At 40.2% G+C, this 72,089-nt stretch overlaps 3 protein-coding genes across 5 annotated transcripts in view; 2 read left to right on the forward strand and 1 right to left on the reverse strand.

Annotated features, from left to right (window-relative positions):
• The window catches only part of LOC110983315 (uncharacterized), a 20,661-nt gene extending 19,811 nt beyond the window's left edge, over nucleotides 1-850 (forward strand). For all 3 annotated transcript variants that reach the window (XM_022242488.2, XM_022242492.2, XM_022242489.2), the window contains exon 12: nucleotides 1-850. This exon is cut by the window's left edge and continues 1,150 nt beyond it. The gene's annotated coding sequence lies outside the window, so the exon portion shown is untranslated.
• An 8,899-nt stretch (nucleotides 851-9,749) lies between these two features.
• On the forward strand, nucleotides 9,750-33,918 carry LOC110983338 (uncharacterized). The gene is made up of 8 exons (XM_022242531.2): nucleotides 9,750-10,725; nucleotides 12,885-13,040; nucleotides 13,625-13,764; nucleotides 13,870-13,925; nucleotides 18,350-18,488; nucleotides 26,209-26,336; nucleotides 29,187-29,584; nucleotides 30,057-33,918. Exons 1-8 carry the CDS (start codon nucleotides 10,465-10,467, stop codon nucleotides 31,371-31,373), a joined length of 2,595 nt encoding a protein of 864 aa, XP_022098223.2. The 5' UTR covers nucleotides 9,750-10,464; the 3' UTR covers nucleotides 31,374-33,918.
• A 34,932-nt stretch (nucleotides 33,919-68,850) lies between these two features.
• Nucleotides 68,851-72,089, reverse strand: part of LOC110983336 (uncharacterized) — a 6,724-nt gene continuing 3,485 nt past the window's right edge. The window contains exon 2 of the mRNA XM_022242527.2: nucleotides 68,851-72,089. This exon is cut by the window's right edge and continues 2,854 nt beyond it. The gene's annotated coding sequence lies outside the window, so the exon portion shown is untranslated.

The following is a 72,089-nucleotide window of genomic DNA, read 5'->3' on the forward strand; positions in this document are numbered from 1 at the left end:
AGATCTCAAAGTGATGGAATGGGAAGGATGGCAAATCTACCATCTTTCATTTGGCTGTACAAGAAAAGGGGCTCCAGGAGAGTTAAATTAACTTTGCTTTGTCACACTAGGGTCTCTAGTTGGGTAAATTTCATATGCCACTGTTTGTGTAGATGCTCCTGTACATGGACAGGATAGGAAATAAATGGTTCAACTCTTAAGGAAAAAAGTTTGTCACAGGGTCCAAGAGTATTTTATGTATTTCTGAGTTAGAATCCACCAAACACGTTGAAATCCATCAGGTAATCTACCGTGAATATTATAAGCTATTTTGATGGGGATGAATGTATTATATTCAAAAAGGTGCAGATTTCTTGCATTGTTGTAGGTGGGGGCTAGTTCGTGGTAAAAACATAACTTCAAAGAGTTGTTAAAGGTTGGTAAAGTTTTGTGATTTTTTTCATTAACAAATACGATGAAATAGCACAGTTATTTGTATCCTGCATAATTCTGCCTAACCGAGGTTTTTGTTGGGTTCTCTGTTGTAATTTGAATCGAACAACTAATATTAAACAACTATTTTAAAGTTTTCTTAGTTTGCTTATTACCTGTTGTATAGTGATACCAAGTCCAATGTACGAATTGCTTTCTTTGTAATATGAAATGCATCTACATGTAAGCTGAAACTTAGTTAAAACCTTTGTCGGTTTATTGGGGTTCAGATGGTTACATTGGTAGAAGAAGGTTATAATTCGATGACGTTTTGTCTGTTTTATTTTGGTCACGTATTTACGTTGAAAGACGTCTTGCTGTGTGGATATTAAAAGGTGGTTGTATCACATAGCCAATAAATGTCTGTTGTAAAGATTGACATCTTGTCGATGTGCAAATAAGGCAATGAATGCTGTCTTAATTCTCCGGAGAATGAATGCGACTATAATTCTATTTTAATTCCCGAGCCGCAGGCGTGGGCATTATCAGCGTCCATTCTCCTGCCGGTCTGAACGTTATTTTAAGACCGAACAAGCGCAAATATTTTCTCATTCATAAATATCTTTTGTCAGAAAGTCAGAAAAGGTTAAAAATCTATACACTTCTAACGACTTTTTTCACCAATTTTCCTTTTTTTAGCCACCCTTCTAGCCATTTTGTGGTATGTGCCTCTGCGAACTGGTACCGTCAAAGACCAGCCACGTGACTGGCTCTCTACCAATACGAATGGCTCTCTCTCGGGCGTTCGTGAATATAGGACGATATCCAAGACAATCACCCGCAAACAGACATGCATCCCATCACGGAGATCAATAATATACTGAAGAAACAGGAGAGGTCCAGAACGGTGCCCTGAGTGTCACCACTTCTCAAAACTGAACAGTTTGGTCATTATGTTAGGGATGACTCTAGGTAAAGATACTTCAGACACATGGAAAAAACGACTTGAAACCAGTTTGTAAAATTCGGCTTGCGTACTTTACAATTCCATATTATGTACACTATTTACAATGATGTTAAAGTTTGATGAATAATCGGTAGGCCTACAATGGGCCCTTAAATTTGAAATAATTGTCCTATGACTTACTACATGTACTTTACTCTTCTACTAGATTTCCGAGAGGACCACTTCATCATGGAAAATTGGTAACTTCATTATGTTGATCAAATATAAGTCCCTGATATGTGATTACTCCTTCAACAAGTAAAGATGGGAATTCCCACTCCGTAACGGTGCATTCGGCCGATTCCGTGGCATTCCAGCCAGGTAACAGAGTCTGGCGTATTATAGTCTCCTCTCAAGGACAGCTTGACTTCAGGTGTTAGACTCCCCGGAACTATCGTACGTACACATAGAGTGGATGTAATAGAATTCTGAAATCCCAAAGGTTACTGCCATCTATACAAATAAATTCAATATTGTCATGTGCAAGTTTCATGTAAAAGCCGGAAATTACTCAAAAGTTTCCATTGCACATCTGCGTAGGCCAAAGTCACAATGTTTCTTATTCAGTTAAACTGCATTGCGTTTGAAACAACATATTTCAATTACGTTCGCAATTGTCATACATCAAATAAAGCTCATACTGATCTGCAAATCATGCTCATGTATGGTCAGTCCAATAATTAACACAGGGTATTTTTAATTCAAGCAAACTACATTTCAACAACAATCTCTTAGAAGACAAAATGTTCAAATTACGGTTATTTCAGGTAACATTATTCAACGATGTCTTGGCTGAGTGTTGCAATCTCTGGGACTGGATTCTGAAGGATCGTACTAGCTCTGTGATACCTAGATCTGACGATCCGATCGTACCGGGACTGGATTTCTCCCGCCGATCGTTATCTGCTGCTTCAGAGACCTCAGGAAAGTTCGTACCGGTCACTTGCAAAAATTCTCAGCTCACACACTTGATGTTACCGCCTTGGAGATCAAAATCGTTCACAGACACTCTTTCTAAGATCAAAATCTACTCCACCCAGAACTCATGAATATAAACAAAGTGAACTGGGAACAAAAACGCCAGTTGTAAATACAAACAAAACGCAAATTTAGTTTAACAATAACCATGGCCGGGTGGAAGTTACGTAAGCCCGTGGTAACTACAGACGCACCACTCGATCGCGTGCTAACCTATGGCGATCGGGGATTTTTACGCGGGCTGAAAATCGTTCCGCGGGAAAAATTTTCTAAAACTTTATTTGTCAAGCCGAATTGGCGCTTAACAGGACTGTTCTATTTACCATAGGCGTTCCACTGCGAAAGAATGCACGATAAATCAGACGCAAATTCAATGAACAAGTATAACTCTGACACCGGGTTACCCCAGACGACAGTTCGACAGGGGTTGAAGATGCGTCTTGAAGAACAACCATTTGATGCCTTCCAGTGATGCAAGATGAGATCCAGGTAAGTAACGGACCTCAATGCCGAAATAATTGAGCTTATGAAAGAGTCTGCGGTGAGGAACCGTGTCAAAAGCCATAGTAAAATATAAAACAATGGCATCAACCTGCTTAACAGACTCGCTAGATTCCCAAATACGATGAACTGTTGCCAGAAGTTGAGTTCCACAAGACCTTTTACTCTAAACCCATGTTGGCATTGATTCAAAGCAGTGGAAACAATCAAGATGTTTCATGACATGGCTGTAAGTTATATGTTCAATAATCTCGTAACATACAGAGGTTAGAGAAACAGGCCTGTAATTAGATGGAGAAGTACGACTTCCCTGTTTGAAGAAAGGAGCAATATTTGCCATAGACTGCTCAGCTGGAATAAAACCAGTGACGGAGGAGACTTTGACTTTGTAAGCACAGGAGTTATTTCTGATGCACATCTTCAAAACAAAGGGTGAATCCCATCTGGACCAGGGGCCTTGTGTAGAACCAAACTGTTCAGAAGTTTAAAAACACCATCTGTCTGAATTTGAAGTGGCGGAATAGATGCCAAAAAGCTTGGGAAGTGAAGCAGAACCCTCCCTGGTAAACGCAGATCTATATTGATGAGTAAGTCCACAAAGCAGAGATGCCTGTTGATTCATGACGTCTGTTCTTTAGGAAGAACCAGAATTTCTTTGAATCCGTACAAACTGATTCAAACACTGTTGTGGAGAGTTAACTGTGATCAGCTTTCCTTAATTCCCTTCTGAACACATTTTCGCAGATGACGACATCTATCCCAATTACGATGAGTAGGGCCTACGTTTGTTTGTTTTTTTTGCTGTGTGGAGGGGCCCTGTGTTTTTCCTCCGGAGAAGTCGTTTGAGAGATTGAGACATCTGAGGGAGATTATGCCTGGAGCTCTGACATGCATCCATACCTGAAAGAATAGCCAACTTGAATATAATTATGCCAATTGACCTCGTTTTTGCAGCAACCAAGAATGAATCCGCAAAGTCAGCCATGTGTTTTTTTTAAAGCTTTCAGTGTTAGTCTTATGGGACTTGAATATTTTGCGACGTGGGGCCTTTTGGGTATAACTGTTGGTTTAGCATGAAGGATGAAGCAATCAGATATCCCTGGACAAGTACATGCAATGACTGGTGGGAAGGCTTGTGGATTGGTGACTATAGGAGTAATTGTAAAACATGTAGCACTTGTCTGATGGACATGGTTGACCTCTCTAGGTAACTGATGAAAGGAGAAGTCCCCAATTAAGTCCAGTAAAGAAGCAATGTCACTGCTGTAGACACAATCATCAGGTGATTTCCTTGTTGGAATTGTCCAACCAATGTGCAGAACACTGAAGTCTCCTCCTAGCCATATGTTGGGATTCTTTAATAATGTTGTCAATTTTCTGGAGTGACTCATGGAGTTTACGAAGATGCTCAGCACCTAGCTTTGGTTGGCGATAGAACACACCAATTAAAACCGGCTTGCTGTTAACCATTTGTAGTTTAACCCACAAAACCCCTGCATCGACGTCAAGTTCAGGCAAATGTGTAGCAATGATTTTACTCCCTACCGCAATAAGGACACCACCTCTAGCACTTCCTTTATTGGTCTGAATATGATAGCTCATGTTCGGAAATTTTACTAGCAAGAGCTTGTTTTTGTTTAACAACCTTCAGTGGCATAATGCAGATCCCGAAATATTTTGTTTTCATATGATGAACACGATGGTTGTCTTTGTATCCATTTTTAGCATTTTTGTGGCATTTATTTCTGACTTTAGTGATGGGGGATGATGCAATGACGGGCACACCGATGTCCTAGTCACAATCATCAGAAATTTCCGAAAGTGAGGCAAATGAATTGTGGTCTGAAACTGAATTTCTCATAAATGTTCAGAAGAGAGATGAACTAAACTGCGGCATCCCACAGTTATCGCAGATCCAAGAGCAGGAATTATTGCCCAACCGTCAAAAATAAGTGCTTGCTCCAGGCTCTGGAGCAAACACATCAAGGGACTGCGGTTAGGGTGAACATCCCCGGATAAGTCTAAAAACATCAAGGATGAGTAAATCTGAACCAGATAAGTAAGATTACCCAAAGTGGCAACTGGAGAATGGCCACGGTAGAACTTCATCAAAACCTCGCAGGACGTTGACACAGAGGTTTTGTCCATCTTACGGTCACGTTTCTAGGATTTTGTTCAAAACCATCCAGTATACATGTAGGTCTTGCAAAACTGAGTGGAATCGAAAGAGTGGAGTCTGGGTAAATACCATGGTAAGTAGGCCTATGTCCCCCATCCATGCAAGCCGATGAGGCCCAAGTCAGGGTTGTAAACCGACAGAGTGCGATGTTCCCAAATGGAGTAAAATGAAACGGGACTAAGCACAGTCTCACCTTGGGTTTGACAACTGAACAAATAAACGCACGGTGAAAGACCATGCACAACAGGGTAGTACTACTGGGTTAGGAATTCAGCCATCGTCGGAAGAGGCAACGCTGTGAGGCACTCCTCTTGCATGTTTGGAGGGCATGATGCCAAATGTTGAATCAGCGGCCATATTAATTTATTATAGCCACACCCAGACGCCCGCTGTCGGCCTATGTAGAGTATGCAAGGCAGGAAAAGCAATCCACTTCAATCTTCAAAGTAGAGCATCAAAAACGAGTTAAAAATAAACTAAAACGACAAACACAAGTTAAAGTAGATGGTTTAAAAAAATTAATAGACGAAAGATGCCTAGATAAAAAGCACAAAAAAAGAGAGTGGAGCTCGGTTAAAACACATCCTGCCCTCTTGACGACCTCTGAGCACCATAGATAGGAGAGAGTGAATGTTCATTTTTTTGTCGAGTATATTTGTCCTTTGCTTCCTCTTGAAACCGGAAGTGCCTCGTAATTTCAATATGGTAATGACCGAACTTGTTTCAAATGGTGTTAATCTCCTGAAAGATACTTTTGTTCCAAAAATTTGTAACGATGACGTCATGAAATACTTGAGCGCCCTTTAGCAACAGGTGGAAATGTCATACATGTGTATAAGTTCGAGGCTGATGACGTCATCAAACGAGAATTTACTATGACTAGACCTCTGATTTTTGAAAATTGCTGTCGCCAACAAAATCTGTCCTGTTAGTTATAATCTTAAATTGCCTTTTATAGAATAAGCATTGTTGTTGGCCATGGCAGTGAGTTTTTATTTTTGTTAGTGAGGTTGACCCGCCGAAATTGTAAGGAAAAATAAAAACAGTAGTATGTTGCTTCCGCAGTGCTGCATACGTGCCTTGAGCTTGTGTTATGTGTCTGTTTTCTGGCCTGCGCGGAGCGGCTGCTTGTACATCGTTACCAACACAGTTGCGTAATTAGAGCTAAATTGGGGGGGGGGCACCCAGGGTGCACACATTTTTTTCAAGGGGCCAACATGATAATAGACTGCGACTGCATTTCAACGGAAATTATTCACTGATTTCAAATGGGGGCGGGAGGACTAGGAAAATCTGTTTTGAATTTGGTTCTGCAAATAATATTGTTTGGGGGAAACCTGTTGAGAATAAGCACATAAAGTGACGAAAACCGATGAGCGGTTGCAGAACGCTAATTTATATATTCGCTTCCACTGAATTCTTGGCTTAAATTCACGATTTCCTTGGTGATCACTTATAGACACAAACATCATCTGCATCACTTTGTTCCTACTACCATCACTACCATAACCCTCCGCACTGAAATTATCGAACATTTTTGACAAATGTATCAAAACAGGCCGTCTCTTGTGAATATAGCGCCCTCTACTTGTAGTGCTATTCGGCTGCGCTTGCCAGCACATGTCACCTGTACAGTGCACCAGCCAAAACAGCAAAACCAGTCTTGGGGCAAGACTAGACCTCTAGTGGCTTCAACCAATCAGGAGAGTTGCGGGTATACCCAGCAAGAAATGAGACCGAGGGGTACCCCCCAACATGTCCAATCACTATTCACATTCCAGACTATTGTTACTTAACACACCCCCCCCCCAAGATGTCTGAAAGGAATTCCCCAGATTCCTGCGAGACAATGACCAACACAAAGCAGGGGGGGTTCTCTCTGTCTCATACCTTGCTGCTTATGGTTGCGGGTATAGATTCGTCCGTGTACCTGTTTGCGCGCGCAGGCCATTTCCACTCCATTGTAGTGCGTCTGTGTCCCGCACTACATTATTCCATGGAGGAATTACTCTGTGTTCCACTCGCACTCGGGTGATGACTAGTGCAGCCCAAGGACATCAGAAGATTTGTTCTTCCGATGTGTGCAGCAATGCGCAGACCCACGCGCGCGCTTTGTTAATTAAAAAAGACATTGGCTGTTTGAAATAACCGGCAAAACTGGCTCATTGATTCAAACCTGAAAAAATAAACTTATGGACCTTACAGCCTTGTTTCCTTATCAATGTAAAGAATCCAACGGTTGTTTGCTGCAACCTACCCTGGAGATATTTTTCCGACTTCCATTACATTCCTACGAAATGACATCACGATGACGCCACCAGGTGAATTTATGTAGATATTTCAATTCTTGAAAGTCTGAAATTACTCGTAGCTCGAACCCAGTGAGGTATGCGGATAAGCCCTCTAATTCTGTTGCCACAACGGAAGAACTCTGTTTTCCCTTTGACTTCTAACAAAGGTTTTAAGAACTTAAATGCTATCGTCTAACGAAACACATGTCTGCCCCATGACTCATGTGTTTGTAACCTGATAGACGCGAATCTCTAGTTATTATTGGACGTGTGGTTGAACATTCAGCGTCGTTACTGAGTTTATTCCAGCAGATGTGAACTGCAGCGCTTTCTTTCACAGACGTATATTTCTGAGATGTTGCATGAATTTCTTTTAACACTTTAATGCGTGTTCAGCTCTGTCACAGCAATACTGGAGTAATAAAAATTACAAGCCCTAATTTGCCTCATTTCATAAAATAAAACAGAAAAGTTTTCAGGTGTAAGGACTGGGAAAGGAGGTATGAACTTCGAAGGAAAAATTAACTTTGACTGCGTCGTGAAGCTGCATTAGAGTATACATCAAGACTTAGTTCTCAAAAATTGTGCGAGACTAATTCTAAAATGCATGTTGCGCAATAGGTCAATGCGTATCAATCATAGCTTGCGAACTCATCTCCAATGACAATTTGTTGTCTGGCTGAGCTATGCTGCTGTGACCATGCGGCCCTCTGTGTCACTGTGACTGTGGATGTAGCATGTCAAGTTATGAACTTCTCTTGTATCCACAACCCTATATACTGTACATGTATCAGTCCCACGAAGTTTACATTTCCACGAAAGTTCGGTTTCGTGAGATATTTGAAAAAAAGAAGAGTAAACAAAAATTCATTTGCAAACTCCTTTTATGGATATTTTGAAGCAAGTTTTTGATATGCGTTAGGGATGCCTTGTTCGCTGTGGGTATAGGGCGGCCGGTCGTTTAGAGGTTTTGACACAAAGGTGCATTTTGAGGTTTGTTAAAAACAGCTACCCTTTAATTCAATCGTCGCAATATTTCCATCTGTGGGAATATTCCTTGGCAGCATCATTAACTTTGGTAGAAGACGAAAGTATTGTGTGTTACAATTTTGAAGTATTTGTTATATCCAACTGGTGCCTTCATTTGCATCACTGACAAACCGTAACCCATACGCACCCGTTTTCATCGTATCGATTGTGTATGTTGCTATCCTTACCGTTTTTATATTTTCTTCGGTCAGTTATAAATATATACCTACCTTGTCCGGTTACCCAATCTGTGTTTTGCTTACTTAAAGTGACGCTGTTGATGCAACTCAATATTCATCCTTGTACATACACGTATATACAACTGTTGATTCGTAAACCGGCCAGTTGACACTCCTGATTAGTGGACTAGATCTTCATCGTCCTTCATCATTATGGTCTTATGCACTCACAAACCTAAAGTTGTCAACTTATCACTATCTATCTGTTATACATTCGTATACTCTTCTTCTGACACCCCTTTCCTTTTCTTTTTCGTTTTCTTAAAAAGGCCCACCTTAATAGATGGCTATTGTCTTGCAGATCTCAGAGAGCGGTCTCGATAAACAGACCTAACCATGGGTTAACAAGTGGACCCTAACTCTGTGGTCAATGATCCAACTTAAAATTGAAGCCTGACACTTCTATCACTCTGCGTGAAGCGGGTCATGTTGGTCACTATTACCATTGTGTATCCGTCTTGTAGACCTATCGGGTTCGTAATCATTGGCAATAGTTTACAATAGCCTTGTATTCATAGGTAATTGCTCCCTTATCGCATGTTTATCTTGTTAGTAAGATGTAAGTTCGTGCGTCGGGTCTCTCTGTGGACAGATCGCTTGCAAGTTGTAAAGCAGCGACTGTTTCCTCACTCGACACAAATTAGCAGATAATAGTTGAGAATACCTTCGTAAAAGTCCTACTGGTCATTTTGAACTCTTCATTACTTATGCCAAAGTTCATATCCAGCTTGAGCGAAGATAGATATTTGACACTGAACATAGTTTTTATTTACATAGCACTCAAACTGGGTTTTTAACTCGGTAACTCTGAAATCATTTGCAAACGGTTGATTTTGAAGGAACGCACAATCACATTGACAGATTGAAAATCTGGATTTGGTGCTATGAGTATGGATAGTACTCAAATTATGCTTCAATTCTCTCAATACATGGATGATTTTAAATTATTCCAGGAACTTTAAAGAGCCTCATGATGAGAAGTTCGAAACATTTTGGAACAGCCGTTGTGGGTCTTGAGTTGCTAACAGCGCGTGCGTTGTGTTTTTATCAAGTTACGGTATCAACGGGAAGACTTTGTAAATCGTCAGGTTTCGATAACAGTCGTGGGTAGGGGTTTGTAATCATGCAGTAGTCCATATCATCAATTTTTATTTCTTCCAAGGACAAAGTCGTAAATATATAGTTGCTCCCAGTAACAAATGAGTTTGATAATAACGGTGGAATTTATGAGGCTCGCTCGGTATCGAAGGTGTGAGTTTATGACGTATCGAAATGGGGATGTTGGATGGTGTGGTCTGGTGTGCGTTTTTCTGTACATAGGTATGTTTTTGATTACTTTTTAGTACGACGTATACCTTATGATTTGTCGCTGAATAGTTGATGAAGCTAACACTGTAAGATGAAAGTGTCTGTCACTTTGGCGAGGTAAAAAATCAAACATTGCATTTACACCTCAGCCTTCTGACGAACTTCAAACATTGGAACAACACCTGTAAGCCGATTTTCGTGGTTATATACACGACAGACACCCGGTTTAGTGGGAACCCGTGCAGTTGCGCCAACTTGAAGAGAGCCTTCAGGTAACTGTCAAATGGTGCCCTTTTCGAACAGCCTTTGTGGAAGTCGTCATATTTATTCCATTCTTTTCGAAGAGTTCAGACGGATCATAGAGCTTGTACACAGAACTCTCATTTAATAATTGATAGCGCTTCACAGAGTTTCCCCCCTGATGTTTCGTTAAAGTTGCATCTTCCTGGATTGCGTTAACGCTTCGAAATGAGAGTAAGGCGTTGACATTTCGCTCGATAATAATAGCGTGAGAGATTCGTCATGCCATCAGCGGGCGAAACCCTTGTTCACCAACCGCACACGTCTCACGTTAATCCCGGTCTCCGCTACCTGTATGAACGAGCGAAGTCCGGAGCGCTTCCAACCATAAATACCAATGCAGCCCTCAGCAGGGCCGCTCAAGAAAAGGCGGCGAAGTACCCGCACGTGAAGAGGGTAGGACCGTACTTACTCGGCAAGACCATCGGAGAGGGTAGCTTTGCTAAGGTGAAGGAAGCACTCCATAGCGTGGTTGGAGAAAAGGTAAGACTCCAATTGTATTGTGTATTGGGAAAGGTTGAGGGCAGAACGCTAACCCCCTAAGGTGTAGGCTGCGTAACAATCACATTGAAATGTGAGGATTGAGAACTGTTAGGGTTAACGCTTGCCCAAGCCGTTTGTAGGATATTCCAGAACTGTAAAGAGGGCCCATATCCCTACCAAGGGAGAGGTAGATCCAAGAGAAGGGTCTAGGCGGGCTGAAGCCTCTCCTCTCTGGTCTTGGTCCTTATCCCTCCGCTGTCCGTTGCGGTTCCAAAACTCCTGGTTCCTTTCGGAATACTTGTCAGTGGTACAGACAAGTAGGTCTACTCGACACAACTGATGGTGAACTCGCTCGGGCTATTTGGTTAAACTGCTACTCCGACTGCTTCCATATTATGAGCCTCTGCGTTCCAGGAAGTGTTGGTGCAAAAGAAAATTGTGTATAGGCCTAACTTAAAGCGAGGATAAAAAAAAGGATAGGTTATAGTTTGCTCTCTGGTTGGTATATCTCTTTGTTGTTTCTTCCTGAGGTAAACAAAAGCAGCTATGGTCTATGATAGTCTGTTGAAATGAAACTTGTTAAATGTTTCCCTTTAATGTGTGAGCACTTATATTGCTTTTCAAAGTAAGTGAAAAAGACATGATTTTATTCCCTCGTTTCCAGACAGTAATGTTTGATTACATTATTTGCCGAATTTACCCTTTGAGTGAACGATTTTTCTTTACAAGTCACTGCTGTGCAGACGCAGTCGGCAACAGGAATGTCACCATTTTGTCCCATTCTTTCTGTAGAAACACGATATTCTATTAGAGTCTGTATACCAGGTTGTTGGAATCATTCCAACAACCTAGTCTACAGATTCTACTTCATGGTTGTTAAAGTGTTCCATGCAATGTGCAAGTCTGTTGCCAGATTTAGTCTGGCTCTCAGGTTGGGTTTGCCTTGTGTCAAATAGGAAATTTTATGGACTAAGACGGGTAAACAATTAATTCAATGATGCGTTTTCCTTGGTCACTGGTCCATTCTAAGTTCTTTGCGAAATACTACGCTAGTACAGTGCTGCAAATCTTTGCGAAGTGCGACATACAAAATGCACATGATCCCATATGGCTTAAAGGTCGCCATGTAACTTGTCTTGGGCCGTTGTCAGGGGTTGACATGCATTGTTGTATACAGCAAGTTCATTGTTCTTGCGTGTCATTCTACATTCCAGGTTTGGTCCAGTCAAAACATATTTGTCTGTCTCCAATTTATTTTCGGGTCCAAGCACTAGGAGGAGAAAAACAAACCATTTGACTCAAAACACCCGAGCGCTAATCGAGGTTAAGGCTTTTGTTTGTTTTCGGAGGTAAATCCTTTGTTGGGCCCTCGGGTCAAATCCAACTAATTTCTATGAAATGTTTTCAATAATAGTCTGCAAAATGCTTTATCTGACTTGTTTTTGAACATTCAACAACTTTCTTGGAAGATCCAACCATTTTTTAAATTTTATTTCTGTGACCTATTTTAAAAAAAGAAAAAAACCTATACGCTTTTGGCCGTGTCTTTTGCAGGCCTTCTGTCTGGACTTCCTAGTTTCATTTTCCAGCTATATAGACTTGGTCTAGAGCAAAGTCCTAAGACTTTCATTTGGAACTGTGATGAATGGCAGTGTTTTTAAAATGTAAAAACTGTGTGTGAATAAATTTTACTAAACGTTCTGGATAATGCTCTACACAAATAATAACTGAAGGTATCCACAATTACTTGCGTATCCCGAAGGAAGTGTCCAGGGCCCTTCTGTCAGAAGTTAGGAAAACAAAAAAGAAGAAAATTGAGTATTCTTTGATTGTGTAACAACACAATTGAACCCAGAGTGCCCTCTTCAGAGCATGAAGACCCCAAGTGCTCCCATTAGCGGATGGGGGGGGGGCAACAGTGGCTAAGAGAGAACTTCGATTTCAGAAAACTGCGATTTCAGAGGACTACATAATGTATATGCTATTTCCCTGTTTCCTCAAAGCTCGATTCAGCCACGGAGTTTCCGTAAACACTGAGGCATAGATGCAGTACATTTAAGTTTGTATATTCTTACACTGAGTAATACGGAGGCCAGTACATTGCCAAACAAACTATGCCTGACTTATAAAGAATGATAACGCAGAAAATTATCCAACAGGTGGCTATCAAAATCATCGATAAGAAAGTTGTGCGTGAGGATCCATACCTGCGAAAGAATATGCGACGGGAGGCTTGTCTGCTTCAGTCATTACATCATCATCCAAACATCATAACTCTCTATGAAGTCATGGAGACGGACAACAACTTCTACATGGTAACCATCATATAGCGCTGCTTAATTGACACTGGCAATCATAAATTGAACAGCGTAATGACAAACATAACGATGCAAAAATATGGAAGAAATTTTAGTAAAATTTTTTTCGTCGGGTTAATCTTTCAGACCGGATCGACACATTTTTAACTTTCAACCCAATAGAACTGGATTAGTGGTTCTCAGAAAAAAAAAGCCAGAATGTTTGTTCACAATTCCGCTGAAGGAAGATGTGAGCCTTGGTCTTCCATGAAATATTTTGTTTTTACTTTTTAAATGAGGGGAATGTAGGGTCATGAGATGAAGACTATCTTTCTCAGTCGTCTTAAAACTTTAGGCAACCTGATTTTTTGGTTGTAGATGGATATTATTGTACCGAACACGTCCTGTGGGTCCCCCAGCTCAAAAGTTGCCTTTTCACCCACAATTATCTGAAATCATTTTTAACCTAAACTGTTTCAGGTGAAAGTTATTTCTAAGCTCCCTTAGAATTTTCAGCTGCAGTATATTCATATTAGTAGTAATCGACGTAAAAATTAAAATCCGGAGGACTCTCTCCGTGTCTCACATTTCCTATTTCTCAGACACTAGAGCTTTGTAGTGGAGGCGCACTTCTTGATCGAATATGTAGCGAGAAATGTCTCATGGAGAGAGAAGCTAGACGGTATGTGAGGCAGATCGTGTCAGCAGTGGATCATTTGCACCAAGCGGGCATTATCCACAGGTGAAAATGAGTTTCATTTCTAGAGATTTGCCATAAATTCGGGTCTTTTATTTGATTTACACCACCTTCCTCTGATCCTTCTAACATTTTTTTTTTTTCAAACAGAGATTTGAAAGTGGAAAACCTACTCCTTGATGGAAACAACAATATCAAAATCATAGGTAAATATGCATTTCATAATCATAAAGGTCAGCTGTGAGAAATCCTCTCAAAATCTTGTAATCTAGGGTTGCGCCATATTTTGTTCGGATCTTGTTTTCCCAGCAACAGTATACCCGGCAAAATATGGGACAGAGGGTACCCCCTACATGTCCAGACCCTATACACACTCTAGACCATTGTTACCTGACACATCCCCGAGATGTCTTAAAAGAATTCCTGAGGTTGCGGTCCAAATGACCAACACAAAAGGGGGGGGGGTCTCTACGTCCCATATCTTGCTTCAAATATTAGAAAGGTAGGCGTACATGTATATCTTTTGAATGAACATAATCACGCGGTCCACGAATGCCGCACGGAAAGTTGTTTGCTGCGCAATAGTGCAAGTTCACACACAATGCGAGAGGTCTGTTTGTAGTACCATGTTAACGTGGCTCAGTCGGATTCGGATCAGATTCAGATTGATACTGTGATACGTCGGACTTGACTCGGATCGATCAAATTCCTCGTAGTCAGACAAAATGCAGTCAAGCAGTGTATGTCTTTCACTGTTCAACTGCACATCTAACTGCCTGCTATCGCTTGTAAACAGTTGTAAGATATTGCGGTTGTAACGTTTACAGCTTTTACCACGCACGAAGACCCAAACCAAGTTACCTGGGTCCCTGATTTTTTATTTCATATCCTTGTCTAGAACTAAGAAGGCCACCTGTTCTAAATAGTTTTGCCATCACAGAACATGCCGTGTTGGTCAGTAACTAGTTATCTTTAAACATGTAGTTACATAAGTTGACACAGCTACTACATGTAGATTACTATTATTATATTTGTTTAACTACATCCATATCCGCGGGTAAATCGTCATTTACATGAGATTAATTTGACAATAATTTTATGAAGCTTTTATGATGACGTGAAATATTCCACTCCGTCCAGAATCCTGAGTGAATTTTATAAAAGACCTTTATTATTACAAGACCTGCACTTTGTTAAAGGAACCAGGAAATGAATTTTTCTTAGAATCACTCTTTGTGTATTTCAGTACTCTTCTTCCATGTATGAAGACTGTTTAGCATCTTTTTTGAGTTACGTGAACTAAACGCTGTACTTTTTCAAACATTAAAATTGACCAAACTTTTCTGAACAAGTGAGGGCGCTTTTGCTTTGATGTAAATCCAGGAAGACATGGTTCAGGTTGCATGTTTTCATGTTCAATTTGTGAATCCCAAATTTGCTATCTGGGGATATTTCTGTGAAAAGGATTTTCGCTGGATTATTGCCATATATTCACAAAGCAATACATTGCCAAAGAAAATAAAATCTGCCATAGCAGTGGTTAAAAAATTAAAAAATTTCCGTGCACAAATCAGTGCAACATTGAGATTCAGTGCCTTGGATGACATCATAGTTCTGCTCATGAATATGCAAATATCATAAGCATAAAGCCAAAAAGCATCAAAATATGGTTTAAAATTGAAAACCAAAAATTAAAATGGGGTTAATTGAAACGCAAAGATACAATTTCAAGGGTTTTTAGTACAATTTATACTAATATTTCTATTTCCTGGTTCCTTTAACATATTTAGAGTTTTGACAGCCATACTGTTTTTTTTTTAAGTCGTGATTTTCATATGTTCTTATTTTATTTGATTTGGGTGAAGGAGTCCTTGTCGGTTTCCGATTGCATCTGGATTGCAGTGACAAAACAATCAGATCGGCTCGAACTGAACCATGGCGACTATCAGATGCGAATCGCATATTCGTCAGGATCGGTCGTATCCGTCGGATTGAATTAACGTAGGCTGTTATAAGTCTTGCTTCCTTAGCAGCGGCTGCCGTCGTGCACTGCAAATTGCTTCTGCAACTCCAGATGCGTGCCTGCCCCGGATACCGTCGCATAAGGGACGTATACACACATCCGTAAGTTCTCTGTATCGTTCTCGTTCGAGTCCGCCGATCGAAAGCTATCTCTGTTTGACGCACGTGGGTTGGACGTTATGTGGACGGAAAGGTAAGCAGCCGTTGCGCCGTATCGGGAAGATTTAGCGGCTGCCGTTCGCGCCGTGAGGACAGATTGACATATCTTCCAGCCAGTTAGTGATATATCTGCCAAGTCGTGTAGTCTCAGTACAGTGCAACATTTTTGAAAAACAGTTAAAACGCAGTGGTTGAATCGCCTTGCTGTGTGTTTGTCAGCTCGTAGTGCGAATAGAACCACTGAGGAAACCATTGTGTTCTTTATCGGCTTCCATGCGGAATTCCGCTTTTGTTGAATGTGCTCTCAGGGTGCACCACTACAAATAAATTCCCATAGACTGCAATGATAAATCCCCACACTTTGCAATAATTAAAAAAATACTCATAACTCTCACAGGTGTCCAGGCTGCACAGAAATACGATGATCGACATGTCCCCTTTCATTTTCCTTTCAATTTTCGGGGGGTTGACCAATGAATTTTTGAGAAATTTTCACCAGAAGTAGACCACCTCTAAAATGAAGAAAATGTCTCTGCCCAGAAAGTAGCCATTTTGAAAAACCATCCCTCTGCAAAACGGCCAAATAGTGCCATTTTCAGACCCAACTGCATCCAAATTACTCAGAATTAGAAGCCCAGAGTCCGGGCCAGGGGTTCAGTGCCATATTCCTCCAATTCCTCAATTTCATGGCTCTCAGGACTCTCTAATATAGAATATTTTGCGTGTATAACTTTTATTAATGAGCTCGGCTGACATATTTAGTGCCTTTTTGCGAGGGTGCACCCCTCACAATCACCGAAACACACGACTGTTTTCCGAATTCATTCTGCTTGTACGCAATGGAACTGCAGTATTTGACTTAACCAGTATCAGGCACTGTAATAATGGATGCCTGAAAGTGATGCCTTGTGAGAAATGGGATTCAAAGATGGTCCTTTTTTAGCTACTATTTTTCAGAATAAATATTGTCACGTTTTTCATAGATTTTTCAAGTGTATTCCAGAGACCTAACATAGATATCGATCCCTTTGAAATGCTAGTTTCCTCCCTTTGTCTCCCTAAACATATTGACGCCGCTATCGCAACCTGCCTTTAATATACTTAATTAAATATCCTAGATAAGAAGAATGTTGTAGTTTATTCTACGTTAATGTAACACTTATTGTTTCCTGTTTCCAATGAATATCAAGTTGGAATTCTTTGGACTCTTATTTTCTTTAAACTTATAACCCTTTCACTGCTTATTTTACTTTCAATAACTCAATCCACTGGTTGTAATGATCAACATTTTGGGTATTCAGAACAAAGACCTTAGGCGTTTCAATGTGGTGAGTGCAGGGAAAAAATGGGAATTTTTCAGAGAAGTGTTATTTTTCATTGTGTTATTTTTTCCGTTCTAGTACCGTTCTTCAAGTGCTGACACTTAATACACATATTTTCAAAATATGAAAAAAATAAACAATAAGGTGTTGGGGAACAGCTAGTCTCGCCTGCTAGATACATCAATGAACCCAGGGATTCCATAAGGGTATATCAACCCCTTCTTTTCTAGTTACAGCAATCAATAGTTACTGTCTTTTAATGTACGGAAGCCCTATAGTGCCATCAAGTATATATTTCCGAAAAGTGAAGTACATTTTTTCAAGTTTGTTTTTTATGAAGTATATTCTTTTCAATTTGGTTTTACCGGATACCTGTTTTCAAAAGTTCGTTCGTTCCAGATATGTATTCTTTAGTTCGTTCTTATGTGATAAAGATTTATACGTGTTCGTTTTTATGAGATATTTTTTTCCATTTTTTTATAAGACATTTTTTCAAGTTCGTTTTTTAGTATGCATAAAAGAGATTCATTTGAGCAATCATGTAGCTAAGAAGTTTCATTTGACGCGTGCCAATTTGCCACTACAAGCAACGAGTTTCTGAACAGTGCCGACTTTTCTTTACATTATTTGATCAAGCCGACACTTTCCGTATCGTGGGATACTACCTCGAATGACCGGTTTGGCAGGACTATTACCTGGGCCAGGCCCAAGTGCAAATATGTACGTGTACATGTAGTCACTCGAGTGTGGTCAAATCGAACGCAGAGGTGTACTTGTAAGAGTGAGCGTGGGGAAAATAATGAGGCGCTCTGTTTGAATATAAACGAATGTGCGCAATTTTACCACAGACGCCTTTTGAAAACTCAAGTAATGATAAAAACAGGTTCTCGGTTAAAACAATACGGGCGATTCACATTAGTGCGCTTCCAAGAGTTTGCAACGCGTTGGCCAATCACAACGCGCGAAATTTGTCGACCCTTTCCAAACGCGCATTGGGTCGACAAATATCGCGCATTTTGATTGGCCATCGCATTGAAAACTCTTGGAGGCGCACTACTGTGAAACGCCCGTACTGAGGTAGGCCCTATGTAGATTTTTAAAAAGAAACTGGTACATTTTATTTGCAGATTTTGGACTGAGCAACCTTGTCGGAATTGGTCACATGAGGGCGGAGTTCCGAGCCACGCAGTGTGGCAGTCCGGCCTACGCAGCACCAGAGATAATTGCGAATAAAAGATACGGAGCAAAAGTGGATGTCTGGAGCATGTATGTAGATATCACCAAAACCATAACAGATCTGCCATTCAATCCATTTTGTTACTCATACTACTGACAATTTTGATAATCGGGGTGAATTCATGAGTTTGGTGTTTTCCATTTGCATCTATACTTATTCTGTATTCATTTTTATAGTGCCTGTGAGGCTCGTTTTTCTCGTTGTTAGTTTCTTGCAATTTCCCTTCGCAAATTAGATGCTTTGATTCAATGCAGTTTGCCCATTCTTCTTTCTCGGGGGAAACAGATTTCAGAAAATATATTTCCAGTGCTACTGAGCTATGGCCCCTTTAGGATTTCGTTCAGCGTCCTTTCCATGGGGTGTATTCAACATGTATTTGCGTCCGTAGAAAAAATGCCACTGCCTCTAAGGGGAACGCACAATAACTGGGTACACAGTCTAAACTGAACCTCGACGGAATAAAGGCTTAATATCATCTTTTCCCAAGTGGTTTACTAGAAGTGCGTCTGCTAGATTGATTCATTTCGTGAATCCAGGGCCAGTCTCTTTGGCGGGGGGTACAGTCACGCTGCCGAGAAATCGCTCTTAAGACGCAGAGAGGGGCACTGATGAAAGAGTAAATATTACTGAGCAGTCGGACTGCCATGTCATGCTAACTCCGGTTTGTGTTTGCCCAAATGGGGATAAGACCGAAATCAATCAAAAACACCTCATTTGGACGCTGAAACTTCTTATTGAAATAGTCTGAAATGCTGCATCTTTCACAAAGAGGTCCAATAGAAGGGTATTTTGCTCATCGGTGTTTGTTGATGAAACTTGACACGGAAAGTGAACTATAAGGAGCTTGCTCTGGACGTGAGGAATAACTTCTCCCGGCAGACATTTGGTAGCATAGAGGTACAAGTTTGTGCGTGTATTTTTCGCCAGCTCGTTTTGAGTCATCGATGCATGTTTCACCATAGACGCTTCTATCACAAACAATAGGCCTAAGCATGTAAAACAAAACTGCTGCAAACTGCTAACTGACTACAGTGACCTACAAATCACAAAACAAGGACGGCCAGACGTTTCGATCCTATAGCAGAATCTTTCTTAAAGGCCTTTGAGAAAGATTCTGCTTATAGGATCCATAACAGGCCTACGTGTAATTATGAATAAGATCTTTAGTGTTTTCAATGGTAGGGTTTTTTGTAACCGCCGCTTTAATTTTTTCGGGAATTATCTTCCGCAAATATAAACGGTAAAGATTTCCTGTGATCGAATGTTACCCTACTCCTGCGACGGCAGTGCACACTACACCGATGGCCCCCATTCTATCACACCATGCACCACGTTAGACATGTGATAGTCATTCATGGAGTACCTAAGACAGTTTGACCATTCCTATTTGTCGAAACCCGATCAAGTAGCTGGTCAAAATGGTTGATGAAGCACCTGCTCGTGCAAGGCACACACCATGACATGGCTAATGGGGTGAGTGAAAAAAGTAAAAACGTTGAACAGAATTGTTGGAAATCTATGATTTTTGAAGTATTTGAGTTTCCGATTGAACACGTTTATGAATTGGAATAATTGGCAGGTGTCGTGGTCTCACTTTTTAGGCATGCTCGGATTTCCAGGTAGTAAGCCAACACTGCTGAGCGACCCAAACAGCGACCCGAACGTATACGCAGTGAATCCCGTTTTGGTTCACTTTATTGGTGTGCTGAGTTCCTACATCACGTGATCACGGCACGCAGGACTTCGTGCAGACGTCCGTGCGCCTCTGTCGAAGTGGTTTTCGCGGAAATCTCGTTGGTCATGGCGTTAGTCTTGTGTCATGTTTGAACTGAGGAGACAAGAAGAAACGTCACAGAACAAACGGTATCTGCGAAATAGGTCGTATCCTTAAGGGAAAACGGAATTAAATTAGGACCGGCCGAAGTGAATGGACGATGATACTGTCCCTTGCATTTGGCGTGAGCCATTGTAACCTCCTGTTCTCCTGATCTGCTTTGGTGCTTAAAACAAACGTTTGAGATGGCCAAGCACATATTATTCTCTAATTTAAATTTGTACACAGATATGGACCTTTTCACTAATTAGGGCATATTCATTAATACTTAAGACAGTCTCCCTATTCAACAACGTGTTTAACATGTGATAATGCCCGCTGAGAAGTTATGATTGGTCAAGTGTCCGTGTGTACGCGGCTTGCCAAGTCCATATAAGAAGATTTTTTGGACAGCATGCACAAGAAATATACTGAACCATCGACGAGGTGTTCGGAAAAAATGAAAGTAAAATTCTGGAACAAAATTGTTGGAAATCCAATGCAGCCTTTATAGACTTATTTTGACTTTCTGACCAAAAATAGTATTATGATTCATGGGAATAAAAAGGTGTTTGGCCTGTCTTAAACGTAGACCGGCTGAGGAGACGGAACGCTGATGATTCCCTCACGTACGGCTCAGGTATTAGTCGCGTCCTAAACCGGTCTTAAAAAGGCTTTTCCAAGTATCGGCTTCAAATCTGTTCCTCTCCCGTCTGTCTAAATTGTTTTACTCTCTGACTGTAAAGATTTAAGCTCACTAAAAAGTACTGTTTGCAGTGTGAAAATCTACTTGCATACGTAAAATGTTTTCGTTAAAATCGGACCCCATAATTTTATGCTTACAAGCGGTTTTGTAACGGTGAACAGAGGCAGCCGTTTCTTGCCACAAAAACAAGGCTATATAGAGATAACAACAGATGGTATATTTTTGGTTAGGTTTTGACCGATTCCGAACAAGTTTGTGATATATTGATAGTGGGAGAGTGTGCTGAGGTAGCAGTTTCAATTCAATAAAACAATCAAACGATTTCTGAAACTTGCGTAGGCTTGGGAGAAAAAAGTATATGGAGGTCCCGGATTTTGTTTGATTTGTTTTTCGCGAGACTTTTTAACTTCCTGATCGTACGCGATTACCTATCGACCAGAGGCATCAAACGATCATCTGGCCATGTGGATGTAAAATTCTGTCCTTGGGAGGAGACAATAAAGCACACAAAATAACGAGAACGTGCCCACTATTAAAGGTCTGTTTGCTGTCGTGAAAGCGCACAGTGATGGACAAATTCTCAGCTCGTAGCCCGTTGTCAAATGCAAATACAGTCTACGTTGTGAAAGTACATGTAAATAGCCCTTGATCTCTCAGCCACCGTGAAATCGATTAAAGTGTAACCGCTTAGTGCAGGTGTAGGCCTAACAGCCCGTTCCCACTTGATTCACCAATTGAGGGATCTGATCCACCTTTTGCCAATATACCCAGCAGGAAATGAGACCGAGGGGTACCCCCCCAACATGTCCAATCCCTATACACATTCTAGACTATTGTTACTTAACACATCCCCCAAGATGTCTGAAAGGAATTCCCCAGATTCCTGCGAGACAATGACCAACACAAAGCAGGGGGGGTTCTCTCCGTCTCATACCTTGCTGCATATGCATGAATCTGGGGAATTCCTTTCAGACATCTTGGGGGCATGTGTTAAGTAACAATAGTCTGGAAGGTTCGACAGAATTTGGGAAGGTTTTTAAAATCTTCTTTTCGTACGGGGTTCCAGAGTGCGGTCAAGTCAAGATCTCGCCGCATCTATCTCAATCCATAAATACCGCACGTCGAATTGGATTGAAACCTCTATGAGTGAAACGTATATGCAGGCGCCCAGTTGAATAAAAAGCGCTATGCACTTCGCTTTGTGTGACATCATTGCAACTTCAGCCACGCCCATGTCATGGTCAGCGCATCCGATTACAATGTATTTTTTTAATTGTAAAGTTTTGAAACGCTTGGTGGCGGCAAACATACCAAACTGGATCGGCTGGTCCACAGATACAAAAACGGATAGACTGCCAATCTGGCGCGTCTTTTGAAAAAGTGTCTAGGTACAAAGGTGGTCGGCAGCGCTTATTTAGTTATGTTCAATGTGGAACGTTGCCTGGATTTGTATTTCATGTGGTCTCAGAATTTGCTTTTTTTTTGCTCTTCAATACCGTCACGTCTTCGTTTCAGATGTTGTAAGCGTGTTTCGAATCTACATAGGCCAAAGCCATATTAAGTTCATAGAGGATTATTGAAAATCGGAAAATAGCTTTATGGAATATTGGAATTCTTCAACTCTGCGTATTAAATTCGATATAACGAGGAGAACATACATAGTCGCTGAAATACGGCATTGACATGTTCTCTGCAACCTGCGCGCGAGTGTTGCGACAAGGCAGTACTAGCCATGTTGTGATTGCAGCTGGGAATAACACGTGAATCTGTGGAAGTCCTTGGCAGGTGGCTGTATGGTCACTTTCCATAGCCACGTTGAAAGACAAAGCCATACATAGTCAGGAACTGTGAAAGTTCGTCCTTATTTCCTTTTATGTGCCTTGGTATAAGTCGAGATGTTGGCACAGGTACCGGTAGTAATGAAACAAATTTGTTATTTGAAAAATTTCATCCTGTGAACTCAGAGTAAACAAAAATTCGATATGGAGAAATTACCGATTTCATTCTGGAAAGTCTAGTGATTCTTTTTCTCACTTAATCAAAAGGAATACGTTTCTGAGAACAGCGACCCTTGTGAATTTGCCCCTGGTTTGTGGTTAATTTGATTTCAAAATGATTGTGACAATTCCCAAAGCCATCAAAATGCAGGTACTTTAAATTCCATAAATCATGGTGGAATTTAAGTATGTTATGTGACTGGAAACGTAGTGGCTGTAGGCGGTCAAGAGATGACGAGCAAAAATAGCAGCACACACGGCACGCAAGGGAATTTATGTACAATGAACCTCATAAAATTGCACACTGTGAAGATATGCTGTTTAGCCGGGACGGGAAGGATCAATCTATGATAAAAATGACGAATGATAAGGCATCATTCTGACCAATTACATTGACAAAAAAAAAAAATAATTGTTACATCGTAATGTTCAGCAAGTGCACAATCGTCTTGTGCTTTATTTACGGATGGACCGGTATGCGCCTTGTTGGTGTGTACACACGAACACTCTTATCAAAAGTGTGAGTGTGAGTGTGAGGAATGGTAGAAATGAGGAGTTTGGTGAGTCGCCAAAAGCCTCCAGCTTTGCATTAATACTGGTGTGTGAGGCTGCCTGTTGTGCACGTGCGCTTTAAATTAAAATAACAAAATAGGCTGTTTTGGGAGTTTTTCTACCAATAGCGCAACAGTTTACGTGAGGCTATAAACCCAATTGGGACTTTGTCTTGTCAATAATCATGCGATGAGCTCGAAGCCTATGGGGAGCTTTCTATATTTCACTTCTCCCTCAAAATTAAAATTGCCTTCCATTATTGCATTTACTGTCATACTCGACAAAATCATATTCGGCTTGCTATTTTTTTCGATTCTTGCATGGCTTTAGATGTCGTTTTTTAATTTGTTTTTGAAGGAAATAAAATCCAACGATCACATTGTATGATAGTGCAATGTGACCTCTGATTATAGAGATTACAGATATATTGCCAGTGGCGTCTGACTGTCGTCCAGTTATCCCCTCTGTTTGCTATCGATGAGGGGGTGAACCCAATGCTTCATCACACCTCTGCAAAGCTTGGTTTATGAGGTTGCAAGGACCTGTATACATCATAGATGCTTCCTTTCTCTCCCTGTCGAGTACTGATGCAACGTTTGTACGCATACTCTTAAGCTGGTTTCTGCATTCGCATTTCTGCATCTTTATTGGTTTTGCCTTGGTGTTATTCACTCATAGTATTGTAGCCTATATTGCATTCAAACTGTTCATGAACGTAATAATTATGCCTCATTGTTTTATAACTCAGCGTGGAGATCGGGTGCTTCCAGCCTCATTTTTAATAGAAGAAACGTCGAATTTGTCTCGTCATTTCCTAGACACGATGAGCACACCAAACAAACTCTCTAGTACCAAACCGCGATTAATTCACGTAGAGTAAACATATTTATCACCATGATTGCCGCATGCGTGTGGTACTTCTTTTTTAATTACTTCGGAAATGCAGGTCAGTGAATTGCAATCCAAGGTATCTCAACGGTCCTGTTCGAGATCTGTTGAGAATAAAATAATATGCAGGTAGTCCTGCGTCATTTGTGTTATCACTTGACATCAAGTCTTTCTTGTTGAGTTTTGTCTATTTTTTGACTGAACTAAAAAAAAAGCATAAAAAAGCGTCATCTAATTCCACAGGACCTTGTGTTTGGTTGACACAGTTTGTCCCTCAGAAAGATATTGCAGAGCGTGTACACATTCTGTATTGTCTTTTGCCAAAATATGATATTCCGCCACCTCGTCTTGTAGAAATGCCAAAACGTAAATAGATACAGTTACTTTTTGTAGCATTAAATTATTATGGTGATGCTGGTGTATTGTGATGCCATGCCCCCTGCGTAGCTACAGCACATCGCGTGATGCATTCAATGTCACACTTCACGCAAACTTCAAGGCAAATAATACACTTGGCATCTTTCAAATAAACAGACCAGAAAAGGCCAGCAAGACTTTTGACGTAAGCGACTTGCACGTCGTGATCAATATTCACCCACTCTCCTCTTTGCTTTACTTTCAACACTGCTGCATTTTCGCGTGTGTATCGTCAATGATTTTTGTTTTCTGATGTGCAGTCATAGATATGGATATACATGTATATCACGTTGCATACATGTACACGTGGTTCTTCTTGTGCAACATCTGTTTTGTTATATGCCCAAAAAATTCAAATAAATTTAGCGTTTGCTTTGATGTGATGGAAACTTTGGCATATTGCAGATTATATTTGGATTAGACGCTGAAAAAGACGGGCATTGTTGAACGTTTCTGAACAATCGATATTTGCAGCTACCTGGGTATAGAAAGTAAGGTAACACGTTTGATTTGTTGTGTATTGGACTCTAGCGTAATAGTTTTAAGCCTTTGGCTTCTGCTTATGCCACCATGTTGCTGTCTTTATTGTCTTGTTACTTTGTCCTAGCTCACCAAAGACCCTTCATTGGATACTCAATAATCAACCTTTCTTAATCGGTTTGCTACTTTTATGCTTTGTTCCTCCCTTTATTCCATTCTGTACCTTCATGTTTCCCATTGAGTTAATCATATCATGTTATTCACTAATCGACTTTGTTCTGTAAATGTCGCCAATATGAAATAATTGTATAAACGGTGTTGTATCTGCGATTTCATTGGGAAGTTCAAGATTTCTTGCGATTCGAAAAACACAAATTTGTTTTATTGTGCTTGCGAGAAAGACATCTGGGGACCGAGCAGAAAACATCGGCACTTTGACTGGAGGTAAAATCACTTCCCTGGCTGTTTGAGGCTTTTGGCGTCTACACGCACCACGGGGTTTTGACGGCTGTTTGAGACTCATTTTTCTCTCTTTCCGCGCTGTTGATGCGCGACATTCATTAAGTTATAAGACCCGGGGCGTCTGTTGGAAATTGGCGCCAAATTTATTGCAGGAAGCATTGTACCATGATGAGTGGGGGGCAGATAGAACATGATGCGGGCTGATTTTGCCGAGTGAAGTCTTCCCTTTTGTGAGAATGAAGCTTTGGTGTGTAGTTAAAATGTATGTTAAAATTGAAAAAGTTTAAATTTAAACCACTCTTTCCTGAATTTCTTGCTCGGATTAGCATTGCTTGAAGGGATATTTACGTGCAATTTGCAAGGCGTCTGATGTTCAGCTTTATTGCACCCCCCCTCCGGACAACAGATCTTATTTTTCTCCTGATCTTTTCCAGTGGAGTGAACACGTTCGCCATGCTGGCTGGCTGTCTACCTTTCACTGTGGAGCCATTCAATATTAAACTTCTCCTGAAAAAGATAAACAACCGGGAGATGGCAGAGATACCGACACATCTGTCAAATGGTGAGACACTTGTTTAAAAAAAAGATTAGTCTCAATTTGGCAACGCTTCGTTGAGTTCCGAAAAAATTGTTGAAACGTTGCCAAAAGCCATCACAGTCGAAATTTGACAAAGGATGACTGAAATAATTTGGCGTTTAGCTATGTGTCTGAAGCTTAAACAACGATGTCAAGAATGTCGTTAATTTATTTTTTCAGGATTCGTTTCACTGAAACGACGTTTTAATACTTGTTAAACTCATAAGTCTCCATAAAAATTTCTTTTTAAGCGTGATGGAAAATAGTTTACTAGAGCAAGTCTTCTTGAAACTAGCACTGTTGAGTTTTGTGCTCTGTTTAAATAAACCGAACAAGCATAACATAATACATATATGATTTCTTTTAAAGGAATACTTTTCCCCAGTGTACAAACAGGCCATTTTGAATGGTTAAGTATTGCTGTGAATACAAAAGCATGTTATTTAAAATAGCGGCCCGTGTTTAGCTCGATCGGTTGTCTTAGCATAATCCACATGTACGAGAAACATAAGCGAGAACCAAATTTTCAAGTTTGCATCGCCCAAGACAAATTCTGTTGAGCTGTCTACTGCATGCCGGTATACGTCTGGTTCGAATCTGCCGGTTAACACCGACCGACTCAATGTTCGAGTGGTTAAAAACTGTCTGCACCACCGCGCAGGATGTCGTGGTTTCGAGGCATGGGAATCGCTTAGAAAGGGCCAAGTTCTATCGATAGGTGGGGGTGAAGCAGACCGATAAACCATCATCTGCTAATGGGAAGGGGCAAATGGTGTAAAATTAAAACGACCCACTTTTGATGTACAACAATTATTTGACAGTGCAGGACCGGTTTTGTTATTTTCTCCGATCCCAACCAGAATGTTGCCTTGTTTAGGCACATTACGCCTCTGCTTGCTGTATACATCATTGACGCCCAGTTTAAGGAAATAGCTGTAAACACCACCAGAAACCACTGTCCATGATGAGTAGCAGTCTTACAAGCGTGTGACCACAAATACTATAGCTACACTTCAAACTGAATCATAGATTAATTTTTTTTCAGTTAGGTTAGCACGTACACAGCCCCATAGCCTTATACTGCACAGTTTTATAAAGCAAAGTGAAGTCATTATAAACACAGCTTCAGTAAAATAAACTTCAGCATTTAACGAGAACCAGAGAATAAAAATTAGCTCTACTATTTTAATTAATGAGAATTTTTTTCATCCGTAAGATAGCATAGCCCAAGACCTACATTTAATACTTGGCATCAAAAGGCTCGTGAAGACGTGAATGTATCTGTGTTGGTCAGTTTAGTTAAAACTTGCACCTGGTAATTCCAAAGTGACCCAACCACTAACCTGTGCGCAGATATTACATGACAAAATGTCAGTTTTGTTATCGTAACGATTTTAGTGTACAAGAACCCTCTCGTGTATTCTCATGCGTTGCTTTACCTTGAGCGATCTTGCCGCCTCAATAATTGTCATTATCTTCAGGCAAACTTGAATTCTCAGTTCTGATTGGTCGATCCATTGCAACAAACAGTGTGATGTATAATGTACATATATTGACTGCTTCGAGTGGTATAGTAAAACTAACCTCCTGAGGTGATCCATGGAGCATTCTATTTTCCCAAGGCCAAGGGAAAATAGAATGCTCCATGGATCACCTCAGGAGGTTAGTTTTACTGTACCGCGAGATAAAGCAGTCAGTATTTGTTTTATAACACCTCCCCACAGATTCTGCAAAATTGAAGCTAAAAATCAATAATGAAACACCAAACTGGAATTTCCATTCATCAAATTTAATTCAAGAATTCCAAGCGGAACAGCAACGTTTGAATACATTCGTTTAATGTTGTTCGCTAAGAGTCGAAATACAGGCCTATGCTGTCGTTGCTACGGATATAGTTCTTTGGTTGCTACGGGTATGGTTCTTTTTCAGAATGAGGCTACGTGATATAATCTTTTTGAAGAGGTGGTATAAAAATAGTAAAACTATAGCAAGTGTCACATGACAAACTGTCGGCCAATCAAGACACAGAATCTGTGGGTGAGGTGTTTTAAACAAAAATATAATAAATAATCAATGCTCTGAACTGTGTAACTGCCGAGCGTTCAGTAACTGGGTACCTTCGTCAGGGCAAACAGATTCAGTAAAAAAAACCTGTGTAATGCGCTGTTCTAACTCAACGCATTGTGCAATATTTACGCACAGATCTGCAACACACAGAACGCGCCACACGCGCGTCGAGTCCATTATACAACTTTCTAAAGGATTATACCATAAAATGGACGGGGTGTTCAGGACAATGAAAGTAAAATTTTTAGAACATTGTCGTTGGAAATCCATCATTTGTTGACTTGTTTTGACTCTCTGAATAAAATGGTATTTCTGAATGGGAATAGCTACGTGCTTGGCCGGTTTTAAACTAAGGATTAAGACCTTCTCAGGAGGACGAACGCTGATAATGCCCTCGCCTGCGGCTTGGGCATTAGTCGTGTCCGTTCTCGTGAGCCGACCGGCCAAGCACATAATTCATTCCCTTAATAATGAACGTGAAAAAAAATACAGTAAGGAGACGAGTGTCATAACTCAAGTGTGATCACCAGTTGCGTCAATCGTCTGAGATTTGGTTCTTCAATGTCCTTCCATATTTCCCGACGGCAAAATTGACAGCCTAGCTTTCTGCCCTCTTAAAAACTATGAACATCAATTCACTATTTCTGAATTCCTTGCTGTTTCACATTAGATTTCTTGTTAAGTTCCGAGTAAGTACGAAGACGAATGGATTCATAACCATTATCCTGACGTTAGCTTCATTTTAACTTCTTTATTTTTGTTTCAAAGACTGCAAAGATTTCATCAAGAAGCTCCTTCATCCGGACCCACGAATGCGGTACTCGGTCACTGAAACACTTAACCACCGCTGGCTTGCAGTAGAAAAAGACGCCCCTCACCGCCCCCGCACGGCAAGCCCGCCCCCCAATGGCAGAGTAAGTCGCATGGAACTAGAAACCGACATCCTAGAGTACATATGGAGCAACATGGGTTACAACATAAATCACGTGACCAACTCTGTCATCAGTAAAAGAGCTGATGAATATTCAGCTATTTACTACTTACTTCTCCGCAAACGCAATCGGCAGCACCTGAAGATGTTGAGGAAATTTCAAGTCGACGATGAGGAAGGAAAAAAAGATGCAAAAGATACTTGGATAAGTGGCCCTAAATTATATGAGGAGGCGGTAAGTGCAGTGTAGTGTTCATCATTTAATCTGCTCTCGGAAGAACGATAATTCTGTTCGTATGAAACTAATAAATGCGGACGTTGTGTGCTGCATGTGACAAATTATACTGCGTGCTGTCAGGTACAGAGGTTGGAAATGCATTAGCTGTGCTACTCATTACATTATATTTAATTTAGGATGGGAGCACAAGAAACTTTAGGATGGGAGTACAAGAAACTTTCCAAAAGACCCACGATGTACGCACTCGTTTGATTTATATTTGGTTGTCTCATCAATTGGACATGCGATACTTGATCATAATCTGTAAGTGAATGCACCTACTCCATCTGATCATGCGGTCATTCAACGTTCGCTTGATCAAGACTCGCCGTTCGCTAAATTGCATATTAGGCTTTATTAAAGTTACTGTGACGACAGCTTGAATTGACCTCTACGAAAATCTTTCCCTATTTTTCTTGCGCTCACGCAGGCTGCCGTGGAGCTTGCCGGTCGAAAAAACGGAAGTCTACATTTCCAAATGGCGCTCTTGTTGGAACAGGCAAAAGAAGAGGATGCTCCCACACGTCAGCGTGGCAACAATGAGAAGACGGAGGAGACACAAATCCATCCAAATGATTTGAAGTCTTCGGATGAACCAATGAAGAGTAAGAAATACGTGACGTCATTATCTGAGAATTACAAAGAGGGCACATTTTCGTCGTCAAAGGATAGCAACAAGCAAATGCGTGTTTTCCGAAAACAAGTTACAGGTACGACAAATCACAAAAAACACCAGAGATTGAGCTTTCAATCTGACACAGATAAATTGATCAAAACGAGCGCCAATTTTGCCCAGCAGATTCAAGAAGAATGCAAAGAAACATCCAATAAAGTACATGGGAAAAAATCAGACATGCGTCTTAATACCAGAGGCTTAGCCACGGGTCACAGACTCTCAACTGCTCACACAGTCAACTTGACATTCAAGCAGTCAGATATACCGTCAAAAAACTTCGCTGGTCACTTCAACTACCGCCGAGGAAACCGCCAGACGTTGGTTTTAGCACCAACCCGTATCGTAAATGAGGTATCTAACGGCAAAGTCGTAGACATTTCCACCTGGAAGCAAGCTGACTCTATTGATAAAGTGTATCTCAAAAATCACATGAACGGCTTGAGGATCTCTACAAAACTGGGTGAAAAAAGCAAAGACCACGAAATATGTGAAATCCAGCCATCTACACAAATTTATAAGGACACCATTCTCAAGCATGAAAATAACAGCGATACTCAGTATCCACTAACTAAGGATTTAAAGATTCTCGATGAGAGACGACAACTGAAGATTTCCAAACGAAAGAGCATCTATAACCCACCCATGGGTATAAGACGGTCCAGCAGGACTCGGAAGCGAGCCGGGAGTGATGCCAAGCTGGTGGCTAGGCTTCCAGGGAGGCCTCCGACTCCAGTGGCATCAGAATTCAAAGCAGAGACAAAACGAAAGGTCACAGAAGCTGTAACAAATGACAAAGAAAGACATTCCCGGGATAAAACCAGAGGTTCTAAACGTAAGAAATCCGTCTTTAGGAAAACGTACACTTTGAAAGAAGGTGATGGAGGTCATGAAAAGAGTGAAGTGGATCCCGCGGCCAATGAAGATTTGCAACTTGTTTCTCCCAAGCAAGCAGTGCTACAGGCCGCCACACCTCTGACGAAGAAGTTATCACAGAAAACACAGCCGCCTAAGGGGCGTTTGACAAACAAGAGAGTTGTTTGCAACGAGGTTACAGCCGAGACGCTTGTTTAATGTGATGCCCCTTTGATCTCGCTTATAAAACCGTCTCAGTGTTGTCACTTAAGGGAGCTACTCAATAAGAATTTCTCCAGTAGATAGTAGCTCCTCGAATGTTAATTGCATTGGATTTATTTCAAGTGCCTTTGCCGTGCCGATTGCAGTGTTTTAAAATGGACCAATTACCAATTGAAATGCAGTGCGCGTGCGAGTTCTCCCAGGTTCGACGCGTGGTTTACTATCTGGTGATCAAATTAGCGTTTGACTGTTGTGATAAGGCCTGTGTCCTGGCCTATTAAAACTCAAGTACACTATGCCATAGGGGTTTCATTCACATTGTTATTCAAACGTGGCTTGGTTGAGATATTTTGCTAACTGTTGGCCAGGCATCAGTTTTCATCCTGACGAGTTTTGTAGTCTGGCTCACGTCTGCGCCGGGACTCGCTACCGTTTCATTGCCGCGTTTCCTGTTCAATATTCCAGCTCTCATGATGCATGGCAAGTGCTAAATTCCCGCCGACCCGCGGGTAATCAAACCCCGTTCGTGTTCCTCCCGTTTACCAGCTTTCCCCTTGGTCGGCATAGTGTTTGTTTTTCGTGTGTGTTTAGTTACCGTACAATAATACACCCATGGCACTCATAATTCAGTCCATTTCGCGCTTCAAGACAAAATGTACTTCGTAGAAGTTCTTCTTTGCTTGAGTTACAGATTCAACAATGGTTCCCGCGTGGACCGACTGTAAAGGGCTACAAAAACACGTGGGTTATTTCAAGCTTTGTATCCAACCGTGGACAGCAAACGAAGATGCTTCAAATAATCATCAAATCATTGATGTTGGAAATGTTGCTTGAAATCCTTTTTATTACTTGCTGTAATTGAATACAGCCTATTAGTTAAAGTCTTTCAAGAATGTAATATTAAAACAGGAAGACTAAATCCCCTAGATACTCCCTTTCTAGCAAAACATCTGGCATAAAGATTTTAAGTCGTATGTTTTGTAGCCAAGCATCATCATTGTGTTGTGTTAGAGATATTCTCTGGATAATGGCTGAGACGCGCACTGCAGTCGTGTACATGTGTTCTGGGCGTCATATATTGGTGTACATGTAATTTTCTTCCACAGTATTTTAAAGTTGCTAGGTCAGGAAAATGTATGAAACTGAAAGCACTCTGATTAAATTGGGAGTCCCAGCTAATTTTGAAACCACAAAGTGCCTCTTACATCTGTATTTGCTAAACCCAAACAAAGTATACAAAACAGGCTTTGGGATTTTCAGCATTTTTATAAACTTCGCTTATAGCGCAACCTGTGGTGGGAATTTGGAGGATCCAACGGATGAGAAGCATTGGAGCAGTGAGAGAAGGGCAATGTATCTTCTTTGGGAACTCTTCCATCGGTCGTCTTTCCCAAAGCATGAAAAAGCCCTAGAATGTAGCCTCAACCCTCACAAGGCCATAAAATGTTGTAGAAAGATATTAAATTGTCAGTCCCCTCCCTCGAAAAAGTGGGTCCCCTAAAAAAGTTAGTTGTGTGGACTAGGACAGTTCCTTCCGTTATCCTGTTCATCGTTGATAGGGCAGAGTGTAGCCCATGGCGGACAGTTCCACTTGGAATCCATGATGCAGTTCATACAAGAAAATAAAGTGTGGCAATTTGTATTTCGGCGGCTTTGATCAATGAATAGAACACATTACTTATTTGACTTATTAAGATCCTGACATAGTGTCTCTGGAATACCGACATTTAGATGGAAAGATGTCGTCATCCCGTGATAAATCAACTGGGGATGTCGACATCCTAGCTTATTTTATTAAAGGGTGACAGCATTGAAAGTAGGCTATCGACATCCCAAGATGGTTTATCATAGAATGACGTCATCCTGAGTGTAGGAAGTCGACTTAACGACATAGTTTACCATAGGATGATGACATCCGGAAAGAAGGAAGTCGACATCCCCAGCCAATTTATTATAGAATGACGTCATCCTGAGAGTAGGAAGTCGACTTAAAGAGGTAATTTACCATAGGATGATGACATCCGGAAAGATGGAAGTCGACATCCCCAGCCAATTTGTCATAGAATGACGTCATCCTGAATTCAGATGAGAACATCCTGAGGTAACTTATTACAGGAAGACAACACTGTAACATAATTGATCACGGAATAATGACGTTCTGCAAGTGGGATGTTGACACCCCTATATAGTATTTTACAAGGGTATTACAATACCTGAAAGTAAGTGACAAATTATCTCAGGAAGCTGTTATCTTGTTTAATTCAAGCTGTCGTCATCCTGTATCTCTTAATGTCGACTTCCGATTTTTAGGATGTCGTCATCTGTGATAAATCATCCAAACACGTCTCCATCCCGCCATAATTTAACTCAGGATGTCGACATCTTGCCTGTAATATGTCATCATCTTGAGATAAAACACGTCAGGATCTTAAAAGGTCGGATGTCACTTCTAGGGTTCCGTCCATATCTGATAAAAGAGAGGTCTACATTTTAAGTTTAAAAAGGAATAAAGAGAGAAACTTTGTAAAGTAATGAGATTTGAGATTTTATCGCATTCATGTGTCTTATTTATATTGGGTCACTCGTTACCTATTCACACTCTAATATTTCAGAGTACGATAAGGGATCTAACATGTCCGACTCACGAACTCGCCTGTACAACCATGTCCTTATTCCATTGAGGTGTGAACTGTCTCCCACACGCGCTGTACTTTCTTGGAGAGTGCAAGGTGCTCAAATCGTGCAGCTCGACACTTGCTTTCCGATTTGTTTGGCTTTGACACGTTCATGAAGGAAATAGTGTATTCCTCGCTCATCTTTGGTAAAATTATTTCGCTATGAATACCGTAGCTCATTTGTCATGCCGAAAATAGCATTTAGATTCCTGAAGAAATTCGAGTGGGCAATCTCAGAATCCAGGGTAGTTCGCGCAGAAACACTTTAAAATTCTAAAATTTAAATTTCGCCCAAAACAAATCTTGAATTGGTTATAGTGCATTTCCATGATTCAAATGGCTGATATCTCATTTTGAATGCATTTCATGAATTTCTCAAATCCACTGCATTGATACAAAACCCTTTTATGTGTAGACCCTTAACTGCCACAGTGAAGTGCCACCTTCTTGAAGCACCATGGAGGTATTATTTCAGCTGCCAAGTTGCCGTCTGTGACGTCATTTTGAGATTTAGATTGCCATATACGGTCAAGATAAAAACCGAGAGCTTTTGGGGAGAGAAAATCAATACAACATCTCGCTCACTCATTTTTTATCGAAACCCGAGGGGAGAAAAATGGCTGGCATTATAATTTGAACAAACATACATCAGGTGCCGTATTGTTACTACGTGACCCTGCGACGTTTGAGAAAGGAAGCTGGCCAATATTGCAATGTATTGCCTTATCTCGACGACAATAAATTCCGAATTGGAGGGGATATGGGAGGCGCTTTCATTGCGAGTGCGAGCACGAATTGCAAAGAAGAGGACAGGGAGGAAATCAGCCATTAATCTGGTCAGAAATACGTGGAAGTGAGGTAAACATAATTAAGTTTCCAACGAACGGAACCTAGAAGGAGGGATGATAAATTCTACTCGCTTTGTGGTGACAAGGAAACAAAAATAGGAATCATGCCTGAGACTAGATGAGACACGCTGTGGATGCTGAATAGTAGCGGTAGTGGTTGGGGAGCTTACAATGGCTGGGGAAACGAAAAGAACCAAGGTGGAAACTGTATGAGTTATTCTGAATTAAGGAACAAATTATAGCATGAGGTAGATTATGAGTGGCATGGAGATGCTGATAACAGAGCTGGATAGGTAGTGAAAGAGAAAGCCATTAGTCTAATGAATTTAGGATGGAAAAATTGGGCCATGCTCAAGAATACTGTCGCATAGGCTTTATATATATATTTTTAGCAATTGCATTGAATAAAAAATCATTTTCAGCAACGCTATATTAATTTCCGTCTCTCTGGACGATAGAAGTTGGTTACAATCGACATTGAAGTTTTGCATGATGAATTTCATAAAAGTCGCACCAAGATTAACCACGAGTACGTGACGTGGCATAATTTACATGAAATGAAAGGAAGTACAGCTATAAGGTAGAGGGAATCCATTGTCACAAAGAAGAACGAGAAATGATAAAACAGTAACAAGATCTGATAGGCGTCTGTGTGGGCAAACGAGCCAAGCGTAAAGTACCACATACTGCAAGAGTAAAATGTATTTGTCCTACTAATAGAGCCTGCAAGTTGACCCGTGATGGCGCACTTCCGGAACCCTTGGATAGGAAAGAAGACTTCCAAAATTTTAGAATTAAGAATATTTTTAAAAATCCAACTCGGAAAAAGGACTTTGGAAAATATTTTCAAGTATACCAATTTATAGAAACTATGTTGACTGATTTTCCTGTTGTTCAAAATTGACTACGGATTCAGTCAAACACCCACAATAAATCATGCTTTCTGACAAGATTTCTTATTCGATGCCTATGAAATTCGATGAAATGACTTTTAAAAAGAAATCTAGTCAGACTGACTAATTTCCAGTTGCACCCGGCTGACCCTGAAGAGTTAGTCAAATTTACTGAATTCTAGACAAATTTGACTGATCTTTTTTAGAATGTACATGATCTAAAAGAAAAATATCCTGCCAAAAATTGACATTTACTTCCAAAAACCTAAAATACATGAAGAACAGTGCAATGTGGCAGTCTCGTACTCAGAAGAACATTACTGTTTGAAATCCTATGGTAGTCTGGAGGTTAGAGTCAAAATAGAAACAGATAAAAAATATATTACGTTGAAAAATCCTTAAAGTAGGCATCTACTTTTACGAAAAACTGTATGTAAACTTTATGTAAAACTTTTGCTGACAAGAACTGAATCATTTCAACTCAACGGAATCTGGAACCCATCGACTGCAGGTAGGTAAATCTTTGCAACTTTGGACAATCTCGTTTTCACGTTCGCACGGCGAGTGAAAACAAACGTGCATGAACATGGAGACCTAGGTACGATGCCGCCAGAAGTGAAAGGGCGTTAATAAAATTTGTTTTTTACCCATCTCCAGGTAACTTTTCCTAAATACATGTATTACCTGAGGAAAACAAAGGTAAAATTCCAACATGACTGTTTCACGGGGTTGCTTCAGTTAAAAATCTCATTCTTCCAAAAATTATCGAACGTGATAGGACGGCCCCATGTAAAATCCTCATAGGTGGACCACGCGAGGGTGCCGGAAGTTCGCTGCGTGACCTTATACTTTCAGGTTCCATATGCATAGACTAGCGATATCTGAGGCCAGTTAGGCAGACAGGGGTAGTTGCCTACACTGGCTGTGAAATAATGACGCCTGTCTTGTCTGGTTTTTTTTCGTTTGTCCACCATGTGTATGTGCTGCCGTCGTTCAGGGTCGATTATAAATACGTATGAAGATCGAGACATGCTACTATTTATGAACCATCAGTCTGTCTTGGGAAATATAAGCTTGGTTTTTTTTGCCCATTTACCTTTACGAGCAGATTTCCAATCTACAATGATGAATTAACAATTCCAGAAATGATGAATGGGTAATTAATGTGACGTCACATCTGAACATCGCATAATACTGAAGAATGGCTAACACGACAACGTGATTTTCCTTTGAGGCGTGCATAGCCTAGTTTATTGCTGTCACTAACTGTCGCCAACCGGACTAATGATAAGCAAGATTGACTCTGGCCACGTCTGCTGAATTCACAAAGGGGACGGAAGATCAGATACAAGCTCTAATTAAAGGCTGATAAATCGATAAAATCTAATGGAAATTGTCTGCGGGAAATAGTGTAATTGGAAGCTACTTCGGGTTGAACAACGAAATATTTCATGAAAAAATTGAGCCTTTGGAAGATGTATCACCTGTAAAGACAGAAAGTTGAGACTTTTTGAAAACTAGACATCGATGGGTGCTAGCCAAACGTGAATACTTACCCATGATCTGTAGTGGAGTATGAAGTTATCAGTAAAAAAAAAGTGCCTATAATTGTAATTTGTATAGAGAACCAACCGCAGATTAATTAAACGTTATGAAAACTAACCTAGTGCACATGGATGGCAATTTAAGAGGATAATCGTTGGATTGAAATCTCAGATGAGTAAATATTGGTTTGAAAAACAGTGTTCAGATTTATTCTCCTGCGCTTACTGCAAGAAAAACAAAACAAAAAACAACAAAACAACTCCCCCAAACCAGAAACGAAAACACAGGTCCCCCTAAAATAGAATTTGTTTTCAAGATCCTTTTTGTCATGAATTATTGAAGTCTGTGGCAAGTCCTCTCGAAATGTCGCCTTTGGTACGAATGATTACCCGTAAGTCAACATTCCTACCCGACCCTCTATGCTATATTTATTAGAAAATGACACATCTCGCACTTAAGGCGCTCCTGAGGACTTTAAGGGTGCCCAAAAGTAGGGTAAGTCAACACATGTTCGCGCTGAAATGCACTTATACGATTCTTCTGCTGTTGACTGAAATAATTGTCGATATACCACTTAGACCCAAGATCCGGTATCAGCTTGTGCTCCGTGTCACGGATTACAAATCCACCTATCGAATTGCAAGAATCAACTATACCAATGGCAGACAACCAGATTACCAAGAGATTCCAAGGGTTCAGTGGATTCCCAACGTGTAGAAACAAGTACACTGCCTATGCGTTCAACGTGGTACTTGGAGAACCATTTGCCAGCTCTGGAAAGTAAAATTATCTCTCCTTCAGTTCCCTTTTCATAACTGAGAAAAGTGCATACACAAAAACCTGCCATCTAAGAAGGTGTATTTATCAGAAAGATATGCAAGGCAGGTGAACTGAGCCGATTATCGATCCCTTCCTCGCCGTGCAGGTATGAAACCTTACAACTTCTCCAAGAGTTTCATTTTATATGTCCGTATGAAGCCCGCAGTTCATATAACGGTATGACCTATTTCCGTTTCGGCTCAATTTTTAGTAATTTTCGTCCTACTCTTCCGAAGTGTGAACGACCTGCAGCCTTTGAAGCTCAAGTTATTGCACTCAGGCGGAAAACCTCCTGGGTGAATTTTTTTCTGAGCAAAAGAAGTCTCGGTATGAAGTGAGGTACAAATGCAGTGCTGTGCAGTTACATAAAATCATCCACGCAGATTACTGACAGGAGCGCTGGCAACATATCTGCAGAGGTGAAGATACGTGAGCGTTGTTATATACGGAGTGCCTACGCGGCATTAATTCATAACCCTCACTGAAGTCCGAGACAAAACGAAAATCATCCAAGACTAATTACTTTCCTGCAAGACACAATTAAATCTATGCCAGATTAAAAAATGTTATACAAAACTCAACATTTTCATGCAAAACTAAACTTTCCATGCATAATTACATTTTTTTTCATGCAAGACTCAAAATCTTTGGAAAAAAATCAAAATCTCACACAAGACTCAAATTTTCACGCAAGAGTATTTTTTTATGCAAGATAGTCCTTTTTGAGCAAGATGTAAGTTTTCGTGCAAGACTCAAAATTTCGCGCAAGGTTAAACTTTTCATACAAGATCAAAATTTGGGGGCAAGATAAAAATTTTCCCCGCAAGATGAAATTTTGTATGCAAGATCTCGAGTTTCATGCAAAACCAAAATTTAGGTGAAAGACTAGTTCCCCTCTCCAACTTAGGTATCCCCCTGAATGTATTATAGACAATGTACAAACGACAGGCACTCAGCTTGGACGGGTATATTATATAGGGACGGGTAGCAAGCTGCGCTTTAGCGTGTGCGATTAGCCCTGCAATTTGGATGCTGGATTCGTGACTTTTCAAGACTCTGAAGTTTAACGGAGACTTTATCTTGACCGCACCATTTCTGCGGACGTTACCGACGTCATCGGGCAAGCGGCCCCGCACGATGTGCTGTGTGGTGCTGGTTGCTACAAACCTTCAAGGAAAAGTCCTGTTTTGTTTGGTTTTTTCGACTAAAGACGTATTATTGTTTTAGCCAAGAAGTTAGTACTTTTTTTTTTTTTTATAAATTCAACGTTTTTATTTTACCGAAAATATATAGTGTAATTTCTATTTCTAAATAATGTAATTCACCATGTATTTAATTTTCCATTTTTTCTGCTACATCAATCGCTTTGAGTTTGCCGTCAACGTGTTCCTTTCTTCATCATGCCTAAATAGATCCGTACTCCTTCTGCAGTGACTTGTTAGCCCATGTAAATCTACATGTAGAAATAACGATATAAACCCAGTCAGCAACGACCTGCAACCGTTAAATTAATAATGCATTTTAGAAGCATTTGGCCAAGAATCTACAGAAGTAGCCGCGTTAAAGAATATGTGGATTGGATTTACAGTTAAGCATTGAAAATCAATATGACATTTACAGATCCATCGTTTGGGCATTTTTCTCATTTTTTTGTTTAAAGTTATAGAAGTCGAATTCGACAATGAGAAACATTTAGATTCGGCAATTACTGTCAAATTTGGTAACGTTGTTCAATTCGTACTTTTCCCAGACTGAGCTAGCAAGCCGGAACAGCACGCGGAGTACGCTTATTTGTACTTCACTAGTTCACTACTTCACCAGTATACCTCAGCTGCTACCATAGACTTGTGTGTAATTTCAAGCCGTAGCTGAGTGCACCTCTTCGTGCATTGCGTATAATACATTAGGGGCATAATGGAGACGTAATAAGTTGAAGACGGGAACCAGTCCAGGGGTCATGTGTTTCTTGAATGGTCCCGTGCATCTTGCACGGAAATTTTGGTCTTGCAGGAAATTTTTAGTCTTGCATGAAAATTTAGATCTTCTATGAAACATTGCATCTGGCTCAAAAAATGTCAATCTTGCATGAAAGAACTACTCTTGTATGAAACTTTGAGTCTTGCATGAAATTTCAATATTTTCCAAAAATTATGTGTCTTGCAAGAAAAATGTAATCATGCATGAAAAAATGTATCTCGCATGAAAACTTTGAGTCTTGCATAACAAATTTTAGTCTTGCCAGACAAATTGTAGCCTTGCAGGAAAATAAAATAATTTCTTGGATGATCTTATTTTCGTCTTGGACTTCATTGAGGGTTTGAATTAATTCGGCTTTGGCATTCCATAGTTATATACTACGGGAAAACCAATCACCTGACAATCCCAAAAGGTGGTGCTTTGAGGGAAAACTTGTTTATTGAGCGAACTTCCTCTAAAAGGTGTTGAGGTGTTTCCGTGTGTCGTTTAAGATAAGGCTTGTGAAACGTGTCCCCAGCAGGGACGTGTTTCAAATGTTTCCACGTTTAACGACGAAAGTGGTAAAACCTGATTTGCTTTTATAAGAACGGGACATTAGTGAAGGAAGACGTAGAAGAGATATACGCCGGAGAGGGAGTGGCTGACATCTCCGTGGACGTTGTGTCCAAGCAACCAATGGAAAGCTTGCTTTGGAGGCAACACGGGCCATATTCTTAGCCAGCTAAACACAGCCTTCCGTTAGTCTTGCGATTGCCTGTCGTGATGCTAGGGTTGAACCCCTTCTTCCTATACAAAGTAGACAATTTCGTACCTCGCTTATGGAAGATAAAGAGGTAAAATTATGCACGGGAAACTTTCGTGTCTCGCATTTACTTGTTATGCATGTTTTAGTATTCTAGTGCTCCTCTTTTTCTAAACATGTTAACTAATGCGGATGTTGATTGCCCAAAAAGTTTCCCAAATTTCAAACATAAAACTTGTCCATTGCACTTAAATCTTTCTGCCAAAATGCGTCTGTGCTTGAAGTTCAAGGCAATAATTGAGTGCCATAAATGATGCCACTGGTTTAGAAAGTTGGGCACTTTACAATTCCATTATAGTAAAACTGTATAAGTGGAATAGAACTTTTTTCTTCGAGGAAATAAGCTGTAAAAAGCCGCTGGTTCACAACGCAGCAAATCTCTTCTGAGACTGTTGAGTGGACGAAAGTGACGCCGTCTTTGTTGCTCAAATTAATGAATGTGCTGCGGGCTGCAGTATCCAGCAGTCATGTTCAGATGAGATTACACAAGCAATAAAAATATCCCCACCTGTCACTCTAACCTTGGACACAACTCAAATGAATTCAGTTACGCCTTCATTTAAACGCTGACACTAGCAAAATAACCCGTCACTTTAATCTCATGCTACGACTGCAGCAAGTCATGTGTGTCCCAGGTGGTGATTGCAAACTAGATAGAGGTTTATACAGGTTGGTCCAGCACGTTGAATCAGCCGTAACAACCGATGTCGATGTTAAGGAATTTATACCGACCTCATGGGCACATGTATCTGCACAATAACATAATTTAACCTAAATAAAACGCTGCCTATAAAGAGGAAAATGTTTCGGAGGGGCATTATTAACTGACTTACTGGATGTAATCCTATTAAAAATTCCTTTATAAATTGAGTTTCACGTTTGGCCGAGCTCCTTGTTACAGTTAAGGTTATTCCACATGCATAGAACCATCGTGTGGAACGTTGGGTATGTGGGCAGCGGATGATGGTAAAAACTAAAACTATTACATTGGGTGCGTTTCTTAAAATTATTTCTAGTTTTTATTTGTATTATTCCTTGTGTTGGTTGTTTTTTAGTCTGAAGCTAGTGAGATATTTATTCCGAGGGAAGATTTTAATCACCATCGCAGAGGAAAATGTACACAAGTCACCTTGCTCGCGGATAATATATACATGTATTTGTTAATTCTAAAGGATTGTCGTGTAATTTTAATATGAGATAAAAAGCACCCCACCACCCTAAAGAAGGATTACATTTTACACATAAATTTCCTATGAAACTATGGTTAGTGGGTTAGGAAGAATATTTTTACAATGTTTCCCTACCATTGACAATAATACGACAATCAGCTTGAATCTCGTAGCCAATGACTTGTAGCCTTGAGAATAAAATTAGCGCTAGGGGATTTTTGAGACATGTCATCTATCGCACTAGTTTCTCCCGGCAGTCAAATTTGCCACTTTATTCATTAAACTTCTCAGGTTTCTATTCTACTGTCTACGAATTTCGTATCAGATGTCGTCCGATAATGAAGCTAGGTTCTTAACGAACTTTCTAAAGGTAATTCCCACCTTGCAACGAGTATAGTGCGATACCTCAAGAACCTTTGGAATAGTCAATTGTAATTGTAGAGTCACCTGTTTATGCTTTGTTATTCATACATTGTATTTGTATTGTATTAAATTGCTCTTGGCGTAAATGGTTTTATTTTTCTGTTCAACAGGTTCCAAGCACGCGCCCAATATACAATGTCTTCACTTAGTTCCAAGCACGCGCCCAATATACAATGTCTTCACTTAGTTCCAAGCACGCGCCCAATATACAACGTCTTCACTTAGTTTCAAGCACGGGCCCGATATGTCTTCACTTAATCCGGAGAAGTTCTTTTCGTCAAATAAAGAGGCGAATCCCTTAAAGATTTTAAATAAAGAACTTGTTTGAAAGAATTTCAATCGCAGCATTAGTTCCAACTGGGTTGACCTAAATCGCTTGTTAACGTAAATGCCTAAATTTCCACAGTTCCAACCAAAACAATTACAACCATCGTTATAGGGGGTCTAGCCGTTATAAAATCTCACTAGTTAAGACTTCATGTATCTTCAATCTCAACGTAAACAATTTGATGACAATCAACCGACATTAGTTGAATCCTTTAACTAGACAAAGCTTCTAACCGCGAAGCGAAGTGAAGATGATGATGTAGGGCTATAGAGAGGATGAGTGAATGGTGGTCGGTCATAACCTATTTATATTCCAGCCAGTTAATTAAACATTACCATTTAGCGAAAAGTAATGTCAGATTAACGTTTTGGGAAGTTAGGCCCAGAAATAGCGAAGTTTTTTCTTTTGGCGAAGAGATTTAAAGGACAGACAAAGTTACTAACATAAAACAATTTCTTAAATCCCACAATACTATATGTTTTCGTATCAAGACCCAAATGTCGCTCTCATGTAGGCCTATGGGAAATCAGCTAAAATGTAGGAGGTCTGCCACTTGGTGAACGCTATTTTCAGTCACTACAAACAATGAGAACATGTGACATGTGCACACCTCTTTCAGTTCTGCACTTTTAAATGTATCTGTTACGATCCAATAATCTTCAAACTATCAGTGATTGTAAATTATTCAAGAATCCTGAATTTTCTAGGATGTAACAGAGAAATCACACTTATATAAAGAGCAAATAAACAATGACGATACGTTTCAATTAAAATATTAACAACTGAAGTGTCGACAGGATTTTAAAAAACAGTGATATGGTTATGCTTGTTTAGAAATGATTAGATTAACTCACACTTCTTGCCGCCAAGACCATTTGAGCACTTGCATAATTATGAATTTATTAGTGAAAAGGTCTGTAAAAGAGAGTCCACAACTGAGCTTTAAGGAATAACCGCCTAAACTCACCGAGTTCACATATCTTCGCCTTTATCAATTTGGCACATGAAATTAGTTGTTGATTACAATCATTTAGTTTGTCAATCTTATTGATGTAACATTAGTTAGATATCAACCAATAGCTATCAGTTGTATCCTATCAAATCAAAAAGATATGGATCATTTCAGACAAGTACACTTTACAAAATCAAAATTAACTTATCAGATTGGCTGAATTGGTTGACCTTTTACAGTAAAAAGGATTATGCATGTGTCTTTTTGTGGTCAACAGAAAAACATTTCTAACACATAGGAATCATCCCATTTTTATGTAAACATTATTTCTCAAAGAGCGACACAGTAAAACATTAAACATGATTTGTTTTGCTTTGGTATTAGGCGATCTGTCCATACCCAATACTAGCTTGAATAATCAAAACAAAACATGCTTCCCACTCTCCTCCAGCAAACCCAAGCAAAAACAACTACACAAACAGACTACACAAAAACCTGCGAGTTAATATGTCACAAGACGTACATGCAAACGAAACGCCCACTTGGGGACTTATTCTGATCGTTAAAACTACATGTATATTAGTTTGGGTTACTGAAGCGTACAATTGATTTTTGAGTTTGGTGATATTGATTACGTTAGTGAGTAAGTCCTAGACCTTTTATGAAATTGTCGACCCCTTTTAACAGTTGAAGTGGTTGAAGTTGATATCTACAGTGTTTGCCGCAAACGACTACTTTACGGACAGCGTCCTTGGTTGAACCCAATGGTTTAGCTGAGATGCCCCGGGAACTGATTGGTGTCATTTAGACAATCGTATCTTTAGTGGAATGTTAAAAAGTGTCCGAAATCAATAATTGAGCGTTGGCAAAGACAGAACGTGAGAAAAGGGCAGAGGTGACACTGAAGATATGCCCACTCAAGTAATAGACAATCTATCGGACATCCCTGCAGGTATCTTGGTAAATTGATATAGATTCAACACATGTAGAGGGATCCACAGTGGAGAAATCTACGGTATTATTTCCCCCATGAGAGAGTCAGGTTTGATTGGTCAGTCTCCTAGAGATAGATCCAGTATGATTCGAAATTGATTGGATTAACTCGAAACTCGACAGTATACTTTAACCACTTTTTATCCCCGCCAGCACTCCTGGCTGGTCCGCACGGGCGAGCCATCACGGGGGTACCCACTTGTCAAATTTACATTCTAACTAGTCGATGCCCCCCCCCCGCGTGAACCTCAGGCGATAAGGCCAATTCATAATACTTGCTGATGATGAGGAGTATAACTCTATGAAACGACGTCAGAATGGAAGGGTAGCTCGATCTGCGCAAAGCAAACGTCACATATTCAAAACATCATTCTATATGAAACAAGGTTAAGTAGCAATCGAGATGCTAATGACGAACACAGTTTGTCTGATATTCCTGGTAAATTCTGGGATTTATTGAACTCCTCCAGTGCCTAACCAGATTCGTGCAACAGTGAAAAAATGAGACCCCTTGTTTGTAAAATGGAAATGATTTTCGAGAGATAAAGGGAGGCATCTCCAAATCTCCTTGAATATCTACTTTTGAGTCCATATCTCTAGGATCTTCACCTGAATTCTTCACCCTCGTCCTTCAGTAACGTAGTTATCATGTTATCGTTTCTTTGACAGGAGAACGTGATCTACAAATGAACACGCGTTCATATATCCTGCCTGTTGCAGGGGCAAGGTCAGGCACAGGATGCTACTTCAGTCAGACACATCCAGACCACTTGATAGTGGGCAAAATCGAATTTCTAGAGTGGCAAACAATAAAGGTCCATGTTACTAAAAGTCACACAAAGCTTGTAAGAACATGTACTACATCAACAGTGTACTTTTCCGTATTTGTTTATTTTTTCGTTTGTTGTTTGTTTTTGTCTTTTTTCGGTATATATTTTATAACAGTGCAGCACAGTATGAGAAAAGTGGCCTTTTTTCTAAACGAGCTCTACGCGTATTTCCGAAAAAAATCTACCGAGAGGAAGGGTTTAAATCTTCCGTCTGTACAGAAGCATAATGCACCTGTCAGTGAGTGATGAAGCTTTAGTGTATTACCTCAAGTAATAGTATACCAGCTTTCTCCTATCTGACAGAGCCTGCGGTTGATGAACTGCGCACTCCAAATATGTCAGCGATCAATGGGCCTTGAAGTTGTATGCTTCGGTGCAAGTGCGGACAGACTTGCATCATTCTCGCTTTTGCGCGGCAAAATGATTGTGGACAGGAAATGAATGATAGTTTGTTAATCTTGCCCCATTTCCCGTTGTGTTTGCATAGCGTTAAGTCCTTTTTGCAACGACCTCACCACTTCGATTCACAACAAAAATGTGCTCGTTGTGTTTATTGACTACGTTTGTTGCTAACGGCTTACTGCGTCGCAGAGTTATTCCAATTAGATTTCAACTCATTCCCAATTCGTGACATGCAGCTCAAGTGGTTCCATAATTATGACAGAGGAAAGGCTCTTGCGAAATCAAAGTTTTAAAGTCTATTGATCTATTTTCCCCTTTGTGTTCGGATGCCGAGCAACATACCCCTTAGACATCTGAACCTTTTCCGTCTTGCAATGGGTGACATTTGAAGTTAAGGAAGGAGTTGAATAATAGTCGTTTCTACGGGCGATCTTTCTCTTCTGCTTTACTTCACAAATTTTCGAGTAACCTTTTCTTGGAGGTGCAGCGGTCTACAGCCGCGCACCAATAGCTGGATGTGGCGGGGAGATTGCAAAGTAGCCAGTATGGGGACGATGAGATTTTTATTGACACACTAACACGAGTTTCTTTCAAACGCCACTTCTCCTTCCTATTTCTTTCTCCCTTTGTCGTTCCACACAATGTCCAATTTCAACCGTCAACATGAAGATATTGCCTGATTAAAAAGAGTTAAGAAACGCATGGCCAAAAAATAAAGAATTTCAGAATTGATCATCGCAATAGTTGTCCAGCGTTTGCAAACAAAGTGAACGTTTATCAAATCAGGAACTGGTCAGAATATGGGCGCATGTGTGTGTGTGGGTGGGGGTTACATTACGCAGTAGCTGGTACTATGCTTCCTACAAGTGATTGTAAAGTGAGCTGAGTGCATTTGCATAGATCATAATCATCTTCAAACGGTTTATAAAGCAAAATGGCACGGGTGGGGATGACGTCTTTAGCGATCTTACATCATGCACATAAAATATCAAGGTTTTGGCACTGTCCCAATCCTCAAAGAAGCCATCCAAAATGGAGTATTGTCAGCCAGACGGAACTATAGAGCCGTTGTAATGAAAACCTTTCATTTGCTCTCCTCATTTGTCTTTCATTACTTCCTCCCCTCATCTTTCATTCCGTCCCCCTCCTCGAGGTATGTTCCCATCGGCTTGGTCCCTGATTTTCCCCTTTACAATCCCTAATTTAATAGTCGTTCCCTTCTTCGTCAAAGTCATCCTTCAAATCCTTTCAAGAGGTCTCCTGATTTCATGGGCTGACTTTTTTTTTTAAATTAATGAAATTTCCTTAAAAGCCATAAACCGAAATGTATATAGCATATAAATGTACATTTTTATATTTTTAAGTTCGTAACTGTGTCTACGTTCTCATGGACCGGCTTTTTCAACTTGATTAGAATCATACACACTAAAAAAAATAAATGCCCAACGTTGCGTAAAATCTTACTCTTTGTGGTGGTAAAAAGGGACATGGTCGTTTGTGGGATAAAACGCTACGCAACATGGGTTGCACAGGTAGGTACATTGTAATTTGGAAGTCAAGGAATGACCAGATGGCTGATACTTGTAGCGGGTAGGTTCAATCAAGGATTTGATACATCAACTGCACCCAGCAAGGTCTTCCCCCTATGGCTCTTCTCGCAGCGATCACGAAGGCCTGCCCATGTTTGTGGAAATTCCCCCGAGAAAAAGTACAAACGACTGGCTTCTTGTAGATCCATGATTGTCTAGAAAGTATTCCAAATTGGTTCCCTCCTGGAAAAGATTGGATAAGCAAATTCTCAATTTGTTATTGCCTTGAGACAGAGTGATATCAAGATTGTTAATATAATGCACCTTCCTATGGTAGTCGAGGCAAAAATTGCTGACGTAGACCTCATGCCTGGATGGAGAATATATTTTTCATCTAAATTCAATGGCAATACGGCTAAGAAAGGTCCACTCGTGCCTATCCAGGGGAAGAAATAAAAATGCCATCTGTGCATTGCAGACGGTCTTTAAACAAAGCATGGTGTAAAATATTTATTTTGGGAAATGAATGACAACATTCTCACAAATTTCTTATAGATTTGTTTGTGAGTGAATGCCATAGTTAATGTTTCTGTCAAAACTATGCTTGAAGTACCATCGGCTGCACAGGCAAACCCGCGAGGAATTAAGTCCTCAAAATGTGTGTGACAGAAACAGGTCACAGTGCAAAATTAATATCCTGTTTTTCAAAGAAGACTGTAAATCACCAGAGTTGCAATGCTTTAAATATTTATGAAGATTACAAAGAAAGTGCTCAGTGCAACCAAACACACATGCCAATACGGTGTCTGGGTCAATTTTGACTAGCTGTGTGTTTCCCATGTGTGCATACAAGAACAATTTATAGAGATTTAGGTCATTTTGTTTCCGGCAGTGTATTTCCAACCCGCAATTTCCCTTTATGTAGTATTTAAGTTGCAACTTTTCCAACTACATGTGATTTTTAAGTAATCTTTGAAGATTTGCACTCTTTGCTAGCCAACATAGTGTCAAAAATCAAATGTAGTCAACAGCCTCCATTATCCTAAGACATTTATCAGACCTAGAATTACAATCCCTCCAGTAATCATGGACTTTCCAGGCAAGCAACTATGAATTAAAAAAAAAACTAAACAATTGCTGTCTTTCCAAAACTGTACAATTTTTCAATTGTCAATGGCATGAGTGTGAAGTGGAAAAAAGAGAGAAATCAGCCGATCCGAAGCAAAGTTGCACGCCTGTTTTTCTTTTTCATTTTCATTATCTAACACAGTAAACGTACGTTGCCCTTTCCATGGACATGCATTCACGATGGACTGAACCATATCTTTCTTCATGTTGGAGCTTGGCCTGATAAAAGAGGAAAAAGGTCTTGAAATGATTTGAATGTTAAATGAACAGGCCCGTTGCCTGACCAGAGACCGGGGGGGGGGGAGGATTCGTCAAACCCAAAAGTGGAACTTTTGACACTGTGAACACATATTTTTATACAAAGGCCTATCATAATGTCCTTTGGAGCACAACATCAAACAAGTTCCATGTTTGTTGCGAACCGAAAGATATAAGACTTGTATAGGCCCCCTTACTTCAGTTTTCAATTGTCACGGCGTATTGTAAATTGGCCTGGTAATGAATTTGCTCTTTACCCTGCACCTTGAATCGGGCGCTGGGTGACGGCGAGCGAATGATATGATATTATTATTAAAACAATCTCAGAAAATCCCACAAAAAATTCAGAAGTTCTAACAAAGTGATACATTCTTGTAAATCATTATTACCTCCACCCACCTAACTAAAAATGGAAAAAAAAATATATATTTCAGGGCGCATTTCATTTTGCACTTCGAAAAAAAAATGGAAAAACGGATCAAATTAACATGTCATTGGAACTTTGTGGCGGGTACATGAGTTTGATTAAATTTCACCTTCACGTTAGAAGTGAAATTTCGAAGTGCCCATAGGGTCCGCGCCACTTTCCGGTGCGCATTCTTCAGTTGTAACGTGAAGCAGCGCACGAACAAGTGTTTTCATTTAGCCTAAACTTTCTCGAGTCCTCAAAAATACCAATTTTAGTGGACTGGATTAGTGTCCTGAGTCCTCGCTGGGTGGGCCATGCAGCTGTTCTTTTTAAAAACCAGTAAAATGATAAACAACATGGATTACACAACCATAAAAGACAAAATCAAACAGATGTACCACACAATATGTGAGGTGCGAACGGTACTTACATGGCATTTTCAAGTCTGTTCAGTCTTTCTGGACTGGTTTCCTTTATGTCTAACAGGTGTACAGAGCCAATGTAAACGACAACCACTGAAAACATGACTGCCTTGTCCCCGCGCCCGGAACGCTGCGCCGCTGGTACACGTGGCTCGGCAGCCGCGGCAGCGGCCCAGGTTAGGCTGCGCTGAGGCATGGAGAAGCGTTTAATGACTGATTTCATTCTACGTTGCCATATAAACCGCCCGCAGTTCATTAAAAACCGCAGAGATATTTTCTGCATGAGAATCAATGTATAAACCACGGCTTCCATTGTGAAAATTGTAGTATATAAAAATTATATTTTTATTTAAAAAAACAAAACAAAAACAAAACACCAACGAGCGGAACTCGGAAGCGAACGGGGGGGGGGGTTCGTTCGAACCACCCGAGCCCCCCAGCCTATGGGCCTGATGTAAGCAGTAACTATAAGCGAAAAATTCAAGTTTTTACCTCAATCATTGCCGGTTCCACAAACGAGTTTGTATTGTGGCACAGCCACAGCGTAGACGATGCGCAAGTGGTGCTCGGCAGCATGTGTCGGAAAAACAACACCTGCCATATAGATAGCGATATTTGCGGGACGACTGTCTTTCGAATGGGTGGCAGGATAATTTCTGAATATTTCTGGATCTAAAACATTTCATACATGTTACTCTTGGAGGCATGAAAAACTCTTGACTATTTTATTTGCAGAGCCTGGCAGTCAACGATAAATTACACCATGGAGGAAGGACAGACATGGACGTGTGCTAAGCTGATAGGCAAAAAGGTTATTAACGTGATCGATGGAAAGAATATGTCTTTTTCATATGAACATGACTCATTGAAACAAATTCATGGAAAGACAATTGTTACCTTCAAACTGGAGAATCGGGGAATCCAAATCCCACTTTATCAGTAAATCAGCAACTGTCACATCAGCCATTCTGCCAAGGAAATCGCCCAAGTCCGAATTCTACCATGAGTCGATCGACGCGACAACTGCTCTCAGCATGAGAGTGAACGCACACGCCACGCAGTGGTCGTCTCGGCAACATTTAGTAGTGTTTGGTATCATTTTACTCAATTCGAGGCACTGGGTACTCATTTAAAAGCATATCCTTATTTTGTTTACCACGTTGTTAGGTAAACTTGACCTAGGTTCGGAGAAAACGTGTTTTCATACATTTTTCTTGCGTCAATATCGGACATTTTTAAGTGCAACATCAAATGGTCAAATTGACCTTTTGATGGGTACCGGCAAAACCACCCCTTAACCAATTATTGGGTATAAAATTACTCAACTTTCGTACCCAACACATTTACCCATCAAAATTTTACACTCCTTTTGGGAGGGTATTGATGACACAAAAGTGCAACTATAGGTGAGACGTGTTTGTTCCAGTCACAAATGATGTTTGTCATCAGAAAGTGTAGTTGATCTCATTATTTCTGCAAGATGAAATTCCTGAAGTACATCTACACACTGAATGACGAAGTCAAATAAAGAAGCTTACTGGTCATCACAAAACTGTCCCTTCGGTAACTTCCAGGAAGACGACATTGTTTTGATACATAAAATCCCTTGTAAGTTGACGGCTGATGACGTCATCGCGACGTCACATTTCTACATCCCACACATATTTTGGGAATAATTGACAGCCCTTTGGCACATACACGAAGCGATTTGGACATAAGGCACTCCCGTTTTATTGTACTATCGTTCAGTTGGGCCGCTGGCTGCGCCATTGCTTAGTGCCGTACAACTTGTTTTTGTTATTTCATTTCCAGCATTTTCTTTAATGACATATTTCATTTAAAATAAGAATTTGAAGGTAACATACTTAGCCTGGTCTCCCAAACGTTTGTAAAAATTTGTCTATTTCTTTTATTCACAACAACATTATTAACACAAAGCAAACGTCATGGATATATATTTAAATCGTTTAGATCAATCGGATCTTACGTCAAGAGTGGCTTCTTTACAAATCAATCTGGCATTTGATATGTTTATTCCAAGATTATCTGAATTAAGCAAATGAAATATATACGACTATACATAGATCTATATTTTCTGGTGAGGTGTCGTATTGGTTTCACATTTTACTATGTCAGTCAAACACCTTGCATAGTAATCAGAACAGTGACGTAGCCAGCTGTTTATGGGGCCAAATTTGGAAAACCAACATTTCAAAAAGGGGAATGTTAATTCTAATGTGTGAGGACTACTGGCGTGTTTAGAATTCCTTTCTTATTCACAAACACTAACTTCTGGGCAAATTTGAATAAGAAAACTTAAAAAATGTTCAAAACAAGTGCCTGCATGCGTATGACAAAGACGCCAAATCATTCCCAAACCTATAGTAATAAGGTACAGATTTTTCTCAAGGAAATGTTCATGCGTAATCAATCGAAGGATGCTAGGGGTTGTTTTCAAAATTGATTGCAACTCTTTTCTCGTACATGCTGAACACAGTTTTTAAGTGGACCTAATTCGATTCCGTAATGTCCTTTTGAGCTACTAGCTGATTCCAAGCCAAGCTGAGTAAAAAAAAATAAGTCCAGCCAAGTCACGAGTTCAGTAAACGTGGACTTGAATCCGACTCAAGTCCTCCATCACTGACACTTACGTAGATTAACTGACCTTTTTGAAAACGAAGATAAACAAGCCCCTATTTCATGGTGTTCTCGAAAATCGGCCGACAAGGATGCCTGCTGCGTTGGCCAACGATACTACTGATTTTTTTCATTTTCCAAACCTATTTTACCGAGTTTCTGGCACAAATAATGCGTGCAATGTGGGCTGAACAATGGACTAGGAACGTACGTGGTGGTTTACAGAGGATTTCGCGAAGATTAGTTACTGCGTGCATGCACGAAGACGGTGCTGGGCATATTGACGCACTGAGTGCCCTGCATCGGTTGTTTGCCTTCCTACTCGGTAACGTTTCTACACTGTTTGCATGTCACTATGTCACATGTCATTGCTACAGCGCTGATCACGACAGACACAGGTTTGTTCCCTGTCCATCTTGTTTTCAGAGTACAGTCCTGATATTTTCATCCGAAGCTTAATCTGTGTTGGGCACTGATTTCGCAAATGCTTTTAACCTTAAAAGAGTCAAGGTTCCCCCCAGCTGTGAGCAGGTCTGAGAAAACCCGTTTTGTTTGCCCAAAGTTTCATTAAATAACATATCCTTTCCCTTTAAGCCAAACCACTCCAGTTATTTAAAGTGTATCTGCACTAAATTTTTCTTTGACACAATCTTTCTGCAACCGTATACTTATAGGACTACTTTCTTCCGTATTTAGATAAATACATTGCAATGCACTTTTTAAAATACATTTAAAATTATCCATGCTTCTCTGGACAATTTGGGGCGCTATCGTCAGTGCACAGGCTTTTCTGTTTACTATGAACCCTGAATTTACTCTCTGAAAACATTTTTTTTCAGGAAAGGTTGACTGGTCGTTTGTGCTGGGTTCTTATCCAACAATGAATCACCTCAGGAGAAAAAAATAATTCCACCAAAGATAAAGCAAGAGCTCTTTGTGTATATACAAACCGATGTAACAAAGAGTCTGAAAGTAAAAGGTCACGCAGCGAGCTTCCGGAACCCTTGCAGATTCTGCCTATGGGATGTTACATTGGGCCGTCCTATCACGTTCGATAATTTTTGGAAAAATAATTCCATACTGAAACCCCCCCACAAAACCCTCATGTTGGAATTTTGCCTTTTTCTTCCTCAAGTAATATTTTGGAAAAGTCACCTGAAGATGGTAAAAAAGAATTTTATGACGACCTTTCACGTTCAGCGATATCGTACCTAGGTTCAAGGTCTCCTTGTTCATGCACGTTTGTTTTCACTCGCCGTGCTTTCTTGAAAACGAGATTGTACAACCTTGCAAAGATTGACCTACCTGCAGTCGATGGGTTCTAGATTCCGTTGAGTTTACATCACCCAGTTGTTGTCAGCAAAGATAAAATATTAGAATCTTTCGAAAAAGTAGAATATTGCTTTATGTTTATTACCTTATAAATTATCAGAGTGTGTAAAATATTTTGTTCTGTGTTTAGTTTGGCTTTCTCCCACAGACTACCATAAAATTTGAAATCGTAAATGTTTATCTGCCTACGAGACTCTCACATTACGCTGTTCTTCATGTATTTTAGATTTTCAGAAGTTTTGGGTCAATTTTGGGCAGGATATTTCTCTTTCAGGTCGGGTAATTTTTCAATTTCTATAAATTGATATTCTAGCAAATAGTTTTCAAAGCTCTTTTTCCAAGTTGGCTTTTGAAGAAGAAACTGAACAAAAAAATATTACAAATTCTAAAATCTTTGCACTTTATTTTTCGTATCCAAGGGCTCCGGAAGTGCGCCATTAGGGGTCATCGTTCAGGCTCTGTAGAGGCTTCTTTCCGGGGATGACATCACAGTTTTGCTCATGAATATGGAAACCATTTACTTAAAAAGCTTTACTTTTGAAATCAGGTTAACTAAGACACGTAAGGGCATTTTGAAGGTTTGTATTAAAAATTATGCTGCGGCCATCCTGTAATCTACCCTGATTCATGTAATCAAATACATTAAAAACGACAACTGCTACAAACTACGTCTTGCTTTCATATTCAGCATGGGAATCAATAATCATATATCCGGCAGTAAGTTTTGGTATTTAGTTTAATAGGGAAGAATGTAAAATATGGCCCAAATGACGCAATCGTAAATAGGTCTTGTTGCCATAATGCTCAACACTAGTTAAACATGTTTTAGGTGTAAACTCTTTTAGGATTGAAGTTTATAAGATCCTAGGTTCACACAATCCGGAATCATTGCCGGGAGTACCCTTATCAATCCAAAATTAAAATCCATGTAGCCGCAGGAATTAGCCCTGATTTGCTGTAAGAATAACTTCAATATGAAACAAGAGTAACCGAGAACTAAGTGTGAATTGAAGCAGAATCAGATCGAATCAAACCGAATGAAAAAAAGAACAGAATAAACTAGAGTGTAGCGATTTTGTTAAGAATAACTGATTATACGAAAAACTCCAGAATCATCACAGAATGACTCAGAATTATGCTAATTTATTACGGTTTTAATATGAGTACAGTATGTGATACATTCGTAATAATGAGTCGGTACGATTCTTTTCTGTTAACACAGGAATAACTCGACGACACTTGTACTTTATGTTGTAAGCTGATGATGATTTTGAACATTATTTCAACGTCATGTACTTAATCACCTCGATACAAAATTAAGAATAAGGAAATTGATAACATCGACGGATTTTAACGATCTTTCACCGAACTACCACAGAACCATCCCGAGGCAGCCAAGAACCATTCCTAGATTGAATTACTCAAGAACTGCTATTCGCTGCAATTTGGTTTAATATTTGGGAATGTGTGAACCTGGAACAACGCATTTTCGGTATGAAATCCTTGACGAACAAGATAGAGACCGCGCTTTGCCTACGCTCAAACTAATACTGCAGTTTAAACATTCAATACTTTAAACAGAGCACGCTGGGAAAAGGCTTATGCCTTGGGGCTGTACGATGTTATTTCTAAAGACCTCATCGGACAGACCATGGAGGAATAAAACAGAATTTGCCTGAACAATAAAACACAGGTAAGTCCTTGGGAGTTGAGTGGCTCGAGTACCCGTAAGCTGCATATCCGAAACTAAAGGCTTTGTGGCGTCTTTAGTTCCCTAGCAAAGGTTGTGAGAGGAATTAACTTTTCTGAACGCCATCTTTAGAATGATGGGTGCGAGAGAATCAAACCTTCAGGTCTTCCCGTTGGTGCAAGGTGCACATCAGAAGTGTCGATCGGCTGTCAACATATTCTCACCGTTGACACGTATTGGGTACAGTTGTGCGTAGAGTTCGTTTTCGTGCATAGTAAGGCATCGCTTTACACACCGATACCAGCCACAGTTGTGATGACGTGAACCCGCTTAGGTTCAGTTCTTGGCCAGAAAACAGTAAGTGCCAATTTAAGCATTTGACGTGATACTTTGTCATCAGGGGCGGATCCAGGGGCCGTGGGGGCGCATGCCTCCATCTTTTCAGCAATTATAAATAAAGAAGGAAAAAAGGGAAGGAGAAGAAAAGGGGGTGGATCATATTGCCTGAAACTGCATTTAAGTACACCAAGAATCCAAAAATGTCGTGGACCCCACACCGTAAGAGCTTCGCGCTACGCGCTCGCAGGCATTTTACCATTGCTGCATTCGTGCATCCGAGGTCACACCCCCCTGGGAAAATCCTGGATCTGCCCCTGGTCATGCTAGTTTGGAAGCTTTAGCTTTGCGGTAGCACTGTATTTGTAGCGTCTACTGCTATGTGATAACGAACGAGCGATACAGTGATAGTTACGGTCATTCTCAAATAAATTAATCTAGATACCATTCAAAATCAAACGAAAACCACCTGCTTGCACAGTCACTGCTAATATGAAAATATGAATATAAATGGTATAAGATTTGATAGTTTATATTAGCTCCTAAAAGTTGACATGCCTAATTGCTCACTGCCTGTACTACTTATTGACTGTTGTGATGTGGGACATTATGTTTTATCACCCCTTGCCCTGGACTTTCGTGTCGAAGCTGAGGCTGTTATGTAAATTTGCTGTCATACTTTTCCTCACCAAAGGTCTCGAATTAAATCGAAACAATGACTGTCTCAGTCTGTTGCTTCGCAGAGTGATATGCGAAGCTGGGGGAGGCTCAGTGAATAATCGTATCCATTTAATTGTGTTATTTGCACATGTCTTGCTCGAAAGCAAAATCTTTACATCTTAAAAACTGTGGGTTGCTTTTTTAGGAAAATTTGCATGTTTCTTTAAGTTCAGCTCCTATACGAAGAAATGAATTTCAACCATCGACAGAATCTGCAGAGTTGTAACGGCTGATGGTATAATTGTGTCAGTTCTATACCACCACTAAAGTATGATAAAGTAGCAGGCGTAATCATGAATGATGGTTAGTGGAACACGCACCGTGAATTTAAACTGTGGGTTGGGGACTATTCTAGGATGTCAGGATGGGGTTTTCAACCTTGAGAGCAACATGTATTTTTGTCGCCAAGACACGTGACTATTCTGGGCCAATGAAAACGCAGTAGTCAAGACCAACCTAAAACAATTATTTTTTGACTAGTTACAGCGCCCTTACATGATGTGACAAGTAAAAATCAAATAAAAAAACGATATCTTTAGAAATTAAAAGCGTCCCTTGAATTGTTCACGTACAGGTTGAAGTACCAGTAATAATCTCCAATATAGCTGTGTGATCTACAATACCATAGATCCGTAGGATAGGAGTGCGCTAGATGAAACAATTAAGTTCCAATAACTGGCAGAATTCTGTGAAAATTTGCAATAAGAACAAACCCAAACATAGAATTCAACATAATGGATGAACATTATGCATACATGCAAGTAACGTAGGAATGAGAATCAAGTGCCTATAAAAATTTAAAGAAAAGCTTCAAACAGTAAACAAACTCTCAGTGAAAATAGTGATCATTAAACTCCTTGTTTCTTGTAGGAGATAAACCTTTGAAACGTTAGGGTAAGAAATGGTCCTTTCCATTGTTCTGTAAGACAATATAACTTTTGCACTGGCAGCCTCACAACTCCAATAAAAATGTAACACACCCCTTCCAAAAAAAAATTCAACTAAAGTTCAATTACAATAAATGTATATATATCTTACATTCCCTATCATACGGAAGTACGAAAGCGTATTACCGCCACTGTAATATAACAAATTCTCGCCCCTATCGTGTACGTGCAAGATAACTATCTGGTACGTACACGATAACTACGTACACGGTAAGTGCAAGTTATCATGTAGGTACACGATAACCATAGTTATCATGTGTGTACATGATAACCATAGTTATCATGTATGTACACGATAACCATAGTTATCATGTAGGTACACGATAACCATAGTTATCATGTAGGTACACGATAACCATAGTTATCATGTATGTACACGATAACCATGGTTATCATGTAGGTACACGATAACCATAGTTATCATGTAGGTACACGATAACCATAGTTATCATGTAGGTACACGATAACCATAGTTATCATGTAGGTACACGATAACCATAGTTATCATGTATGTACACGATAACCATGGTTATCGTGTAGGTACACGATAACCATAGTTATCATGTACGTACACGATAACCATGGTTATCATGTACGTACACGATAACCATAGTTATCATGTAGGTACACGATAACCATAGTTATCATGTAGGTACACGATAACCATAGTTATCATGTAGGTACACGATAACCATAGTTATCATGTAGGTACACGATAACCATAGTTATCATGTAGGTACACGATAACCATAGTTATCATGTAGGTACACGATAACCATAGTTATCATGTAGGTACACGATAGGGGCGAGAATTTTTTTATTATCGTGGCGTTAATACGCCTTTGCAACTACGCTTCCGTACTATCGCGACATTCGACCTTCGCGTGGATCCTGACGCGTACGCTCGGTACAGCAAAAAAACCACCTTGAAATGTTGATGGACAAGTAAGATATTCGGCTCTCGATCATGGATATGTAGGCCTATGAGACACTTTAATGGGACAGTGAAATGTTCTGAAGTCCGTGTAAGACCCGAGGATAATGTCGACTTGAAAAAAAGATACAAACTAAAAATCTCCATGCGTGCATTCAAGTAACTGCCCAGTTTCAGCGAGTATTGAGCATTCGATTATCTGTCGCACACAGTAAAATAGTCGTTACACGTGTACATTGACACCCACTCACGCACTCCCCAGAATACGGGAGCACGTTTTAAGGGTTGATGTGACACCTCTTATTACCATCAGTCAGCCTTTGCCATGATGTTTTATTTGTACAATATGTGTATTTACATCCTCGCGGAAAATGAGTTAGTGTACACACTTCAGAGGTTATGGAATGCGATAGTTTGTGTTCAAGCTTTCAAATGACTATGTGGTTGCTCATCGTGAGATATGACGTGCCCTTTCTTACTGATACTGTACAACAACTTCAAACTTGAGTAAATGTCGAGTCCTAGGGAAAAACACCTAAATGTCACTGCACCGTACTGTATTCTACATTATTGGATTACATAAACAGACTTGGTGTAAGTCGAAAAGAAGGTTTTGTTCTCTATTTGATTCGGAACAAATGGTTCATGTGAAGTTTTAGGTTTAGCACAGTTTCACGTCTAAGATAAGTACTTCTTTTTCTCTTTAAAAAGTTGAGCAGGTTTACAATTTATGCCAGAATGACATGCTGTGCTATTTGTAGTGTTTATTGTCACCCCCTTGTGAAGTGCTCTTGGGTTTTGCACAGCGCCTTCAGAATTACACACAAAGTAAGTAAAATGTTTAAGAACAATTTAGATAGGTATGGAGTATAAACAGCAAATCGCTGTGGGATAAAAACTTTGTAGCGTGCTATTAAAACCTGATTTTATTGAGCGATATTGGTTTTTTGACCGCATGGTGTGAAAAGGGTCACGTGCCAGATGAAACATGTCTACTACAATACACTGGGATCTTTTCATGACCGAGAATGAGACAAATTATCAAGTGATGAAAACTGACATTCAATCTTGTTACTTGAAGTGCGAACGATCCGGGTGCAACGCTTCCAGTCATCGACTGTAGCATTGCCCGATTGACTGTGTCAAGACACCCTTAGTCACTGCCTGTTACAGAACTTCAGTAACAGTCTATGGCCAACATTTCAACATCCTCCTAAACAAATCTGTGCACAAGATCACTATACAATAAGGAGGCCCGAACAATGACAGGGGCACTTGTATCAGCTACCATATTTAATTAAATACCTGTTTGTCTTTTCTGCAGTACGTGGCAAAAGTCTACTTCCGGTATCGCTGGGTGCCACCCAATGGGTGTGCAATGGTGTAATCAGTTGTGGTTTATACCATGATGATATGCAAAACTCGATTATGTGAAAGGAAGCTCTGTTCGATAAGCACAGAATATTAATTCCTATATATGTGAGTATATGAAGCCCAGGCGAGAATAAAGTTTAGATAAACCTCTTACTCTGTGTCTGCCGTGATACCAACCGGAACTCACTGCCAGTGCATTCCTACAACACGGCGCATCTTTCCTACATTGAGAAAAATGGGAACAACTTAAGAAAGTCCAGTGACAGGCAGCAATGTACATCATGGGTTATATGAAGAGCAAAAGTGTAACGAGTATGATCAAACAACTCGGTTGTTAATTAACAAGTTATCTAGAAAACACTCAACAAGTTATTCACCACTTATTCACAATCTCATCCATTCACCAGTGCAGCTTCTATATCCAAATTCCAATCATGAATCAGCTGAGTGGGCCTACACCAGTATCACAAGGCGGGATACCACCTAGAACCTCCACGCAGGTTTTGAACATAAAGGAAACGCTAATTGTAGCTCTTCAATAAATATGAAAAGCCATTATTATTAAACATATGTACAAAACTGTGAGCTAAAAACCAAATTCTGTTGTATTTCACATAGAATCGAGGTTTGGCGCGACACATGTCTCTCGCCTGTTACCAATACACATTTTGTAAAAATGGATTTTTGACGCCATTTAACAAACAATTGTGCAAGCTGTAGTTTGTGATGGTCTCTCGTGCATGCTTGAACTTCGGCCTCGTATTCGTTGAAATGAGATTTCTGAAGAGTACGCTGTCACAACGCACGCGGTATGTTGGAGGGTCAATTAGTCACCAAGCTTGCACCATAGTGGCAAGCGCTCATGACAATAGTACGATACTCTTTGTAACGCAATGCTGCTCCAGGATGCATGAGATCCCTGTAATATCCCACCCAGCCTGGTACTTGGAACCACGATTAACACAGACTTTTGTTAAAAAAGCTTCAGTGTTCACCCCTTTTTATGGTCTTTGCCTCAAAAAAATGTATAAAACTTATTCTTTAAAAAAATGGACCACTTTTGACACAAGTGCTTTATATCTAATACATGTATACCACATTTCTAAGTCCTCAGTCTCTTTATCTGAACTTGTTATGACAACCCAACTTACGAGGAGACGTAATATTATGGTCCAGGACACTCTCTTTCGAAACCTCGCTTTTAAATCATATCTGTTATACGAACTGTCAAACACATGTACAGACTGTCAAACAGCTCTCATTAAGATATCAAGTTATTCAAATATTCTTCATCTCCGGGCAACCAGTTATGCTGAAGACGCCGTTATCTCTCCCTGAGTCAACAATTTGTTAGATGCACTGAGACAATCTGGCGCAGCGCAACGACTCAAGTAGGTAAACGGAATACATCTTGAAAATACTTAATATTTCTGAAGGATGCAAAAGGGAGTTATTGACGTAGACATTTTTTTTTCAATAAATTTTGAAGCATTCAATCCTATCCCAAGTTGAAACTTTCAGAGTGTGGAATACACGACAGTAACGACACATCCATACGCTTTTCCTTGATGAAATCGGTTGTGCTGAACTGTTGTTTGAAATATTGGTGGAAATAATACACTCGGAGGCGTCGGAACTGATAGATGAAAATTAGCACTCTCTACTGCCCCTAATGCAAATGTCTTGGGTATTTGGTTCAGGGGAGCACACTTCACAGACGGTAGGCATATGGCCTTGACTACACCCGATCCTAGTTGCCATTTTATGCACCGTTGAAAAGATCTCCTAGCGATCTCGAGTTTCCTACCCCTTTCAACTGATAAGTTTCCCTTAAAAGGAGCAAAGAAAAGATTTTTATGCTGATGTCTAAAGCAGTGGCGTAAATTTTTGCCGGAAAATGGGGAGATGACTTGCCCACCCACGGGATTTTGAAAAGCGGGGGAGGGGGGGATGTACGTATTACATTCCTGCAGAATCTTACATCAGAACAGCATAGTTATGGTTTTTGTCTCCCTTTTTGGGTGCTATTGAATATATTTTGGTTGTTGGGAAGCTTGAAAAATTCTTCACAACTTCCCTTTTTTTTCTTATCAGGAAAAAGTGTGTGTGGGGGGGGGATTAAAAAGCCCATCCCCGGTCAAAAATGGGCGATATATACCCATCCCCCGGGATTTACGCCCATAGTCTAAAGTAATCCATTAATGAGTGTTAATATTCTGTTGACGTAATGAATGGCACTTCTGCCTACATAGCACTGTAGAAACTGCCCGTACGTAAACTAATAGGACATCTTAAAAACTACAAAAAATCCCCTTCCATTTTGATTTCCTCAATCTAATGTGCTTCAGGTCGGCAAGAACAGCCATTGTGATGAAACCAATCAGTGATTTCTGACTTTTAACGGATACAAACACGGAGCCAAAATCTGCAATCTGCAGAGTTTATATTCAAACGCTGAGATTTATCTCTCTGAACAATTTGGATACGAGTAGGCCTAAGTGAAGACAAAAGCAAAATATTACGTGACTTCAATCTTAAAAGTATTGTCAACCATGATTAGCAATCAGAATAAAGTTTGCACTGATAAATTACCAATCCAAATATTATATTTTATCCTTAATCAAATAATAAATCATCTATAGCTCTGTTTGCGACGTGTACAGGACATGCATATCTCGAGATTTTTTTTCCAATTAGGAGAGTACCGGTTGCTAAGAGTTTCGAACACGCGTCACAGCTGATCCATCCGGTCATCGAGTCGACTGACTGATGAGGTATATGCTGATGGACCTATATCACATGTGCACTTGTATGTTCAGGTTCTGTCTGATATCCTCTCTTTGTGCGAGGCGGAAAAAAGGGGCAATTCCCGGGGGAGGGAAGTTGGGTGGATACATAAAGTTCGCGGAAAAATGAAAATGGTCGGGAAAGAGATCAACAACCTCGGTGTCACTTGTATCATCTCAATTATATCTGGGTCTCATACTAGATTTCCCAAGACCTTCGTATCTCGCTTTACAGATCTTCACTTCATATATTGTATTATTTCAATGTTGGAGCCCCTTTGGAGACAAACAAGCATGATCTCTCCAAGTAGATTACAAGTCAAGGTGTTACTGGGAGACGTCGAGGATTTCTTTTGTTTTTGGATCTATGGGTTAGCTTGTTTGGGGTGGGTGTTGTTTCAGAGGGTATGCTATGGGAATTATATAACAAAAATTTCAGAGAAATGTCATTAGTAACAAGTATGTGGTAGAATTCTTTGCATTGCTTCCTTTCCTTCATTTAAATTTCAATGGCAAGGTATGTGCCAACATGGCAGCAGGCCCTTTTTTCTGTTAAATGAGAAGCACTGGTAGTAGATTATCGACAGCTTCGATGAATTGTAGAGGATTGGGCAGTTACGAAAAACGCAGGGATGCGTTTCCCTTTTTGAAAAATAAGAATTTCTCTATCTGTCGTGTACAAGATGTGCATTTCAACGACAAGATGGAGGCCTGTGTCAGAAGTGATTGTGGTCTCGACTGTGTTTCTTCAGTTCGTAGGCAAGTAACTCCACAGGAGTGGCAAGTTTGTTAACAACAACTTTGAGTATAATGTACATAAATCAAAGACAGATGACAACAGTAACTTATTGGCCATTGACATTGATATTTCTGATTTTTTATAACACTCATTAATTTGTATGGGCCTAACAACGATGAGCCTGCTTTTTACGACCATGTTTCGGATTTTATCAGTGATTTGGATAACGCCCACATGATTTTATGTGGGGAATGGAATTTGATTTTAGATGTAAATTTATACTGTGTGAACTATCTGCACATTAACAGCCCCGTGTTAAGAAACAGGGTGTTACAATTATTTCATGATTTGGATTTGGTTGATGTGTGGAGAATTCATAACCCTGCCTCTGTAGATACACATGGAGACAGCATGACTCTCTGAAGCAATCTAGATTAGACTTCTTTTTAATTTCAGCAGAACGTAATTCCAAGTTGATTAGCTGCGATGTTAAGCCTGGTTTTAGGTCAGATAATTCTTTAATTAATATCCATCTCGATTTTGATAATATGGAACGAGGTAATGGTTATTGGAAATTCAACGATTCTTTGCTTTCTGATCCCGCTTATGCGGGATTAGTTAAAACTACAATACGCGAAGTGGTGAAGGGTTATGCAGCTTTTCCTTACCAACCTGATAACCTTAAAAATGTTCACCCCAGAGATATTCAGTTCACAATCAATGATCAGCTTTTTTGAGTTGCTTCTTTTACGGATTCGTTCTAAGACTATTTCTTTTGCTGCTTAGAAAACATAAGAAGCTTGTAAAGCCGATCGTGAACTCGAGAGCAAAATCTCTGATTTGCATAACAAAGTGTGCGAAGGAAATCTAGAGGCGGTGGAAGGTCTCAATACTAACACGCGGAGCTTCTTAGTTTGTGTCAGGTTGAAATCGAGGGTGTACTTTGACTCGAAGTGATGATATCCTTGTAGAAGCGAGCGAGTTTTAGGGTATAAGAAGCTTTATTCTTTTCGTGAAATCTTAACGCCAATCTTTGTTGAGGCAGGGAGAAATGTCCTTACTAAAGATATGCGGGACCGCATTGAAGGTCCATTGATTTATGAAAAAATTACCAAAGCTTCGAATGGTTGTAAAAATGGAAAATCTCCTGGCTCTGATGATTAGTTACGAATTTACAAGTTTTTAGCGATGATTGAGAGTGGTTTCTTAATTTTAAGGTCTTTGAATTTTGCGTACGAGTCTGGTCAGCTTTCGGTGACCTAGAGAAATGGTAAACCCTGCCAGTTTTTTAAAAATTGGCGACCTATCACCTGTTGAATACCTCATATAAAAGTGCCTCTGCCTGTATTGCGGAGAGGTTGAAACAATGTCTTTTTCCTATTACCCACAACAGTCAAAAAGGCTTTATGGAAGGGGCTTCATTGGCGAAAACATCCGTGTGATGCATGATTTACTTAATTTAACGGAGAAAATGTCCCTCAATTATTAGATGGATTAAACTATTTCATAACCACACCTCCTCCTTAATCTTGGTAAACGGATTTCTTTCAGAATCATTTATGGTAGAGCGAGGTTGTAGGCAAGGTGATGGCTTAAGCCCTTATTTGTTCTTTTTCTTTTGCTGTTGAGTTTGTGTTGATAAGAGAAATAAAAAGGTGTCTCTGGAAAAAGAAGATCTTCACTTCACCAGTTACCATGTGTAATCTCACAATTGCTCATGCGTTGGAGTCATCAACAAAATCTTGTTACTATTACAATTTCTTGTTCCCCAAATGAATCTCCAAATGAAAGAGGTTTACATAAAGGGGTAAAGGTGTAATTGATCTTTTCTCTTCAATTCAGTGACCTAGAAATTGTATTACTAACCCTCCCGTCTTTCTTGTTTCCTACACGTCGCGTCATCTCATCTCAGTCACCTTATAAAGGCAAATCACTTCCTACCAAGGTCCCAGCTCTTAATTGGCAAGTGACAGAGTGCACATTCCTTGCAACTGCATCTTCGATTTATCGAACCTGCAGCGCAAACGTCGTCAACAACATTTCACAACTGAAATCCCAAAAGAAGGGTTAAGCTGGTCGCATTTCCAGCTGATAGTGGTGGTGGTGGTGGGGGGGTAACTTGCTGCCCTGGAACATGTTGCTTTTCTATTTAGAAATTTTATTTAGAAACAGACCTTGGAACTCCTTTTGGGAAAGGAAAATTATTCATGGATGGAAAAACTAGATAACTTTCTTTAAAATTGAAAAAAACAAACAAACAAACAAACAAACAAACAAACAAACAAACAAACAATTGCCGAACCCCCCGCCCAATTCATAACCTGAATACGCCACAAGGTAAAGCTCGTATAGGACGCTGCTTGGCGGTGAGTTATTGGCGGGTCACTATTGCGATTTTAATGTTTTGATTTTTTGATGTCTAAGGCCAGAAAACCAGCAAGACAGTTTTCGATTTTCGATGCACGTTAAGTGCATCCTCCCACTCTAACGAATGGTCTATTTGACAGAAAAACGATAAGCATGAACCAGTCGTCGGGGCAAGGAGCCGAGGCGCTGTGAGTAACGTCATTACATCGACGTCCAACAGGCCTATTTGTGTCATTTCGCTGTCGACACACATCACATTATGAGCTCAAGTACGTCACAATTTCATCAAGCACGCTTAGTTTGTATTCTGCTAATGTACCGGTACTCCTCATACCAAATCTCGTTGATGAGGCCAAACATGTTCAGTTGCCAAATATCATCAGATTCTCAAGTTTTCCTTTGCAAAATCTGACAGAAGCCGGCCGTCATCTGTTATCCGATGGAGTAACGACAGGCAGACGTTAATCACCCCACCCCTTTCCCCGAAATTCAAAGAAAGGGGAAAAGAAAGAGGGGGTGGACATAGAAACTAAAGTAACTTGATTGCATAACATAGTCAGGAAGAACTTTAAAAGGCGTACATGGGCTCATACAAACATGCACGCACCAACTGCTAGCCCATCCCCAAGCACTTCCACCTTCCCATGTATTTCCGACTTGAGGTTTAGTATGGCATAACAAAACATAACATATAGGCCTAGATCACAATCGTCTGTAGTTACTTGCCGCATCTTTCGTCCCCCTCCCTTCCTTTACAAGTCTGTTCTTGTTTAACCCTTTTTTCCCACCTGTATGTATGTTAAACATTTGTTAAATTCAGTCTCTACTTCCTTCATTGCACTCGTTCGATTATTTGTCTTATCCAACAGGCTAATCCGATCCGGCGACCAGAATGAAAGACCGCGTCCGAATTACTTGGCCATGGCTTGAAATTACGCACTACTCTATGGAAACTGTCTATGGCCACTACCATAAACTCGTGCGTAATATTAAGCCAAAGCCGAGTAATTCAGACACGGCCTTAGACACCATTAGGCTATGCTTGCCGAACCACACCAGTTGGTACGCGCGAATTCAATACCTCGACCAACATGGAGTTGTAGCTTGCAAAAGTGTGCTCAACGATGCTCGCATGAGTGTGATGTCACTGTAGTAGCGTCGCCTCAGATTGGTCTATATTCAGTTTTATACAATGCCTGAGTAAATAACCGTTATCTGTTTGGTAAATTGCAGATCACGTGACAGGAACTATTCGGACAAACACATGGGGCACATGATCAACCACAGAAACAGTGCGAACAATGCAGAGCTGTAAAAGGAGCTCATTTTGGTCAAAAGAAAACCCTTGTGCTACGCGTAGTTATCGTAGCCTTTCGACAAGGCCCTCGCGGCTGTGTTTACATTGTATGTGTAACTGCAAAGCGGCTGGACCGGAGACCACGTGAAAAAAGGCACAGCCACGAGGCCTTTTCCAACTGGTCAGGAATTTCGTATGTTTTCTTTCTGTTTTCGATTTTTGCTACAAAATCCCAACCAATCATAAGTGAGGGGGTCAGCACAAATTAACCTATTATGCAAGTTGAAAGTATACGAAAGATGGCGAGCGTGTCAAGTGTGTTGGCGGCCGTGAGTGCAGGTCAGTTGTCTGAGCAGTATTTGAACGGTTCTTTACAATAAATTGTGCTGCTGGATAATTTCACCTTGCCGAGTTTAAACCATTGTAGCGTTAGGCTATTGAAGCATCTGTACGCGGGCGTGACGTTTTCATCTCTACTCACGGGATATGGTAAGAGCTCCATATTTCAAGCACTGCCGTTTTGCTTTGACCATTCGGCCTTGATGAACTGCTACTCACTAGTATTACTCCAACGTCAGCACCGTCCCTCACCAACAAGGATCATAGTTGTCATTTCACCGCTTATTGCCTTCATGAAAAACCAGATGCGTATTTGCGTAAGCTTTGGAGTTGAGGCTGTTTATTTCGGAGACTCATCTGCTTCAACTATTTAAATGAATAATGCATAACAGAAAGCTTATGAGTAATTCACCACGAAAAACACAAAATCAGGTTGGAAAAGGCCTAGTGGTTGCGCCACTCGCCTGGTCTCCTGTCCAGTCACTTTGCAGTTACACACACACAGCCACGAAGGCCTTGACGAAAGGCTAGGATAAGCGCTGCATGCATCTCTTCACACAAAATAGTAAACAGCTTACGATAACCGTGAAGTACCTGTCATTCTTTTCAAATAAAGACATCTGTGAACTCGTAAGTGATGCTTCTAATATGTTATTTGAAACACAAAACAAATTATATATGCTCTCAAGCGGTAAGAGTAATTTTCAAGACACAGACAGGAATGTCTGTCAAAGCATGAACTGATCCGTAACCTGACAATTTCGTGTTGCAATTTTACCTTTTCAAGAGGACGACTTGTGCACAAAGAGGATTTGTATAGGTTGTATGAAACAGCTGATTTTTCGGTATCAGACTGATTATTTTATATTACTTGGCTTTGCGTAATACGGGACAGAACATTCACTATATTAGTTATTTTTCCACTTCCAGTCCTTGTTGATCACCGCGTGTTGTTTTCACGACTTTATGTCATCCCATGTCTTTTCAAAAAGTTTCGCTGGATGATAGAGTGAAATTACATTTCTGGGAATTAAAAATGGTTTGTATTGTTTTTAAACAAAATCTGGTCAGAGTGGTTCCCTTAATTGTTTGCAACAATGGCAAATCCTTTAAGGATAGAAGGACAGAGGTCATGAAAAAACAAACTGTATACTGTATCATGATTATTACCTGTCAGAAAAGTAATACTTGAACTGAATTTGTCACAGGTCTTTATAAAAATCTGATATTAAACCATACGCGATTAAACTGCAATTTCCAGCATGGTAACTTGCAAAGAAAGCCGTTTGACGGTATATAACCACGTCAAAGGTTTCAGAAGTTTCCCTTTGCATGGCCCCAGAGCCCGGCGCCGATATCTTGGCGCGAGCCTCCGAGGACAGCAGCTGTTACCTATAACCCACGGCATCTTGTGGCTCGATGCTTCCACCAGACCCCCGTCACCTTCTCCTTTTCCCTCGCATCCATCCCTCCTTGATTAATATAAACAATCGCCACAGGAACAACCACTGGAGAACACAGTGAACTACACCGGAGAAACATGACGACGAATAAATCACAAAATACATACAAAGTATGAGCAGCACGGATCTTTGTCTTTATTACAAAAAAATCTTCTTTTCACGATTTACCACCTTTTATTCGTAGTGCATATTCAGCTATCGTAAGGATTTTTGGCTTCCTAGCTGCGTTACATGATTTCAATGCGTTGTCTTTCAACGATTAAAAACGTTATTTTCCAATTTCACGATGGTAATAGCATTTTACTCAGACACGAGTCACCGATACATTTTACAAGCTTCTTCGTTATACCTGTAATTAATATGACATGTAATAAACTTAAAGGTAATATTACAGTAAACATGCAACAGTTTCACGGTCGCATTAATTAAAAGTCCAAGGTTGGCATGATAAAGCAAAAAGTTCACTTGTATATTACAGCAGCTGTGCATTTATTTAACGGCTGTTTCCCGCTGTGTCTGTCTACTTGTCAAATCCAAAGGCTCGTACATCAGAGCTTAAAACTGAAATGTCGCGCATCCACAGCGAGCTTCCAGAGCCCTCGCGCGGTTCGCCAAAGGGATTTTACATGGGGCCGTCCTATCACGTTCGATAATTTTTGGAAGAATGATTCTCAACTGAAACCACCCAAGTAAGACTCATGCTGGAATTTTACCTTTTGCGTTCCTCAAGTAATATTTAGAGAAGTCACCTGGAGATGGGTAAAAAACGAATTCCGTTAACGACCTTTCACTTCCAGTAATTATTCCTAGGCTTCCTTATTCATGGACGTTTGTTTACATTTTCCATGCTTACGTGAAAACGAAATTATACGTTGCAAAAATTTATCCACCTGCGGTCAATGAGTTATCTATAGATTCAGTCAAGTTGACCGGACGCAGTTCTTGTCATCAAAGGCTAAATTAAACTTTAGAGTCTTTTGTAAACACAGATTATTCCTTTAAGTTTATGGCCTCATAAATCATAGAATGCTTAAATTGAATATCTTGATCTGTTTTTGTTTTGGCTTTTACCGAAAGATTACCATACAATATCGTTTTGTAACTGTTCATCAGCCTGCGAGAAGCTCGAATTGCAATGCTCTTTACGTATATTAGATTTTTGGAAGTGCTAGGCCAATTTTTGGCAGGGTATATCTCTTGTAGCTCAGGTAATATTTCAGTTTCTGTAAATTGCCATACAAGCAAATATTTGACAGAGGCCCTTTTGTGAGCTACATATTAAGAAGTAACTGAACAAAAATGATGGCTTGGTTTTCAAATTTGTACAAGTAATTTTTCCGATCTAAGAGTTCCAGAAGCGTGCCATTAGAGATCAACTTTCAGTCACTTTTGCCCGTACCAGTTTGTCATTCCTATAATTCCTCGTCATCAAGGTAAATGGGCTCGGTGATACGTTGATGGTCAGGTCAGTCACAAGTCGTATTTCGTCGAATGTCAGTGAGGCTGCTGTTGTCAACCGAACCCTGTCAAACTAGACTGTGGACACAGTCATTTCACTCTTTAGCTTGTATTCCCCAAAAAAGATGAAATTTATCGTCGCTAGCACTGTTTGTCTCTCTTATTAATGTCTACGTCAAAGTCAGTCAGGTTGCATCAGTAAAATGCGTACGTTCCGTCTGTTTAAGAGTTTTCAAGTGTCAGCTTTTGTTGTCATGTCTGTCGTCCGATTGAAGTGATTCACCCACAAGTTGCCAAATTATACACGTTTCCCCAATGGTGTGTAAGCTTCCTCCATTCATTATAGTTAGCATATCCGAGCACTGCAAGGCACTCAGCAATTTTGGATTGTTAAAGTTACAAGGGTCAATTTGATGGCTCAATCGTTTGGGAAATTGTATCACGCTAAGTGAAATAATGTTAGTATCAAGTAATAGCTTTTGCAAGTAATTTTACAAGTATTTTTGTTAGTCAGTTCGCGATTTCTTTTCGCATTTTGCATGTTTAGTCACTACCTTTAAGACACATGGCATACGAATGTACATTGCAACAGTTTGAAATATTACGTGCTAGGGAGCTGCTTTATGACATATTTTTTACACAGTAGTAGTTATCCTACATCATATCTTGTACATTCTTTTAAACATTTACATAAAGGTTTCTTGATGCGCTATGTAACACCCGAGATGATGACGTGTCGTGCATGAGGTTTACGTCTCAATTAACAAGAAAAATCAAAATGGGCAGTTGATACTGTTACATTGTTGCCCTTGTCATGACATCGTCTGAAATCCCTCCTTAATGATACCGCTCATACAAGCAAGCATTGTAGTCGCCCTTTCAATCTTATGTGTTCTTGGCTGTCTCCCTCCGCTGAACCTATAGGCCTATTTTGTCAGGGCTTGTGAGCGGACCACAATGCAGCACACGGCCTTGTTTAAGAGTATTACTGAGACGATTGTGAATCCATCCTTGGCATTTCGTTTTGCTCTCTCGGCCTTTTCGTGACCTGGCCTTTGCCGAAGGATCTCGTAATGAAATAATCCCATGGTCCCCTCTTTTGTGTGTGGATGCAAAATTCCAAATTCAATTTAGGGTTGGATTCAAGAGAATGTCAACAAAACAGAGTTTGTTCTGAGAGTGTCTCCCACATGCAGTATCCATTTGTGACTGTTTGTTTAGAATTCCCTGCTCCGCTTCAATTTTAAGCGCATTAGGACAAACCACCATGTGGAAAGGTATGTGTTGGCTGGAGTATGAATAAATTGTTGCATGTTGAGGGTCGCAGCCTTATGCAGCCTTGGCTCCTACCTTATTTACTTGAAATAAATAGGAAACGATTGATAGGCTCAGGTTTTTTGTGTCTACAAACTTCAAATTTTTGTCAGAAGGAAAGACTGCGAGAAACCTCTACTTTCCTAGACAGGATGAATTATGGCTAGACATACGCCGTGGTAACGGCACATAGTTGACATTATTCTTAAAAGCCCACAGAAAAGTCAAATAAATGGTCACCACTTCATGCGCGAGTCTCACTCGTTCTTTCCTTTTCTGTAATGTTCGATTACGGTACCAAAATAACAGTACATACATTACTTGTTTCATGAACTTCAAGAAGCGTTGAACGGTGCGTATTTTCTACAAATTCCATACCAATGCTTTTGAGTTTTGAGTTTTAATTCACAGAGGTGAGGCCATGGGAACCAGCAGGGTTTTACAGAGCAATGATTTTTCAAATGCTGTAGAGAGTCTGATGTGACTGATCAGTCTGTAAGAAGCTTTATGGCTCAGTCGAGGGGAGTCTAATCCCCAGATATTTATCGGCTTAGACTACCTTGATTCAATGATTAGTG

Source organism: Acanthaster planci, linkage group LG15, assembly GCF_054643075.1.
Source record: "Acanthaster planci isolate LZ-2023a linkage group LG15, COTS_SCS, whole genome shotgun sequence".
Taxonomy (NCBI): domain Eukaryota; kingdom Metazoa; phylum Echinodermata; class Asteroidea; order Valvatida; family Acanthasteridae; genus Acanthaster; species Acanthaster planci.

Bases quoted from the DNA above. Each gene is read 5' to 3' on its own strand.
- LOC110983338 (XM_022242531.2), top strand. From the start codon at position 10,465: ATGCCATCAGCGGGCGAAACCCTTGTTCACCAACCGCACACGTCTCAC. The intron at 10,726-12,884 runs GTAAGACTCCAA...ATTATCCAACAG, and splicing joins ATAGCGTGGTTGGAGAAAAG to GTGGCTATCAAAATCATCGA. The intron at 26,337-29,186 runs GTGAGACACTTG...TTTGTTTCAAAG, and splicing joins ACCGACACATCTGTCAAATG to ACTGCAAAGATTTCATCAAG.